Raw genomic sequence first — 72089 nt, 5'->3', positions numbered from 1 at the left:
GCAGGCTCTTGACCACAGTAATACTTGGGAGCTTGTGCCACTTCCCCGGGCAAAAAGGCTGTTGGTTGTCGATGGGTCTTTGCAATTAAAGTTGGCCCTAATGGTGACATTGATCGGCTCAAAGCCCAGTTAGTTGCAAAAGGGTACACTCAGGTGTATGGCCTTGATTATTGTGACACATTTTCTCCCGTGGCCAAGATGACTACCATTCGTCTGTTCTTTGCAATGGCAGCAATTTGTCATTGGCCACTTCATCAATTGGATATCAAGAATGCCTTTCTCCATGGTGATCTTGAGGAGGAAGTTTATATGGAGCAACCTCCTGGGTTTGTTGCTCAGGGGGAGTCTGGTATGGTTTGCAAATTGCACCGATCTCTATATGGGCTCAAGCAATCACCACGTGCTTGGTTTGGAAAATTCAGCTCCATTGTTCAGAAATTTGGGCTAAAACGCAGTGAAGCAGATCATTCAGTCTTTTATTATCACTCGTCTCTCGGGAAATGTGTTTACTTCATTGTATATGTTGATGATATCGTTATTACAGGGAATGATACTGCTAGAATATCTCAATTGAAGGAGTACTTGTGTAGACATTTCCAAACCAAGGATCTTGGAAGTCTCAAATACTTCTTAGGCACTGAAGTAGCTCAGTCAAAAGATGGAGTTGTAATCTCCCAAAGGAAGTATGCTCTGGATATTTTGCAAGAAACAGGCATGATTGATTGTAGACCGGTTGAGAGTCCAATGGACCCAAATCAAAAATTAACAACAGAAGAAGGTGAGTTATTCTCCGACCCGGAGAGATATAGGAAGCTAGTTGGAAAACTAATCTATCTCACTATTACAAGGCCAGATCTATCTTTTGTTGTTGGGGTGGTTAGTCAGTTCATGCAAGCTCCATGTGTTGGCCATTGGAATGCTATCATTCGCATTCTAAGGTATCTGAAAAAGGCTCCCGGGCAATGGCTGTTATATGAAGAAAAAGGAAGCCTTCAGGTATCAGGATATTGTGATGCCGATTGGATAGGTTCTCCTATTGATAGACAATCTACTACTGGATATTGTGTTTTCCTTGGAGGAAACATTATCTCATGAAAAAGTAAGAAACAAAATGTAGTGACTCGATCAACAGCGGAAGCTGAATATAGGACAATGGCGTCACTAACATGTGAACTTATATGGGTGAAACAGTTCCTTCAAGAGCTTAGCTTCTGTGACATCCAGAGTATGAAGATGTATTGTGATAACCAAGCTGCTCTTCACATTGCATCAAATCCAGTGTTTCAGGAGAGGACTAAGCATATAGAAATTGATTGTCATTTTGTTCGGGAAAAGTTATTGTCAAAAGAAATATGTATCGAGTTTGTTGGATCAAATGACCAACTCGCAGATGTGATGACTAAGTCATTAAGGGGACCTCGGATCGAGTTTATTTGTTCCAAGCTTGGTACATACAATCTGTATGCTCCAGCTTGAGGGGGAGTGTTAGAATTATTGGTTATTGTGTATGAGTTATGTGTGTATGAGTTGTGTTCAAGTGTGTTCCAACTAAGAGTGAGTTGGAAAGGAGTGTGATTAGTTACTTTGTTTTCTATAAATGTAAGTGTAGAGGTGTTTAAGCCCTCAAGAGAGAACATATTTTTATCTCGGGTGTATCCTTGAATTGAGAAATACAACTCTATTGAAGCAACCAAGATAAGTAATTCTTCCACTTGAGATTGAAAGTATAAAATAGTTCTTGAGGGCTTAATTGAACCCTCTCATAATCTTCTATTTATAAAAATAAATTGATTCAAGAATACATGATAAATAGGGTAACTCTAGACACAATATAATCATGATAAATAGTCTAACTCTAGACACAATATAATCATGATAAATAGGGTAACTCTAGACACAATATAATCATGATAATTAGGGTAAATATTCTAACACTTCCAATTGAGTTTTGTAGTTGCATTAGTAAGAGTACCATAAAATGAAAAACATGACCAGCTCCTATCAACTTGAATTTAGAGATAGCAAACAATCACAGGGTTTCAACTCAACTGATGTATATGTATATATTAAAAAGATGAGTACTAGTATATCTCAAAGAGGAAGGCTACAGCCTATGCTCCCTAACCTAAAGCTAGATACACCAAAAAACAGCTTTTATAAAAGTACAAGAAAACAGTTACAGCTTTATCTGACTGAATGGACAAGGATGATTTTTTTCAGATGAATACTTGTTGGAAAGCTCCACTGATGGATCTAATTTCTTGCTACATAGTCCTTCTTTATTCAATTCTCTCTTTGACCAGCCCTTTTTTCTCTTGGCCTTCCTTGAAGACTAAACATGAATCGTGGGAAGTTCTTTGGCACCCATCCAATTGGCCAGGACATAATTGATGTTACTGGTTGTTGTAATCAGCTGTATTAGTCTGAGATGCATTCAATTGAAGATGCTTCAAAATTGGTTGGAAGGTGGATCTTCTGCAATTATTTAACCTGAAGAGTTTTTTGGCAATGATTATCCAACTTTATCCTGGATGCGTTTATTCCTGTTCTTATGTTTGTGTACTGTCTTGCGTTTATTGGTAAAATATTGCTAGAACAGATGGTTTAGAAAGTATGTCTGTGAACTATTCTTCGTTATGTTCTAAAAATTCATATAATTACTAGAGTAGATGAATTTACCTTTTGCTTCCTACACGTGACTGATTGCTCAAATTCACTAATAGAGATCAGAAAATATCAAAATGTTGACTTTTGATTGCTTGTTAGAGAAGAGTAATTAATTGTCATAACCTATTGAAATTTTCATTGCCTAATTGGAGGAATTTTTTTTCTCTCTAAAATATATATTAAGTAATTTTTATTAAGAAAAAAACCCAATAATAGTTAGGGATGAAAAGAATCTTCAATAGTGGAGTCTTGCTGCCTCTTTATCTATAGAAGATAGAATGAGACAATTGACTAGGAAAAGAAGGAACAACTGTTATAGAGAGGGTTAGAATTCCGCAAGTCGCTAAGGAAACAGGAAGATGCTGATCTATTATCCCTTTGCTACCGAGGTCACCTGCTATGTAGCCAAAACATCAGAAAAGGAAAGAAACAAGAACGTGCAAAATTGATGGACAGTCTATGGAGCATTCAGTTAGTAGGATTCTATAATTAATGAAGCTCAGACTGGCTAGTCATCTACTGAACGTGAATAAATTATAAAAAGTGCACTCTTATTATTTTTTGTTGATTGCTTTAGAAGATCTGTTAGATGTAGTAATTAATTCATGAGCTATCTTTTCTACTGCTTGAGAAGGGAGCTAAACTTGTACCCTTATTTCCTTAGCTTTTGCAGATTCAACTTTATCCGAGGAGACAATGGAAAAACTTTTGTCTGGTAAGTTCCTATTTAATGCTGCTTATTATCTGCTGTAACTTGAACGTGTATTCTAATTGCTCCGTCTGTAGCAGTTAAACTGATTTATGTCCATGTCATCATAATGTAAGGCTGATATATTTTCATATTCTTACAGGACAAGAAATCAGCTTTGATGATTTATCTCTTGAAGAAAAGAAACAGTTTCATAGAGCAATTGCTTATGGGGAATTGAGCAAGATGATTAAACCATGGGATCCATGGTGGTCAAAGCCTTCTGCCAGAAAAATCCGTCTCAGTAGTGAAGGAACTCAGCTCGTTCAACTACTTCCTGAGAAGGAATTGCCAGATGATATTGGAGGTGAAGAATTCGGCGAAGTTCCTACCGGTCCTGAAACCCCGCTTCCTCCTCTAAGCAGTCTTAGTTCTAGGGAGCCATCACCCCTTTTGACTGTTCACCTAGTTGATATTCTATACAGCTACTGTTTCACCCTTCGTCTCTACAATGGAGATTGGAGGTCAGATGCCCTTGGGTCAGTCACAGTTGTATTGAGTCTGTCCTCGGTGTTGGGTCAAGGTGCTCAGCCAGAGACAGTGCTAGAAGCCCTTTCTCATTCCTTGGAGCAGGTATGCTGTCCAGCTTACAGACACGTGGGAGGATTGCAATTTGGTTTGAGGGTCATTGATGATGTAATCAGTCTACTTAGTTTGGGAACTTCTGCTTTGGTGTGTGCCCTTTGTGATATGCATCGGTTGATTCAAGAAGGGGAAAAAGAGGCCAGATCAGAAAGGCCAAGAAAGTCACGGAGGGATGGGATTCGAAGGGCTATAAAGCTAGCAGAAAGGAAGATATATTTCATCATGTGTTGGGTCCATGAGCAGCCAGAGGAAGTCTGGTCTTCTGTAGCTGCCATTGTAAGAGCAGAAAAGACATCAGCCATGGAATTTCAGTCGAGCAATAAAGCTGAAAAATTGAACAATAAAGAAGAGGCCAAAGGCAAACGTTTAATTGAGGAGATTTAATGATTTTCGTTCTCTTTGTAAGATTAATCTTTTATGTTATGATAATTACGGGCTTCAATGATTTTCCTATTCCAAATCAAATGGGTTAATTGAAACCTGTCTTGTCCAGTTCCAGATGCTGGGACAGCTGAATTATTCTTTGAAGGCAATGATGACTTATGTAAAATGAGGTTAATCTAGTACTATGACAAGGGAGGAATCCAATGGTTAAATACTTTGAAATAATGTTCATCAACACTTCTAGAAAACAAATCAAATAGCTGAGGGTGATTATAGAAATTTTTCTGTATCTGCTTGCGCCTCTCACTCAATAGAAAGAGCATGTATAGGGGAAATGAGAAACAATGCCTTCATAACATTAGAATCGAATCTAGTAGGATGAATTTAGTGTTGAAGAGTATAAATGTTTTTTTATAGGTTTTAATTCAAATGTTATTGGACCCTTTGTCTCTTTCATGAAGTGAATTTAGTGTTGAAGAGTATAAATGTTTTTTATAGGTTTTAATGCAAATATTATTGGACCCTTTATCTCTTTCATGAAGTGACAGATAGTGTTTATTATTAGGCAGTTTCTTCCTGCACGTTCCTTTCCTTTTGTTTTTTTTTTTTCTTCCTGCATCCCATAAAATAAAAATGGATGAATATGGGTTGGGTACCTTTTCTTATTAAATGCAACTTAATTTAAATATATTTAAAAATAACTCACTAAAATATCAAATTTTATGATTATAGCAACCATTAAGAATGACTTAGCTAAAAAATAGAAAATAATTAATCAACTAACCGCCATTGGCTAATTTAAAAAAAAAACAAATATGAAATTCTCTTAAAATCATGCAACTAACAAGGCACTTCTTAACAATCCTCTTTGTCTTAGAGGTTGCAAACTTCTAGCTTATTCCTTAGGAATTCGAATATATTGAGTAAAAAAGATTTGGTAAATATGTTAGCAGCTTGATCTTCTATGCGACAATAAACTAAACATGCTTTACCACTTTCTTGAACTTCTCTTAATGAAACAACTGCATATTAAAATGTTTGGTCTTCCCATGAAATACAGGATTATATGAGATTGAAATTGCTATTTTATTATCAACAAAAACTTATGTGCATTTATCTTGCTTCATACTCAAATTTGTTAAAATATTTCTTAATCAAATAACTTGATTCATAGGTGTTATAGTTGAAATAAACTCAGATTCTACTGTTGACTGAGCTACAACATCTTGCTTCTTAAAGCACCAAGAGAAAACACTTGAACATATATTAAAACAGTATCTTGAAGTACTCTTCATATCATCCAAGCTACATGCCCAATCATTGTCAGAGAAACCAGATAATTTAAAGTTTTGTACCTTGCAGTACTTAACTCCATAATTGACAGTTCCTTTGATGTATCTTACAACTTCTTTGCTGCCTTCAAGTGCAGTTCACTAGCACAATGCATAAATCTTGATAGCAAGCTAACTGGAAATAAGATGTCAGGCCTTGTGGATGTAAGATGCACTAGACACCTAATCAAACTTCTAAAATAAGCTTCATCAAGTTTATCAGTTTCATCCTCCTTGATAAGCTTCTCTTTTTTATTCATTGGAGTGTTCATTGGTTTGCATTCACCAAGGTGAAATTTCTTTAGAATCTCCTTTGCATATTTTTTTGTTTTGGCATATAAAAATCTCGTTCTTCTTTTGAGTGATCTTCATACCTAGAAAATAAGTCATAAGGCCAAGATTTGTCATCGCAAAGACCTTCTTCATGTCTTTCTTAAATTCTTCAATTAGTGCTAGGTTGCTTCCTGTCATCAAGACATCATCAACATATAATGAAATAATTAAAGTATTAGCACCAACATGTTTGACATAAAGTGTAGTTTCAGATTCACTCTTTTGAAAGCCTAAGTGCAATAAATGATTATTAATTCTACTGTACTACACTCTTGGGGCTTGCTTTAAATTACATAAAGTCTTTTTTAGCAAGTAGACTTTATCTTCTTGTCCTTTGATCACAAAACCATCTGGTTGTTTAACATAAATTTCCCTCTGCAGAAAACCATTAAGGAAAGCCGACTTGACATCCATATGAAACACTTGAAACCCCTTTAGTTCTATAATGGCAAATAGTAGCTTAATTGTATCATGTCTTGCTACTGGAGCAAAAGTATATGAATAATTTATCCTAAAATATTTGAGAATAACCTTTTACAACAAGCCTTGATGTGTGCTTGTTTATAGAACCATCACGGTTGACATTTTAACCCAATGACATTTTTGTCATAAGGTCTCAGAACTAGCTCCCAGGTTTGATTTTTCTCAACCGTAGATAACTTTTCTTCCATTGCAGCTAACCATTTCTCCTTCATAGAAACTTCTTCAAAATTGACAAGCTCACAAATAGATACATTGCACAATGATACATTGTATTTTTGATAGATATTAGAGAGTAACCTTATTCCTCGAACAGGTGGATTATCTATAGTGTCTTCAACCTCCAATTCAATGTTCTGACTTTTCTTTGAATCACTCCAACACAAGTTTTCATCTTCCATGAAATGCACATCTCTACTTATTAGAATTTTTCTAGTTTGAGGTTGAAAAATCCTATAAGCTTTAGAAATTGTGTTGTAGCCAATAAATATTCCTGCTTCAACCCTTTTATCAAGCTTATCACGCTTAATCTGAGGTATATTTGAGTAACACAAGCAACCAAATACTTTAAGAAAATAAAAAGAAGGTTTAAAACCAAACCAGACTTAAAAAGGATTTTGATTTTGCAAGGCTCGTGTCGGAAGCCTATTTTGTATGAACACAACTGTATTTGTAGCTTCGACCCAAAACTTCTTTGGTAATTCCTTTTGATGAAGCATGCACCTGGCCATCTCAATGATTGATCTATTTTTCCTTTCATTCACTCCATTTTGTTGAGGAGTGTCGCAACCGGAATCGCGACGGGACGACGATCCAAAAAAAACGGGGTTTTAGAAAAAAGAGTTTTGGAGTCGCCACCATAGTTTATTATGGAAAACTACGGAAAAACCATAAAAAGGATAAGGCATGGTCTACCAGAACCAGATTCTGGGTTCGGGAGTCGGTTACGTGTAGGGAAGGTGTTAGCACCCTACAACGCCTGCCCTAAGGCAGTACCTTTAACTAAATGCGCCAATGTGATGTGGTTTTCAAAATGTTTAACTATCCCCTAAAATAAAATTCTAAATAAACAAAATATTATTTTTTAGTTTTTTGTGCCCGACAAGGATTGACCTTGCTCCTACGTATTCTCATTCAAAATGAGAAATCAGGGTTACGTAGTTCTTTTGGAAACTCTTTGAGAAATTTGTTTGGAAATTATTTGGAAATTGTTTGGAAATTTGTTTGGAAAATGATTATGGATAAATTTGGATTTTTTGGGAAAGTGAACCTGACAAGGGCTAGCCTTGCTCCTACGTATCTCCACTTTTGATGGAGAATCAAGGATCACGTAGTTCTGGGTAGGAAGATTGTTTGTTGTTTAAAATTGTTGACGTTTTTGGTTTTTTTGAAGATTTTATACCTTTTTTGTATTTTGTTTAAGAAAGAGAAAAGGTTGTTAGCACAAGGACGATGCGTGCGATCACACATGTGCATAAACCTTTAAAACATATTTTTTTGTTAATTTTACATAAGGAAAAGAAAAGGTTTTTTAGCACAAGGACGATGCGTGCGATCACACATGTGCCTAAACCTTCAAAACATATTTTTGTGATTTTAATTAAGAAAGAGAAAAGGTTGTTAGCACAAGGACGATGCGTGCGATCACACATGTGCCTAAACCTTTAAAACATATTTTGTAATTTTAATTAAGAAAGGGAAAAGATTTTTGGCACAAGGACGATGCGTGCGATCACACATGTGCCTAAACCTTCAAAACATATTTTTTGTGATTTTAATTAAGAAAGAGAACAGGTTGTTAGCACAAGGACGATGCGTGCGATCACACATGTGCATAAACCTTTAAAACATATTTTTTGTTAATTTTACTTAAGGAAAAGAAAAGGTTTTTAGCACAAGGACGATGCGTGCGATCACACATGTGCCTAAACCTTCAAAACATTTTTGTAAATTTTATTTTTTATGTGTATATAAGTAAAATTATTATATATTTTGAAATAAGTGGATATTTAAAAGAAATAAATAAAATAAAGTAATAAAATAGAATGAAATAAGATAAATAGAAAGACAAATACATAAATAAAAAAAGGGTTAAATATGTTTTTAGTCCCTAAACTATTGGCCGTTTCTGGTTTTCGTCCCTCTTCCAAAGTAAGGTACAATTTGGTCCTCATTCTTTAGAAAAACGTTCGTTTTAGTCCTCAAAATTTTGTTTTTAGTGCTCGTTTTAGTCCTCAAAACGTTCGTTTTTTCGACTAAAACGAACGTTTTTTAAAGATTGAGGACTAAATTGTACCTTACTTTGGAAGAGGGACGAAAACCAGAAACGGTCAATAGTTTAGGGACTAAAAACATATTTAACCCATAAAAAAACAACAAAATGGGGGTGCCAAAATAAAAAAAAGGTCGAACGGTCAGTCGAAAAGCTTGGTTAACGAGCGGTCCGTGGAAGAAATGAATTGGACGAGCGGCAGAAGAAGAGTGATTAGGACGAGCGCCAGAATAAGGAGTGACCTGCGCGAGCGCTATTTGCTTCCTGAACGAAAGCTTAAAACCGAACGCTTGGAGACAAACGTCATTGAGACCGAACGTTCAAACGAAGACCGAACGCTTATTAAACAATACAACCGAACGCTTACTAACACATTACACGACCGAACGTTCACTAACACAAAACAACCGAACGTTCACATAACATGACCGAACGTTCACATACAACATGACCGAACGTTCACATACAACATGACCGAACGTTCACTAACACAAAATCGGACGTTCACATGAAGACCGAACGCTCATTAAAACATTATGACCGAACAGTTGACTCTTTGTATGACCGAACGTCCTAAAGATCTGAATGGCCGAACGGTCGAATAGTGGACTCTTGAGAACGACCGGACGGTTGAAGCTGAAAATTGCCGAACGTCCTAAAGGTCAGTATGGACGAACGTTCGAATAAGGCAAAGTACGAATGGTGGAGGACGAACGTTCGTGAAAGTTAAAGGACGAACGGTTGCATGCACAGTTGATGGCGAACGGTCGCGTAGGATACGGGAAGAATGTTTGAAAGGGGAGAAAACGAACGCGCACGGTCGAAAAGGCTCAAGGTTAACGAACGCTCGTTCGTGAGAAGGTTGAATGGTCAGTCGAGAAAAGCTTAAGGTTAACGAGCGCTCGTTCTTTTGGATAACGAGCGTCCGTTGGTGTGAAGGTTGAATGGACGTTGGGAAAGAGGCCGAAAGACGAGCGTTCGTTGTGGACGAGCGTTCGTTGGGAAGATGAGGCGGGATGACGAACGCTCATTATGGACGAGCGTTCGTTGGGTGATATGACGAACGTACGTTGAGTACAGGAGGGTAGATGACGAGCGTTCATTTGGTGATGTGCGAACGGACGCTGAGAAGAGGAGGCTGGTCGACGAGCGCTCGTTGGGGACGAGCGGTCGTTTGGAAGATGAGGCGGGATGACGAACGCTCGTTATGCACGAGCGTTCGTTGGGGAATTGGCGAACGGACGCTGGGAAACGAGGCTGAAGGACGAGCGCTCGTTGGGGGACGAGCGTTCGTTGGGGAGATGGTTACCCAAACGGTCCGTCCAAGAAGTGGCCGGACGGACGTTCGGAGAGGAGGTAGCTGACGAACGTTCGAAAAAAAGGGCCGAAAAACGTGCGTTCATTATGGGCTTGGCCCACCCGGGTGATTTCTAACCTAGAATTCCCCTAGGGGTTCTGCCTTCCCATTCTCATTCACTCACTCACGCCGTTTCTCTCAGATGAGACCAATGTCTCCTTCTCTCTGACCAAAAGGAGTTGCTCCTCCACGCACTGCAACGTCGACGCCGCTGCCTCCACCGAAGTTGGTCGTCGTAAGCCACGAGCCAGGGCGTCGCCGTCAAGGTCGTTGCCGGTGACCACCCCGATCTCTCCCTCTCTTTCCACCGTCACCACGGTCGGACCCACCACTACCGGTGGTTATGCCGAAAAAAGCTTGGGATTTTAGAAGTTCTGATCTGCTGTTGTGTGCTTTATGGTTTCTGTTGTGTGCGTGTGTTTCCTGTTCAAAGATTCAACTCCTTCGGTGGTGATTAGAGATGAGAGAAGGCTTGATGGCTTAGTCCCAATATCTGGTTTGGCTCTTTGGGATTCTTGGTGGTTGGAGTTGAACAGGATGTTGATTTGGCCGGTTTTGAATACATAGGAAATAGGTGAGAAGTATGATAAGAAGGACGAGAATGGAGATTTGATTGAGATGAAGATGATGGAAGGATGTTGGTAGTAGCCGTGGGCGTGAGCTATTGAAGATGGCAGTAAGTGAATATGGATGACGGGTTGGAGACAATGGAGTATGGTCAGAGGTGTTGAAGATGAAGGGAGGCTTGAAAGCTTAGTTCCCTGGTCTGTGAAAATTTGGTAGTGGAAGGAAAAGGTGGCCGGAAGGGTGTGAGTTTTGTAGTGACGGGGAAGCCAGTGCCCCCCTTGGCCTCGGTCACCATGTATTCCAGATGAAAGAGGAGTAAGATGAAGGTATGAAGTGAGGTGGTATAAGAATGACGATGATATTCGGTAACAATGGACATATACAAATATCCACAACACTAGGAATGTATCCAACAAGAATCATATGCAAACATAACTACAACGTAACAGAGATATGTTGAAGGGCAAGCAACCAACTCACAAAAAACATGGAGTGCAAGACATCACTTACCTCTTGAAGATCCGTTTGCTATTGCCAACCTTGTATCTCTAGTGGGTCTCTCCCTTTGCTTTGGCTGGCTGGCTTCCCCCTTCTCTTCCCTGTGAATGATGTCCCTTCCTTCTTTTCAGGTGCCAATGGTGAAGGCCCGAGAGAGCGTGTGTGAAAATCCCTCCTTTCTTTTCTCTCCAAAACCAGAATGATAATCCCCCCTGCTCTCTCCCAAAAACCAGAATAATAATCCCCCCTGCTCTCTCCCCGTGCTTGCTTTTGTGCCCTCTTCTGCGCCAAAAAATCCTTGTACTGACTTCGTACGCACCCTAATCGCGTCTGCCACCCTGCTCTCCTCCAAAACGTCTCTGCCACCACCTCGGCTTTCTGCAGAAACGGTTTCTGTCCCCTCACGCTCCGCACACATTTTTTTTTTAAAATTATATTAATTATATTAAAATATAATATAAAAAGGTAAAACAAAACAAAAAAAGAAATACTAAATAAAAGGGAGAATAAAATATGATAATTTATATAAATAAAGATAGAATAAAAACACAATAATAATAGAGAACAAAAATAAATAAATAAATAAAAATAATAATAAAAAACGAAAATAAAAAAAATGAAAAATAAAAATAAAAATAAAATAAACTAATAAAAAAAATAAATAAATAAAAACTAATAAATAAAAAAAACAAAACATAGGAGACAATAAAGCCAAAAAAATCAATCCGGACGAAATTCGGTATTGACAAGGAGTGTAAGGAGTCGTTAATTGATGCTCAATCTGAGCTTCATCACAAAATTATTGAAATTGATTTGCTATATACTCTTTTGCATTGTGTGACCTTAGGATTTGAATATGGTAATTGCATTGATTTTCAAATAATGCTTTGAATTTACAGAACACTGCAGTTACTTTTGATTTGTATTTAAGAAAGAAAATTCAGCACATTCTTGTTAGGTCATCAATAAAAACAATATAATAAAGAGTTCCTTTTATGGATGAAGTTCTTTGTGGTCCAACAACATCAGTATGAACTAGATGCAATTTTTTACTAGCCCTTCAACTACTTTTAGGAAATGGTTTCCTTATTTTCTTCTCAAATCTACAAGCCTCACATTCAGCTGGTTTCTCTATTAAGGAAGGAACTCCACAAATGAATTGATTTTTCAGCATGTAGTTCATTCCAAATGATGGAAATGACCCAACCTTTTATGCCAAAGATTGACTAAGCTTGCTGTTATTGGAAATAAAATCTGCTCCTCCTTCATTGAATTAAATAAGAAACTCTTGATCCTTATCTTGACTTTAAACATTTCAAGGCCTATTGGATCTTTAATTGTGCAAACTTTATCTTCAAAGATAACTTTGAACCCTTTCTCTAGTAATTGTCCGACACTAAGCAAGTTTTGGTAAATTTTAGGTACATAAGAGACATCAGAGAGGGTTTTTGTACCTGTGCGAGTTGTTATAGCTATTGAACCCTTTCCTTTTACTGGAATTTGTTCATCGTTTCCAATTATGACGCATTTAACTTCGGTCATGTCCAAACACTTGAACAATTCTTTGTCATAGGTCATGTGGTTTGTGCATCCGCTTTCAATCAACCAAGATTCAATTGAACTGTTGCTAGAGAAATAGGTAGCAGCAAAGAGTTGGTCTTCATTTTCTTACGCATTTTGTGCATCACCTTTAGCTTGTTGGACATTTGCTTTGCAAATTACAGCTTCATGACCGATTCGATTGCACTTACTTCATGACCCATTTTTTCGCAATGTTGAGAAGGTGGATAATTTTTCTTTTTACCCCTACCTTTATTTTTATTAAATACACCATTTTCATACTTGCTGGTTAGAACCTTTTGAAAATTTTCTTTTCATTGGTTCCGACATCATAATGCTTGACAAGAAGTACACCTTCAACCACACGATCTTCTCTCATTAGCCTTCGTTATTTTTGGGCTTGCAAAGCGCGTAACACCTTTGCCAAAGTAATCTTGGATAGATTCTTTGTGTCCCCCAATGAGGCAATAGACACTTCGTACCTTTCTAGCATTGTCACAAGGATTTTCTCGATAATTTTGGAGCTCAGAAAGTCGCTGCCCAACAACTTTATTTTGTTGGAATGCCCAATAATGTGTTCGAGTACTCCTTGATTGTCTCTAATTCTTTCATCCTTTGCAACTCAAATTCCCTCCTTAGGTTCAACACTTGCATGTTTCTTATTCTGTCATCTCCTTCATATTCTTCCTTCAAAAAATCCCAAATTTTTTTGGGTGATTTAAGAGTCATAATTCTAGTGAAGATCAATGTCGTAACATCAGAAAACAAGGACAACTTTTCCTTTGTCTTCTTTGTTTTTTTTCCTTATGATTTTTTATTTAGGCCATGGTAGGACTCTCCGACAACGGTTGGACAAAGTAATCCTCTTCCACAGCTTCCCATAAATCCAGTCCCTCTAGATAGAACTACATTTTTACAACCCACATATCATAGTCTTCCATGTTAAAGATGGGAAGTGTTACTGGAAACGAAGTTGACTCTCCTTCCATTCTAGGTCCTTTAAGAAAAAAGGACTATAGATACCAATTGTTGGTATTAGAGAATTAAAACAAATAAATATTGATTCGGAGTATCTTTTCTTATTAAATGCAACTTAATTTAAATACATTCAGAAATAACTAACTAAAAGATTTTATTCTAGCATTACTAATGACTTAGCTAAAAAATAGGAAATAACGAACCCAATTGACTAATTTAAGAAAAAATGAAATTTTTCTAAAATCATGCCACTAACAAGACAATTTTCAACATACCCTTAATTAAATTATATTAAAAACCCTAATTGTCTAATCTCCATCATTCTTCCGCTTTCTTCTTTCACAAGTATATCATTGCACCTCCCCTATCTTTAATATTGTGCGGGCTGTGTTTTGGGTTGTGTTTGATTGGTGGCTGTAGAGGTATTGTGCGGAGCTAGGATTTGGATTGTTTCTGATTGATGGTTGTACGGGGTTGGGATTTAGATTGTCTTTGATTGGTGACTTTGGTGCTGTGTGGTGTTGGGGTTTGGGTTGTATCAACAGGTGGTTGTAGATGTGTTGTTCTGGGAGGTTAATGTTGTCTAAGATACCAGAGTTATGATCCATGGTTCAAGTGAGAATGATCTAATCAACAAAGAGCGCGTGATTTCAGAAATTTGATTTGTTAGAATTTGCAATGCTTGATGAATTAATTAGTTTGTGATTTGTAAAGAAGTGCAATACAAGATGGAAGAGTCATTCTTGATTTTGGCTTAGGTGTTCCCTTTAAGCACCTTTCCTCTTCTTCCATTTTTTCCAAATTTGTTTTCCAGAAAAAAAAAGATATAAACAATTCTTCTCTTTAATGAATTTAATATATATTTTTAATTTAAAAAAAGTTATAAAAAATCAAAACAAGAATAAGAAGAAGTAAGTCCAAGTCATGTATTTATAAAAAAAATTATAAATACATCTAGAAAACCTAATTCATAAGGTATTTTTTAGAGCTATCAAAATGGGTCACAACCTGAGGGCCGACCCGGTCCACCACGGGTTTGAGCCGGGTTGGGTTTGAAAAAATTATATTTTTTTTATGCAGGTCAGATTTCAACCTGGCTCATTTAAACCCGGCTTATGCGGGTTGAACCCGTGGTAGGCCTGGTTGGCCCATCAACCCACCTACCTAATTTTATTTTATTAAATTTTAATTTTAATTTTATAAAAAAATATTTATTATTTTATTTATGTTTGAAAAAATTATTTAAGTTCCTTATTTTCAAAATTTATTAAACACCCATGTTGGGAGTGAAATTTGGGAGTAAAATTTGTTTATATTTGAATTATAGAAAGTTTGTAATTTTTTTTATTTAAATAAAATTGTAATTAAGTGAGTTAGTGAGCCAACTCGTTTACCCACCAACCCGTGGTGGGTCGGGCCGGGTTCGAATTTTTCTGGCTCGCTAATAAATGAGCTGGATTGGGTTGGCTCACTAAGTGACCAACCCGTGGTGGGCCGGGTCGGGTCAGGCCGGGTGGCCCGTTTTGACAACTCTAATATTTTTGATTTGAAAATACATGTTGGAAATTTGTTTCGGAATTTATTTTTATATTTTAGAATATTATTTTGGAAAGTATTTTCGACGAAAATATCTTTCAAAAGAAAAAAAATTCAAGTAGTATTTTGATTTTTTTTTTATATTTGGGAATATGTATTTTGAAAAGCATATATGTGCAACTGAAGCTTTATCTGCTTACAAGCATATAGTGAAGGAGAATTTATCTCCACTATGTTTGAAGAATTTTGTAGAAATTAAGGTAAGGTAATAAGCAAAATGGAGTTATTGAAAGAAAAATCAAAACCATAGTTCGTTATATATTGATTGAAAGACATGTTTCCAAAATATTTTGGTCTGAATCAACAAAATGGTATGTTCATGTTCTCAATAGAAATCCTATAATAACAATGTAGGACAAAACTTCTAAAGAATGGAGTGAAACCATGTGTTGATTATTTTTGGGTATTTAGATGTCTAGTTGATGTTCATACGCCAGACTAGTAGCAGATCAAGTTGGATGACAAGAGTAAGAGATGTGTCCTTCTTAGGGTTAGTGATGTATTAAAGACATACAAATTATTTGATCTAGTTAATAAAAAAATTATAATCATCATAAATGTAATATTTGAAGAATAGAAAATTTGGAATTTGAAGTAGAATGAAGAAGAAAATTAATAAGATATTTTATATTGGGGAAAACGAAGACTATTGAGTGACACCAACGAACAACCTAAAGATAATGAAGTAGAAAATGCGGAGCAACAATAAATAAAGATGCCAAATGCAAAAAATGTTGGAACAAACTTCAAACAATTTGAAGCCTACATTGAGCCTTATATTCCAGCACTTGAGATTCCAATTGAAGGGAGAGCTCGGAGGTGCAAGATAGAACCAATTTGGATGGTTGATTATGAAAAAGGATAAGGCTTATACAATGATGATAACGTAAATGTAATGCTAGTAATTGAAGATGGTATAATAACATTCAAAGAGGCTCGCAAAAGTAAGAAGTGGAAAGATGTAGTAATGAAATAAATGAAGTCAATAGAAAAGAACAAAACATGGGAGTTAATTGGCTTGCCAACAAGAGTAAAGCCGATAAGAGTAAAAAGGATATTCAAAACTAAACTCAAAGAAAATGGAAAAATCGACAAATTTAAAGCAAGACTAGTAGCAAAAAGATATGTACAACAACATAAAGTGGACTACATAGAAGTATTTGAACCAGTTGCCAAACTTGATACCATGGGCATAATACTTTCAATGGTTGCACAATATGGTTGGAGTATTTTCTAGTCAGATGTGAATAGTGTCTTTTTGCATGGAAAACTCAAAGATGAAATACATGTGCAACAACAAGTTGGTATTGTGAAGATAAATAAATAAGAGAAGGTGTACAGGTAGAAATCCATTGTATGTGATAGACGGGCCCAAGCCCAATTATCTTAGTGTAGTATTTCTTTTATTTTTATTAAAGCATGTGTAAAAGGTGTTAGGTATGTGATAGATAGGAGGGACTGTTAGTCTTATATATAGACATGCTACCACCTCTTGTAAGACACTTTGGGAATATTGAATTGCATTTATGTAGAGATGACTCCAGAACCAATTCACCCTTGAAAGTCAAGGCCGGAGAATCCAATGATTCTCCCCGGCCACCTTCCATTTACCACCTTACCATTCTATTTCATTTCCCATCAGATTTCACTTCTACACACAACCATTATTCTCACCAATCCGCTTGTGGCACGTCCCGCTTCATCCACATCTTCACGTTGTCCTTACAACACGTCTTCATTCACACTCAGTCTCGAAACCTCTTTCGAGCGTCACATTTCATTCGCGTAGCACCACATCTTGAGATATCCCTTGACCCAAACCCTATTTCCACTCTCTCTCCCCGACGACCGCCATTTTTGGTTTCACCCTCACCAAATCTCGACTCCATCTCGAATCCAAACCAAGGACAACCTCTTCCATCAGGTTTGTCTTCCACGAGAGCGCCTCCTCCATCAACCATTTTCCTCACAAATCCACCATCACAGCATCAAACCGTAAGCCTTTCTTCTACCTTTCAAACTCACTCGTGCAGACCTAACCCTCATCTGCTAGGGTTTACTCGAACCTTTCCCTTCTATGCCTCTTGACCGATTAGATCCTTGTTTACCTTCATCTCTATCGGTTAAATGCCTCGTCTCAGTGATTTCATTGATTGAAACTTTATTCTAGCACCATTTCACCTTCGATCTATGTTCTCCACCGATTAAACCCTCTCCTACCTCCATCCCTAAAGTTTCCACCGAACAAACCTCCAAACCTCCAAACCTAGGGTTCTTAGTTCTTCAGCTATTTCCACTGCCTCATTTGCTTCCTCTGCTTCTTTCCGCTGTGCATCAATGTCAAGGATGCCTCGAGGAGTCGAAATCGCTCAAGTTCCGTCTTCTCCTCGGAGCGTCGTCCATCAGTATGGTAAGTATTCAGTAACTTATATTGATGGATGAGTCAACTATTAAACCTACTTCGAATGTTGGTGTCAATGACAAAGAGGACTACATAACTCAGAATGAAGTTGAAAATGATAAGGAAAATGTTCAACTTAATAACAAAAAGGATAAGTCAACAACTTCTGATTCTTGAAAATATTTTCATAGGACTGGGGGTTGGTGATGATGGAAAGAGAGGGCAAGTTGTAACGGGTGCAACCAGAAATACATAATGGGTAGTAAAAAAGATATGGCATCCCCATTTGAAACTTCACATTAAAAATGTAGTAAAAATAAATGTGAAGCTGTGAGGTAAATGATTCTGGACGAGCACGAAAAGTTGAAAGCCAGAAAATAAGTTAAATGGTTTCCTATAAGATATGTGTAAATTTAATTATTCAGCCCGACAACTAGAGCCATAATATATTTCAATCAATTTCAGTTTGCTTTCATGTAAATTTCCATGCATATTAGATTTTATGACAAAATAAAAGAATCAAAACTTATGGACCAACTCATCAATCCGACAATCCACAGTCGAGTTGCAATTTTTAATCCATTTTCAATTGACAGGTCAGTCCGACTCGACCCATTTTAAGTGAGTTTATATCGACTCAAATTTAAACAAGTCCAATTAACTCATTTTGCCACCCGTAATTCATGCCCAAACCTATAGAATCTCAATGGTATTGGCTCAAAAGAATATTTAGATACTTGAAAAGGACCACTCACTTGACATATATTACAATAAAGGGGAAACAAACACAAATATAATTGTTTATACAGGTAATAGTTTTGTTGGAGACAGGAAAAATTCTTATGAATGTTTATTTTTCTTAGGGTCTTGAACACTTTCATAATCCTCTAAGAAGCAATAAAGGGGAAACAAACACAAATATAATTGTTTATACAGGTAATAGTTTTGTTGGAGACAGGAAAAATTCTTATGAATGTTTATTTTTCTTAGGGTCTTAATGATAACATTGAAGTTGAGCATATAATCACTGTATCTGTGCATGTCAATGCATTTAGATTGAAAAGGGAATAAAGAATCTTGATTTTAAAGAATAAAAAAATACTGTGGTTTTATGTGATAATTATTTAACCATCGAATTATCTAAAAATTCAACGTATCATAGAAGAACTAAATACACTGATGTTAAATTATATCTTTTTAGGATACCTTGTTAAGGATGAAAACATTAAATTGAGTTACTGCAACATTCAAAATTAAGTGACTGATATAATAATAAGTTGTCTATATTTCATGTCATTTCATTTTTTTTATTATCAATTTAATATAATCTTCTCATAAATGGGCACATAGACAGATGGAGTAAGAAACATAACAGTGTAAGACAGCGGGACTCTTGTCCGTGAGTAGCAGAAGATGGAGTCTCTGAAAGCAGCTATTCCAGAAAGCCTGAAGCGAGCGATAGGGGATAGCAATGTTGAAGATCTTCAAAGCACGTGCACTTTTCTTCATCGCTTCTTTCTCCACTTCGACCCATTTCACCAGGTAAACCACCTAAATCTTCTCTATTCCCAACCAATAATCCCTAATTTCTTGTTCCCACGTATTGCTGTGATTCCAGATTATCGCTCAACTGGCTGATCCAAAGTATGGTCTGTGCGGTAAGAGTAAGGAAGATGCCTTGAAATCCAAGCAGCTTGGTAATGAATGCTTCTCCAACGCAGATTATGCCAAGGCCTTGGACTGCTATACTCAGGTTTCCTCGTCTTTTGAAATTTATATTTTCCTTCAACTGTTCTCTCTCATGTAGGTGATTGGAACGTGCCGTTCTTTCATAGTCAAACACCTTTAATGAATTGGACTGCTTTAATGAATCAGTTCTTTACTTGACCCCTTTAGTAAACAAGTTCAGAACAGTTCGGAACTAGTGTGGATATTTTTGTTAGTTTGTAAAATCCGCTTCTGAAGTGCATTATGCAGTTGTTCTTTACTTCTACTTTTCAAAACATACACCTGTACATGATAGCATACACACATACCGGACTTGGGCAACTATAGGAGCTTTTGCTACCGCACATTGTTCATGGCAGCATCTCAAATAGCATTGTCAGAGATGATAACGGAACTACTAGTACCTGCAAGCAAGTTATTGTCCCGAAGTCATAAATTAAAAAACAAAAAGCATAAATTGAGGGTAGCAAATTTGGTAACATGACATATGAAGTTTGGACACTTTACACTTTATAAGCTATTTGCTTCCAAGTTCCAACATTCAAGTTACTTTAACAATGTTATCCATAGATCAAATTGTGGATTGAATTTTACATGACTGTCATGTGTGTACATAGGGTAGAGGTTTTGTGTAAATGTATTTCCATACTAATAAGTATTTTGTTGTAAGTTCTTTTCTTTCTAAGATGTAAAATAGAATAACTCAATCGAAGATTAATGATCATTCGATGGAATGCATTGTATGCCCCATAATAGGCTGCTCTCTTCTCTTTACTTGGAGTTAATGACCATTAATAGTTATTAATTTGACATCAAAAAAGAGTTCGACCCAATGTTTTCTGTCCTAGTGATACAGGGTTGAACGTTAGAAATATAAATGAAGATTGGGAATGATAAGCTTTCTGTTCTAGAAACAAAGGGCTCTAGAATTCATATAAGTATATACATTAGGAAAAGTGGGTGAAACTGTTAAGATGTCTTTGATGCTTCCTTCAATTTGTGAAGTTAATCTTGTTAATGTATGTACACTCTCTGTATTAGTAAGGTCCACAAGAAATTTACTTGACGTTAGAGTGTGTGAAAGGTTTGTAAAAAATGTGTTGATAGCATTCTTCATGTTATAACTGATTAAAAAAATACATGAAAAGTTAATTTATGAAATTTAGGGTTAGATAGGCTTGGCTGGCCTGAATAATAGGAAACAATTTTTTTGGGTTGTCTTGGAAAGAAATGGGATTCCATCATTCTTCCGATCAAATTTCGGTTCCCTTCGGACTGCTCGTTCTAGTGTAGATTACCTATCCGAGATTGGGAAGGTTACAATTCGTTTCCATCCCATCCAACAAAACATTTCTTAAAATAGTCACATTTTTTTTCCTTACTATTTTATCCTGATATAAAACATTTTTAAATCAGCCAAAGTGTAAGTCTATTATATGACATTGGGAACCAATTTTTTATTCTTGTTTTATTGTGTTTAAGTGAAGAAAACTTATTAATCATGCTCTATCAAAATAAAAGTAATAGAACAGATTTATAGTTTTTTTTTTTGTTTTTTTTTTAAGTTTGTTTGAACATACTGTCACTCATTCTTTATAAATATTCCTTACTTGCTCTTCTAATATGATGGATAGGCATTGCGCAAGGCTCCATTAGATGTTGGTGATATGAAAAGTAATCTTGTTGCAACATTATATATCAATCGAGCTACTGTATTGCATGTAAGTTCCATTTTAAATTTAGCCCTTAGTCCTTAACCATAATCACTAAAAATGAAAGACTTGACAATGCAGAGTATGTTTCCTGCAGAGAATGAGTCTTTTAGTAGAATGCTTGCGGGATTGCACTCATGCTCTTCAAATTTGTCCAAGCTACGCAAAGGTGAAAATCAGCTGCAGCAGTTACCTGTTTTTTCTGTGTTTAACTTTTATATGTAGTTATCCATCTTTATTGAACATGTTGAGTTCTTGCATTTGTACTAGGTTTGTTGTAATATGTGCAATAATGTTTGTAGATCAAGTCATTCATGAGTGGTTAAAAAGAAATTTCAATATCTTTTTACTCAGTACTTTGTAGTGTTGTGGAAGTGTACATAAATGAGTTTAGTAGCAAAAAGAGCATTTTCATTTCACTTTGCCTCATTGCGGTATCTGAAACTTTATTGGAGTTGTCATAGAATTTCTGTTATTAACGTGATATTTTTACATGATTTGTTTCTTCATCCTAATTAATCAATATTTGTTGTGGTGCAAATGATCTTTTTGAAATGTGAGATGTAGGTTGCTGTGGCAAAAAATATGGATGCGAACTTAAATTCTAGTTTCAGTTGTTCTTCTATTAATTTACTATTTTTTCCAAAGGCATGGTACAGGAGAGGTAAGGCAAATGCTTCATTAGGAAATTATAGAAATGCAATTTGCGACCTAAATGTGGCCAAGATTCTGGAACCTTCAATGGGTGGAAAGAGACAAATAGAAGGTGAACTGAAAATTCTTTTAGACCAATGCAAGAGCACAAGTGCGATGGTACAGATACAACATAAGGAGAACAGCTGCAATACTGTGGGTAAGAAGCTTTCCTTGTTTAGAACTTGAGCTGTAGACGCTAGTAAGTAACTATCTAGTTGGTCAGACATTGTTGACTGCAGTTTCATTATGCTTATAGCATTGAACTATGTTTAAAGTGACATCTTGCATTCTAAATTGTTAGATCATAAGCACAGGGTTTATTGTATAACTGTGTGAGTAACTTCTGTAGGAAGATTCTAGTATTCTCTAGCCAAGGTGTCTATTATAGGCTTTCTGTTATAGACTAATTTACTTGTGGAGTCAACACCTACGTACCCTAGATTCTTGATATGGGTATGATACAATAAACAGGGATATGGGATGTTCTTTAACAATCAAGATACTATGCGACTTACTTATGCCAACTAAAAATGCATGCATGTAGAACCAAATGAGGGGAAGCACCCTATGCAACAAAACTAGAATTAACGCATGAATAACAAAACTAGAATTAACGGATGAATAACAACTAAATTAACGCATGATATGGGTATGATCTTCTACTCTATCTATTTTAACTTCTTTCCTTTCTGTCATGTTCATGGGTCCCTTTTGTCACCTATCCTTGTATACACTGAAAGGACCTTGTTTTTCACACTTCCTGATATACTAAGATGGTAAAGTGCATTGTGGCAGGTGAGATGCCTCAAGTAAAGCTACAGTGTATCTCCATTCCTGATAAAGGAAGAGGCATGGTCTCATCATGTGTCATTTCACCGGGTTCTTTAGTTCATTCTGAAGAACCTTATGCTATGGTAATAAACAACTATATTCTCTGTATATTATCATTAAATTTATTATTAAGTCCAATTTTAGTGATGTTAATGGCTTCATTTTTTTCGAGTAGTGCTCAATATGTTTATTTAATGAAAGAGAGATCTGAACTTTTGGCAATATTCGTGTCTTTTTTTAATGAAATTAAGAACCAATTTGGGAAGACAATTAAAATCCTCAAAAGTGATAATGCTAAGGAATACTTTTCTGCAGCATTTTCTTCATTCTGATCTTCACAAGGAATTTTACACCAGTCAACATGTCCCCACACTCCACAACAAAATGGCATTGCAGAGAGAAAGAATAGGCATCTCATTGAAACTGCACGCTCCTTGATGTTGAATACTAATGTTCCTGTTCATCATTGGGGTGATGCAGTTCTTACTGCCGGTTTTCTAATCAATAGGATGCCTTCTTCCTCTCTTGAGAATATAGTCCCTCACTCTATCATTTTTCCAAATGACCCTCTTTACCATGTCTCTCCTCGTATATTTGGGTGTACTTGTTTTGTTCATAATGTTTCTCCAGGTCTTGATAAACTCTTTGCAAAAGCTATTAAGTGTGTCTTTTTGGGATACTCTCGCCTTCAGAAAGGGTATAAATGTTATTCTCCCTCAACCAAGAGGTATTATATGTCTGCTGATGTCACATTCTTTGAAGATACACCTTTTTTCTTGTCCTCCATGGAGGACCGCTCATTTGTTCAACAAATGTTTCCTCTACCATCATGTGATCCCTTGGTTATTCCTGCATCTTTACCTCAAACTCAAAATGCAAATGACATTGTTCCTCCACCTCTTCTCACATATCAGCGTCAGACACAATCTCAAACTCCAAACACTGAAGATCCTCGAGACTCAGATCCTCCTTCATCAGATTCCCAAACCATGGATCCTTCATCCTCTTCACCCTCTCTTGACTCAGATAATAATTGGCCTATTGCCCTTCGGAAAGGTATTCGCTCTACTCGTAATCCTTATCCTGTTTATAATTTTTTGAGTTATCATCGTTTGTCTCCTCCATATTTCTCCTTTGTTTCTTCCTTATCTTCCATTAAGGTTCCTAATAATGTTCATGAGGCACTTGGTCATCCTGGATGGCGACAAGCCATGATTGACGAAATGCAGGCACTTGAACAAAATGGCACTTGGGACCTTGTTACTCTTCCTCTTGGTAAGAAGCCTGTTGGTTGTAGATGGGTCTATGCTATTAAGGTTGGTCCTACTGGTGCAATTGATCGTCTTAAAGCTCGTCTGGTATCTAAGGGATATACTCAAGTCTATGGTCTCGACTATTGTGATACCTTTTCTCCTGTGGCTAAAACCAGTATTGTTCGTATTTTGCTTGCTCTGGCTGCCATTCGCCATTGGCTCCTTTACTAGTTGGACATTAAAAATGCCTTTCTTCATGGTGATTTAGAAGAAGAGATATACATGGAGCAACCTCCTGGGTTTGTTGCTCAGGGGGAGTCTGGGTTAGTTTGTAAATTACATTGTTCCCTTTATGGTTTGAAGCAATCACCTCGAGCTTGGTTTGGTAAATTTAGTCGGGTTGTGTAGAATTTTGGATTGAAACAATGTGAGGCGGATCATTCAGTATTTTATAGTCACTCTTCTCCTGATAAATGTGTTTATCTTATGGTCTATGTTGATGATATTGTCATTACAGGAAATGACGTCACTGGAATTGCTCAATTAAAGAATCATTTGGTCAACCACTTTGAAACCAAAGATCTGGGTCAGCTAAAATATTTCCTTGGTATTGAAGTGGCACAATCAAAGGAAGGTGTCATCATTTCACAAAGAAAATATGCTCTTGATATTTTGGAGGAAATAGGCCTGACAAATTGCAAGCCCATTGATAGTCCTATGGACTCAAATCAAAAGTTAATGAAAGACCAAGGTGAACTTTTCTCAGACCCAGAGAGATATAGAAGGCTTGTTGGAAAACTCATCTATCTTACCATAACAAGACCTGATCTTTCTTATCAGGTGGGAGTTGTAAGTCAATTTATGCAAAATCCACATGTTGATCATTGGAATGCAGTGATTCGCATTCTCAGATATGTAAAAAGGAACCCAGGACACGGATTGTTGTATGAGGACAAGGGAAGCACTCGTGTTGAGGGATATTGTGATGCAGATTGGGCTGGTTGTCTAATTGACAGAAGATCTACCTCAGGATATTGTGTTTTACTTGGAGGGAACCTTGTATCTTGGAAAAGTAAGAAACAAAGTGTTGTTGCTCGATCTAGTGCTGAAGCTGAGTATCGATCTATGGCTCTAACTACATGTGAACTTGTGTGGATTAGACAACTCCTTCAAGAGTTGAAATTTTGTGAAAATGAGCAGATGAAGTTGTACTGTGACAATCAAGCCGCCCTTCACATTGCCTCCAATCTAGTGTTTCATGAAAGAACAAAACACATAGAGATTGATTGTCATTTTATCAGAGAGAAGTTATTGTCAAAGGATCTTGTTACTGAGTTTGTCAACTCTAATGAACAACTCGCAGACATTCTGACCAAATCTCTAAGGGGGCCTAGAATTCAATTTATATGTTCCAAGCTTGGTGCATATGATCTATATGCTCCAGCTTGAGGGGGAGTGTTGAAGTATAATGTCATTATTTTATTATTAATACTTATGTTAGGGTTTTGTTAGGGGCTTCCCGCCTTTTTATCTTTCAGAACCACTGCTTCTATAAAAACAGCATACTGCTTGGTTTGGAAAGTTTAGCTCCATTGTTCAAAAAGTTGGGCTAAAACGTTGTGAAGCAGACCATTCAGTTTTTTACTGTCATTCTTCTCTTTGGAAATGTGTTTACTTAATAGTATATGTTGATTATATTGTCATTACAGGAAATGATGTTGTTGAAATATCTCAACTGAAAGAGTACTGTGTGTAGACATTTTCAAACCAAGGATCTTGGAAGTCTCAAATACTTCTTAGGCATTGAAGTAGCGCAATCAAAAGATGGAGTTGTAATCTTCCAAAGGAAGTATGCTCTTGATATATCACAAGAAACATGCATGATTGATTGCAGACAGGTAGACAGTCCCATAGACCCAAACCAAAAATTAAGGACAGGAGAAGGTGAATTATTCTCCGATCCAAAGAGGTATAGGAGGCTGGTTGGAAAACTGATTTATCTCACTATTACAAGGCCAGATCTATCCTTTGCAGTTGGAGTGATTAGTCCGTTCATGTAGGCTCCATGTGTTGACCATTGGAATGCTCTCATTCGCATTCTAAGGTATGTCAAAAATGCTCCCTGGCAAGGATTGTTATATGAAGATAAAGGACGCATTTAAGTCTCTGGGTATTGTGATGCAGATTGGGCAGGTTCGCCTATTGATAGACGGTTTACTACAAGATATTGTGTTTTTCTAGGAGGAAACATTATTTCATGGAAAAGTAAGAAACAAAAATGTAGTAGCTCAATCAACAGCCGAAGCCGAGTATAGGGCAATGACGTCACTAACATGTGAACTTATATGGGTAAAACAATTCCTTCAAGATCCATACTATGAAAATGTATTGCGACAATCTAGTTGCTCTCCAGATTGCATAAAATCCAATGTTTCACGAGAGGACTAAACATATAGAAATTGATTGTCATTTTGTTCGTGAAAAGTTGTTGACTAAAGAAATATGTACAGAGTTTATTGGGTCAAATGATCAACTTGCGGATGTTTTGACCATGTCATTAAGGGTTCCTCGGATTGAGTTTATTTGTTCCAAGCTTGGTACATACAATTTGTATGGTCTAGCTTGAGGGGGACTGTTAGGATATTTATCCTATTTATCATCATTATATTGTGTCAAGGGTTACCTATTTATCTTGATTATATTATGTCTAGGGTTACCTATTTATTACGATTATATTTGTCTAGAGTTACCTTATTTATCATGTACTCTTGTATCAATTTATCCTTATAAATAGAAGATTATGAGAGAGATCAATCAAGCTCTCTAGAATTATTTTGCAGTTTAATTCTCAAGTAGGTTAACAAATAAATTATCTCCCAATTCTTTATATATTTGTGTTTTGCTAGCAAAACAAACTTATTCTAGGAAGTTAACTTGATATTTTTTTATATTGTAGATAATTTTAAAGCAATGTCGGCAAACCCATTGCCATTATTGCCTGAATGATCTACCTGCTGATAGAGTTCCTTGTTTATCATGTTCAATACCATTGTATTGCTCCCACCAATGCCAGATACGAGCAGGTGGGCAAATGTTCAGGATTTACCCAGAAAAAAATGACACTTTTAAAAAAATGCCCAGTGATCTTGGAGAATATGCTTCTGAAGTTATCCAAAGCAATGATTCTGAACAAGAAATTGAGGATATTACTGAACATAAACATGAATGCCGAGGTGTACATTGGCCTGTGGTACTGCCATCTGAGATAGTTTTGGCTGGCCGAATACTAGCAAGGTTTTTGCTGAATAGCACGTCTGATAGTATTATAAACTTTGTGGAAAGGCTGGTATATTTTAAATGCATGTAGTTTTTGAGTTCAGTTCATTTTGTTGTGATTATATTATGACTAGCTGCATGCTTATGGCTTCTTCTTATGCAGGAGCTTTCTCATTGTTACAAACATATGTCATCTGAAAGCAAATTGGATTCACACATATATGCCATTGTATTGTTGTATTGTCTTCAACACTCATGTGGAACCATGTTTTCCATAGACGGAGTCTCCATATCACAGGTTCTTTTGTTACTCCTCTGTGTACATGCATGCACATGTGGATATGTCTATTTGTTCTTTGATTAATAACAAAAGTTACAAAACCATCATATGCCATGTGTTGGGCATCATTTTCCCAATACGTTGAAGCATTTGTTGAAAAATGTAATTCATGTTGTTGCTTTCTTGTATTTGAATTATTAAAATAATCATATTCTGGTTCCATAATTCTTTGTAAATGCAGGTTGTCATTATTATCTCTCAAATTAAAGTGAATTGTATGACCATTGTTCGTTTAAAATCAATTGATGCTCATGGACTATCAGGTCATTTTGGACAATTTCCATTAAAATCTGATGCACATTCAACTAGTAACGTGGAACAGGTAGAAATTTTGCCGCATGTCTTTTAAAGTATAATTGGATTAATGCATTGATTGCATAATTTACTTTGTCTTTCAATTACAAATTGCTACATTAGATTTGTTGAACTATTGATACCTTTAAGGTCCGTTTGGTGGACAGGATGTGAGAGAATAGGATATGATAACTATGCTACCCTATTGTAATATGATGTTTGTTTTATCAACAGGATCTGGTAACGTTATTTTGTCACATTTTATCTTGTGTCAATGTAGTGTATTTATTTTCCCAGGGGGAGCTATGTAGGGAGCTATGTTAAGTTTAAGAGGGTAGGATAAACTCTTTCTCCTCTCTTTCTATGGTATTCACACAAATTTTAATTATTATTGGCAATTAAAATATAAAATATATTTTTTAATATTAAAATATACTTTTAGGAAATTTTTTTACATCACAATATTAATTTTACAGAACTTATATAATTTATTTATAATTTGACGCAAAAGTAACTATATAAATAAAATAAAATTTTGTATAAAATTTATACGATAATAGACATCATAATTTTTTATTTAACATATTATATGTATTTATTTTTATAATTACTGTGGCACGTAAATTTAAATTATATTATTTATTAGAATATTAAATTAATTAATAATAACTTAAATATTTTTAAGATTTTAAAATGTTATATAATTTTTTATATTATAAAAAATAGTTATAGAAATAAAATATAATGTTGTATAGTTTATTTCATTTTCTTAATAATTTTCATAGTTATAAAAGTTTTAAATCAAAAGTCAATTTTAAGAAATCATGTGAAATTTTAATGAATAATTGCCTTTTAAATATAATTATATCGTATTATTTAATGTTATATTGTGTGTGCACCAAATACTGTATATGATTATAATTATGTTAATATCCTATTATGTTCTTGCGTAATCATATCATATCCATCAAAAATAGCACCAAAAATTGTGCTTGACATTATTTTTGATTGGTTGACACTTTAAAAATATTTACACTGACAATAGATAGAAATTAAACTCATGGCTTTATTTGCATCATTTTCTTTTTTGATATACTTGTTTTCTTTTGCTGTATTTACTTGTGAATATTATTGCAAGTCAAACAATTGTAATTATGACATTGCTGGTGATGGTAATCTTTTCTTAGTGACTATTATATCCTTGGTGATTCTAAGTCATAATATGTTATTTCTCGTAGGTCAGAGTGGGTAAAGCTATCTATAAAGCTGCCAGTTTATTTAACCATTCTTGCCGACCAAATGCTCATGCATATTTTCTTTCACGCACTCTTTACCTACGAATCACACATGGTGTAGCAGCTGGTTGTCAGCTAGAACTGTCTTATGGTCCACAGGTATTGGAAATTAAAAGTTGTATTGAAGATTTTCTGGTTAGTTTTGTTTGAAACTTTTGAAGTATGTCTATATTCTTATTCTTTTCCTTTATAAAGATTTTCAGTGATCAAACATCCTTAAAGCTTAAGCTGTTAGAGAGTAGTTTTATTTTCATCTCTAACATTCCTCCTCAAACAAATTCCCTTTGTGCTTGAGCCATTGAGGACAAGGGCCCACCAAACTATGTACTGAAATATTAATTTAATTAGAATAAGGGTTGCATGGATCGAGCTATTTACAACTTAATTTAAGAGGCTCTGTTGCCTATCAAGAAACCAATTCCAAAAGTGAGAGAAAAGAAGGATCATGAATTTTCCTATGGATTTGAGGGCAAACTGTTGAAGTATAATGTCTTTATTATTATTAATATTTATGTTAGGGTTGTCTTAGGGGCTTCCAGCCCTTTTACTTTTCAGAACTACTGTCTCCTATAAATACAGTAGTAAGTTGTATAAGGTTTTCTTAGTGAAACCCCAAACTATGTTTTTATTTCATTGAAAAATGATTGGAAAATAGGAAACAACTCAGAACGATTAAAAACAACCAAGTACATTTGGAATAGTCATCAATAAAGGTAACAAAATACTGAAAACCTAAAGTGGACTTAAGACGACTACCCCAAATATCAGAATGAACCAATGAAAAAGGGGACGACGCTCGTTGTGAGACACTACGAGGAAAGGAACTACGAGTATGCTTTCCTAACTGACAAGACTCACATGACAAACTTGATAATTTCGACAACCTCGGGACAAGTTGTTGCAGTTTGGCAAGACTAGGATGACCTAACTGAGCATGAAGAAGGGATGGTGACTCCATGATTACGCCAACATGTGGAGAAGGGCGGAGATGATATAGGCCATGAGACTCACATCCTGTGCCAATCATGTTTTTCGAACTCCGGTCCTGCAACCAAACAAAATCTTTAGTAAATGAAATAACATAATTAAGGGTATGAGTTAGACGACTTACGGACAATAAGTTGAAGGGAAACCCAGGGACATAAAGTACATGATCAATGGATATGGACGGAAAAATATAAACAGTACCAACACCATGAGATGAGACTCTAGACCCATCAGCCATTGTTATCGAGGGTAAATTATTCGGACATGACAAGGAAGAAAACAAGGACTTGTTACCAGTGATATGACCGGTGGCAGCTGAGGGAGTGAAAGTGAGTCAGACCAACAAAAAGTGTACCTGTACGTGCAACAGATGCAGATGTAGTGGAACTAGAGTGCTGACGATCCTCATACCATCTAAGAAATTCGTTAAAGATTGCAGGGTTTTCTACAGTATTAGATGAAGTAGGATGGTCTGCAGACGGTGATCGGGGAGGTGGATCAGAATTAGCCATTGCTACAGGTCGAGGAGGACGTCCATGAAGCGCATAACATCTATCAATTTTGTGGCCTAACTTGCCACATTGGTCACATTTTGGACGTCCTTTACTTGGCTTGCGAGACCGACTTCGATCATCACGTTGGGCAGCCATAACTGAGGAATCATCAGTATGAGGAGATGTCTGGTTTGCTCGGTATACGCAAAAGAGCAGAACAAGTAGAAGTAAAGTTGGGTATGACAGGAGAACCCAAAATCTGATCACGGACATGAGAGACATCATCAGAGAGTCCGTATAATGCCAACAACATGAAGAAATTTGATCGTTGTTCCAGTTCTTCAGCAGAAGTAGAAGCAGGAGGTAATATCTCATTATAATCATGAAGAAGGGCATGAACTTTACCCAAATATTCTGCCATGGGACCAGGACTGCGCAGACCAATAACAGTTAATAGGTCCTGACAAACACCATAAAGACGCTGAGTGTCATTTGTGTATAACAACTTCACTTGTGCCCATACTTCTGAATATGTTTCATATGATCGAAACATTTGTTTTAGTGAGGAGTGAATGGTGGACTTTATAACAATGCATAACTGGGCATCATTTGTCATCCAGCGGGAAGTGTCATCTGTGGTAGCAGTAGTCACATTTTGAGTAAGGTGATCTAAGTACCCCTGACTCTTCAACCAAAGCTTGATGTCGGACGCCCATGTTGCATAATTTGTGCCATCTAACTTGTCAATGGACAAGTGTACATTCACATAATTGGTGTATATTGAGGGATCAGAAGATGAGCCACCAAGAGAGGTGTTTGTAGACAAGGAAGACGCCATGGAGAGGGAGAAACCCTAAAAATCCAAAGTGTTCCAATTGACGCAACGACCACAAATCCAGAAAGAGGGCAAGGAGGCAATCACGACGGTTCTGATCGGTGGCGGAACTTTCCGGCGACGCGGCGGCACGCGCGGGGAGAAGCGACAGTGCCGGTGACTGTTGTAGCTGTGAGTGGCGGCGCGTGGGTGGTCCGTTCGCCGCGATCTTTGCACCACGGTGGTCGTCCGGTCGAGACGATTTCGATGGTTTGGTCGTCGGTCGATTCCGGAATTCCAGCGGCGACGACGACGGCGGCGACAACGGTGGTAATGTGTGCCGGAGACCGTGGAGTTGGCTGAAACTAATCCTATGCCCTAGATACCATGTGAGAAATAGAGAAGATTGGGAGAAATATCCCTTGTGTCTTTTGCATACACATAGGGTAGTTTATTTATAATGTAAGATATGGGTCAAGGCCCTTAATACAGAATGGGCTGAGCCCAATTAACATAAACACACATCTTAACATCTAACATTACTAGAGAGAGATTATTGTCAAAGGATCTTTTTACTGAGTTTGTCAACTCTAATGAAGAACTCGCAGACATTATGACCAAATCTCTAAGGGGGCCTAAAATTCAATTTATATGTTCCAAGCTTGGTGCATATGATCTATATGCTCCAGGTTGAGGGGGAGTGTTGAAGTATAATGTCTTTATTATTATTAATATTTATGTTAGGGTTGTGTTAGGGGCTTCCAGCCCTTTTACTTTTCAGAACTACTGTCTCCTATAAATATAGTAGTAAGTTGTATCAGGTTTTCTTTGTGAAATATAAGACTTTTCATCTTCTCTCAACTCTTCTCTTGAAACTTTTGCTCATATAAGCAAAATTGAGGCTTGGAATAATATAATATTTGGTTTGTATCATCATGTATTACAATAAAGAAACATCTATTAGACAATTAAAAATAATAGAGGCATGTTTTATTATACTAATCAAACCTATTTTGTACTTGTAATCACACATCCTATGTGAGGTTCCTTTGTTCAGGAGACCAAACAGAACACTCTCTTCTCACAATAACACTCGAAACAGCAAAAGATGAAAATATGTGTATGTATATTATTGAATTTGTAATGTATATTAAGAGAAATACAATTATACGTCCCAAGGAAGCCTCCCTTCCTTCACTGGAAAATGTCTGGTCTATACCCAGAAGGAAAATATCTGATAATCCCCTTCTCCCTCTATTCTGTTTCTTATTTATACTGTCTCTCTCTACTAACAAACTATCCTCCTTTCCCGCCTTTAATTTCCTCCCCTCATATACTTTTAACTTCCTAACATTACACCCCGCTGCAAAACAACCTTGCCCTCAAGGTTGGAAGCATGAAACAGGATCTCCTGGCTCCTCTTCATCATCATGTTATCATATGAAGGGAATCCACTGGCTACTACCCTCCAATTCAGGTCTGGAGGCTTGGGTGGTGGCAAATCCTCCTCCACTGTCTTCCATTGACCAGGCTCCTTGATGTAGGTTGCTAGTCCAAAATCTGCCAATTTAATAGGAGATGAGGAGGATCTTGTTGCTAAGAGAATGTTCAGGCTTTAAATCTCTATGAACAACCCCGTTTTCATGACAATACAAAACCATCTGCATAAGGTGCTTGAAGATAACCCTGGCTTCAGATTCTGAAAACCATCCATGCTTCTCTAATCGATGAAAAAACTCTCCTCCAGCACAATGTTCCATCACCAAGTGAACAAAGCCTTCCTCTTCATAAACTGCTCTGAGATCCACAACATTGGGGTGACCGGATAGCCTAGCCATTATCTCTATCTCAAGTTTTACAGTCCTCAAATCATCCGAAGTAACCAACCTATCTTTAGCAATTGATTTGTAGGCCAAAACCTCTCCGGTTAACTTGTCCGAACATCTCTTATGACACCAAACTGTCCCCAACCCAATTGCTCGCCGAGAACGTACCGATCTTTTAGATTAGAGACTTGACTTGTCTCTAATATGGTCTCAGTCAAGGCTGCTACTTTGTAACTATTGTATGAAGTACAAGGTTCACTGTTGTTGTCGCTCTTGGCAATAGCCATACCAATTTCCTCCTCCCTCCTCAACAAACCGAGAAATATAGTGTTACAACGTGGTTCCTTGATACCATATGACACATTTGTTACAACGTGGTTTAAGTGAATTGTAATTCCTTCTCCCAGAGACTAAACAACGGAACTGTAACCCCCTTTAATCATACAATGAGCTCCCCCAAAACCCCCATACACCTCATCTTGATTCTAGTAGGGAAGAGGAACATCATTAAGTGAAGCAGCACAGCCATACTCCAAATGAGCAAAGTGCCAATCCATAACCCTCCTCTCTTGAGGGCTCGAAATCTCCTCATCAAGCTTTTTTTTTTCCAGAACTATCCCTTTTGGAATCAAAAGGTCTATATGCAGACTTGTTTTGTTCAGTTTCTTCACTGTTATATTCAGCTTCAAGTGCTTCATCCATATCTGCATGAATTTTTTGTTCTGTCACTATGTCGTAGAAAGGGAAATCACTCTTCAACACTGTCAACTCAAGGCCCAACTGAGCGCAAGGATCTGGTCTTCACTCAGTGGCCACATCAGCCTCAACACCAATTATAATGCTAGCTCCAAGATCGACAGGGACAGAAAGTGAGGAGTGATCTGGTTTTTTCGATGCTTGCGGCACCAGGATTTCAAACTCCGGGATGTACTCGTCGACGCTCCCCTTCTATCGCGCGGTGCCCCGATTTAATCCGCCAAACATCCGCGTCAGAGCGTCGGTGAACATTTTCCAAGTCGGATGCTTGGTTTTCTTCCGCCAGAAGCAGACCCAATAGTAGCTCACGCCTCTCTCCATACAGATATATACCAGCTTCATCTTCTCCCTCTCCGTCACGTTCTGGAGATCGAAAATATTCTCTGCCTTCGCGATCCAGCCCATGGGGTCTGCTCCTTCGAACGTTGGTAGTTCAACGCGCTTCATCCAGCTACGTTGCACGTCTCCTCTATCCTCTTCCGCTTCGTCCTCCGAACTCTCTGGTGGTCGCCGTTCGCGTTCAGCTTTGACAGAATCGCGACTTCCTTTGAAGCTCCGATCCTGGTTCCTAGAGCATCGTCCGTGAGCGCGGTTAAACGTCTGGAGCCCGTGAGTCAACACTCGCATCTCCACCTTCAGTTCTTCCACCTTCGACTCCATCGCCATCACTCGTCCCTCCATTCTTCTTCTTCACCCGCACTCTGTTTGCTCCTCTGATACAGATCCAGCAGGTCGGACCAAACTTGTTAGGTTCCTTTGTTGAGGAGACCAAACAAAACACTCTCTTCTCACAATAAGACTCGAAACAACAAAAGATGGAAGTATGTGTATGTATATTACTGAATCTGTAATGTATATTAAGAGAAATACAATTATACGTCCCAAGGAAGCCTCCCTTCCTCCACTGGAAAATGTCCAGTCTATACCCAAAAGGAAAATATCTGATAATCTCCTTCTCCCTCTATTATGTTTCTTATTTATACTCTCTCTGTTTACTAACAAACTATCCTCCTTTCCCGCCTTTAATTTCCTCCCCTCATATACTTTTAACTTCCTAACATCCGTTAAATGAACTTATACTCCTCTCTAGAACAAAGCAGTACCGAACTCGAAGAGAAGGATAAAAGGAACTATGCACCCGTTAAATGAACTTATACTCCTCTCTAGACTCACTTGAGTAGTATCACTCCATGCATGGGGTTAACCAGTGTTTTTAATAACAGTTTGTTAGACTTGAATAATGAGAGGGAGAAAATAAATATTTTATTAATTACAATCATGGTAATTACATCCTCAACTCCTCTATTTGTTACAATCACATTCTCTTAGAAAAGGAAATAATGTCTACCAAAACGAATTCTAGGGATATTTTTCCTAATTCCTATGGAGATTTTAGGATATTTTTATTCCAATAATCCCCTATTTACGACAGTTAGGCCTTAAATACCTCCCTGGTTACTGTCTGGAATTGTACTTATTTGACATGGTCTAAGTTCTCCTTCCCCCCTATTAAAGGAAAGCATTAAAACACAAAGTGATTTACTCAGAATTGCAAATGCCAGGTCTGTTTTAAGAATTCTTTTGTTCAAATGTTAATAAACAGTTCTGTTTTGCAGGTTGGGTTGTGGGATTGTAAAGATCGCCTTAACTTTCTCAAAGATGAATATGCGTTTCATTGTCAGTGTATTGGTTGTTCAGAAGTCAATGTATCCGACATAGTCCTCAATGCCTTCCATTGTGTCAATCCAAATTGTTCTGGTGCAGTGTTAGAAAGCAGAGTACATGACTGTGAGCAGCAGAAAATCAAGCACTTCACTATTACTGACCTTGTAAGCCATTTAAAGGACACGTGTTGATATTGAATTACTATTGTTCTTTATACTATAAATCTAGTTGAAGTTTAAATTGTGTGCTTTACCTCAGACAGTGTCTTGATTTTCAAGAGATTTCCTTAACAAAACAATATGGAAGCCATTCTTGTGGTTGAGATGCATTACATTATATGGAAAACGTGAATATTATTGTGATGATTTGTACAAGCTAAATGCAACATATATACCTACTAATAAATGCTATCCTAGTATTTTTAGGCTTCAAATAAAGGGAACGAGGAATACAAATCCTAATTATGTGGAGGGAATATGGAAATAAGGGTAGAAATCTCTGCAAATACAAGAAACAAATTGTGTGCTACAATATAAGCAAATTATTCATGCATAACAACTATTCTTTTTTGTATTTGAATATCAAGCAGCCTACCTCCACCTTCTATTTATACTAGGATGTGTTCTAAAAACGCATACCTGATCATGAGTTAAATTCAGATATGGAGTTAAATTTTGGTATATCTTAGTCTTCTGATTCATCCATATTTTGGAGCTGTTACTAGAAAATACTATGGATTGGCGATTCTATCATATACCATTTTTATAATAAATAATGAATAACTGTTATTTACTGAGAAACTAAGCATTTTCCTTCTGCCATGTAAGTTGCTCAAGGGTCAGGAAACTTGGATCATTATGATTCATGTTTTCACCCTTTCAAGTTTGCAATATTTTTTCACTATAAAAATCCTCCACCCTTTCAGGTTGAAAAGAATGATGACATTTGTGAAGTATCTCTTAATGTCTTCAAACAAAACGGGGCCCATATTCATGGTCAACCTGGATACTGTTTGAAATGTGGTTCTTACTGTGATTTGGAGTCTTCTCATGCTGCAGTCAGTGAAGCTCTAATATGCATAAAAAGGTTTGCACTATCCAATTTGACTCCTAATAACCCCGTCCTAAAGTACATCTTTCCTTTTACTCTGAATATAATCATGCAAATCTTGAATAGTTTCCAATTTGAGGCTACCTTGATAACCCCACCCGTGCCACCTGGCCACCCCCCTTCCCCACCCCATTTTAAATCCTGCATGATCTCATCATAATAGTAGATGACTACTTATTTTTGAGTATTTTACGTCCTGAAATACGGAAATGACAGGTTGCAGGATGCAAAATCTTCAAAAGAAATTTCGCGTATTACTATTTCTGATGCTTTGATATCTCTTCAATCACTAAGATTAAATTTGCATGCTTACAACAAGCTTATTGCGGAGGTGAGTTTGAGCTTCCTGCACTTACAAAACTCCTCCATGCTTGTTATAGTTCTATTTGTTTTTGCTAATAGTATGTGTGTTGGGTAGTTTTGGAATACCCATACGGTTCAAGCAAGCACTTCATAATCATTGAAGTTAACCAATGCAAAATTAAAGTAATCATGAGATAGATAAGATGAAGCCTATAAAACTCTTAAAATCATATTGATATTGCATTTAACCACTCCACTTTAATATACAACCCTGATTTCTCAAATGTCATTTTTACTCCCATCAGCCCTATCTCTTTATTCCTTTCCCTTCACATATCTCACTCTCTTTTCTTTTTTCCTTTCTCTTCCCCAAAGGATGTATACACCTCCTTAGGGGTGTGGAGTTATTTTTGTGTGATATATATGATATGTATTTGAGAACTTATGTAAATACATAATCTTTTTAAACAAAAAATAAGAATCCAAACATGCCCTCAATGTCTGGATTTCTTAGACTCCAAGTGTGTATATCTGTGGTGACAACTATTGAATAGCATGGACTGGTAGACAAACAATATCTCATGTTTCTAATGATGATTTAACTTTTATATCCTTCAACAAAATATGATGCATGCAGGCAGAAGACAGCATTGCTCAGGCTTTTTGTTTAGTACGAGAATTACAATTATCTGTTGATCATTGCAAAGCTTCTATCCAGGTAAAACTTTTTATGAATAAGCTTACTAGTATCAAACGGGTGGGGAGGGAACAATTTGTTTTTGACGTATTTTTTGTTTACTATATCCCTTCCTGTACCTACTGTTGATCATTTCAAAGCTTCTATCCAGGTAAAACATTTTATGAATAAGCTTACTAGTATCAAAGGGGTGGGGAGGGAAAAATTTGTTTTTGACGTATTTTTTGTTTACTATATCCCTTCCTGTATACCTAGAACCTATCAGCTATCCAGAATTCTTTCCAATGGCAGAAATATAAATATTTTTTAAATGGAACTCAGAAAACTGCCCTGTTAAATTGTGTGGTGTAGCACTGTTAAATCAGACAGAAAGAAAAGAAAAACAAAAAACATTTCATCCATTAGTCTAAACTATTATATCTAACGTTCATATTTACTTTATGATGGTTGTTGACATAAGTTCCTCTCCCACTGTAGCCTTCTTCTGGATATAAATGTATGCTTGTGGAACATGTTTTCTGTTGATTATGTTATTGTTTATTGATGTTGGGGAAAATTTCACCCGCACCAAGCAATTGAAAATGAGAACTCATTGGTGTGCATCTTATAGGAACTGGACTCATGAATTTAACAATTACGATTTGGGCATTTTAATCATTCAACCATGAATAGTGAGAATCCTTAATAACCAAATTCCATTTGAAGTGAAATAAATTGATGCATATTAGTAAGATTTGATTAAAGGACATCAATTAAATTCCTAAACTTTTTTAATTGAGTTAGATCAAGAATCTCCTTGCTATTCATGGACCAAATTCACCGTGATGCAAACTTAGGTATCATTAGGTGCCTACGTTCCACAACAATTCGTATATGATACTCAGTTAAGTATTAAAGTGTTTGGTTCTTTTTCTTAACAACTAACGTTTAAGGAGGGTGCTTATCTATTGTTTTGGGAGAAAAACCTGCCCTTAAAAGCCACTCCCATTGTCCCTAATCGTAAAATATTTTTCTGATATTTTTTGCCCAATATCTTGTTGCCCTTTCTATTGATTTTTTTTTCTATTGAACTTGCATTAATTGTTTTTGACCAAAAATACACATAATTATTTTGGTTCATAAATAATAAATGTTATGAATTGTCTTTTTTCTCCATTATAAAGATTGGAGAATTTAAGAGTTTAGTTTTATAAATTAAGACTTCATTACTATTATTCTGTCTCCATAAATTAATTTGTTTAGAGAGTTTTTAAAAAATATTGCACTACAAAAAAATAAATTTTCTAATTTCATTAACTAACTGTTTTAATAATTATGAATTTGTTAACAATATATTTATACGGATGGAGTAGTTGTTATTGTAATTTGAGATAATATCTTTAGAATCATCCTAATTAGAGGAAATAGATATATAATCTTTTATTTTATTTTACTTTCCTAGTTTCCCTATTTTCCTTTATTTTACTTTCCTAATTTCCCTATTTCTCTTTATTTTACTTTTCTAGTTTTCTTATTTCCCTTTTTAGGAGAATTAGATTATTACAAATAGAGAGTATCAGAATGTATTTTTTATGATTGAGAATAATAAATCAGTCTTATTTTACACCATTGTTAAGAAAGAAGAACCAAATACTTAACTAATCTACCAAACACTTCATTCTACTCGGTGAAGCTTTAGGCACCTCATAATAGCCAAGTCTGTAGTCATACATAGCATCATAAGTAAAATAGCACAGGATAGAATTTGTGATGACACCTTTTTCCTACATCCGTGGAAACACTTAAACAAGTTGTTCACTTAGATCAATAAAGATTACGAGTTTTGTGGAAACATGAAAAATACTCACCTAGAAGTGTATCTTCCTACAAACTCACGTATCCCTACAAAAGAATGGTAAAGCACGCTCACAAAGAGACATTTGACTACCAAGTGACTACCCACACTTCTATCTGACTTGAGTGCCTTAACACTTCACAGGACTTATAGATAAGGCATATTGGTTACTTCTCACCTTTCAAGGGCGTTACTTCTCCCATAACCTGCAATCTAACTTCCAGTACTTGTTAATGAATGCATTTCCAATATGGTCTTCTTATAAAATTTATAAGTTTTTCTACGTAATAGGTCTAAAACATTTTGTTCCTTTTTGTGTTACAGATTCTGGAAAAGCTATACGATACTGATGATATTGTTATTGCTTACGAACTTGTGAAGCTTTCTTCCATCCAACTTTCCTTGGATGATTCTACTGCTATGGAAAGCATAAATCGAATAGATGATATCTTCTCACGTTACTATGGATGTCATGCAGACTTGGTGTTCCCTTATCTTCAATATCTTAGGGGAGAAATTGAGAAATTTTCAGTGAAGGCCATCCAATAAAATACTTCTACGACAAAATGTCCTACAGAATTTGAGGTATAATTGTCAATCACAGGTTAAATGATTGGTCATATAATATGAAAGATATACAATAGTCAAGACCTCAAGAAAGATTACTCAAAGCTCATCCAAGCTGTTTGATAGTCTAGGCATACCATGCATAAATAAGAACTAGACTTTGAACTAAGGTCAGTCTGTGCTCTCTAACTACTCTCTTTCTGAACTTGTGCTTTATTGATATAGATTCTTTCAAATTTAAAGAGGATGGAGATATATTTTAAAGATTGTCTTGAGATCTCAGTTGATGAAACCTCAATTAGTTACAAGGGTATCAGCAATAACTTTCCACGTTATAGTTTTAGTTCCCAAAGAAAATTGTTTTTTGCAGTAAGTTATATTATACCTGCTATTACTAAATCAACGAATTTATTTCTTTCTTAATTAATGGTTTTGTGGAAATGGGGAGCAGTAAACCGAGGAGATTGTGTAGTTTTGATGATTGTATTCTATGTGCTGTGTTAGGATATTTATCCTATTTTATCATGATTATATTGTGTCAAGGGTTACCCTATTTATCATGTATTTGTGTATCAATTTATTCTTATAAATAGAAGATTGTGAGAGGGATCAATCAAGCCCTCAAGAATTATTTCTTTTCAATCTTAAGTTGGTATCAGAGCCAGGTCGATCCCGCTCTGGTTTCTTGTCTCGTAATATATATCTGTCCGGCGCCACAGTTCTCCGTCGCCCGCCGCTGCCCGCCGCCGGCCACCGTCAACCGTCGGCCACCGTCGTCCGTCGCCGGCCACCGTCCGGCCACCGTCGCCGCCGGCCACCGCCCGCCGTTGCCGGCCACCGTCGTCCATCACTGTCACAGTTTCCTTCGTCTAAACCCTTAGGGTTTTCTTGTTCCTCGCTAGTACTATTCTTCAGAAATGGCGTCTGGTAGTACTCTTTCCTTCCCTAGAAGTCCATCAATTACCTCCGAGAAGCTAAATGGAAAAAATTATCTATCATGGTCTGCTGCCGTTGAAATGTGGTTCTTTGGCCAAGGGCATTATGACCACCTTGAGCGAGATGGAAGCCATGTGCCTACTGAAAAAGATGATCAGTGGAAACAAGCAGATTTCCAGTTGTGTGCCCTGTTATGGCAATCAGTGGAACCCAAACTTCTTGTATCTTTGAGGGCTTTCAAAACTTGTCACTCCTTTTGGAAGAAAGCCCAAAGCATTTATGCCAACGATATTCAACGTCTCTATGACACTACGAACAAGCTTGCATCTCTTAAAATGGCAGACCATGATATGGTGTCCTTCATGGCGGAAGCCCAATCTGCCGTCGAAGAACTTAGGATGTTTTTGGAAGTAGATCCATTAGAGGATATCAAAAAGAAACTAGACAAATTTTACATGGTGTTGATCCTTCGTGCCCTACATCCCGATTTTGATCATCTCAGAGATCAACTTCTAACTAGTCATGAGGTCCCCTCTATGGAAACATTGACCACTCGCCTTCTGCGTGTCCCGGTATCTCAAACTCAAGAAGCGCATGAACTAGTGGAACCATCTGTCATGGTTGCCACACGAGGAAGAGGAGGACGTGGCACCAGAGGAGGAGGACGAGGAGGTCGGGGACGTACTCAATGCACATATTGTAAAAGGATGGGTCATAATCAAGAGGATTGCTACTCCTTACATGGTTTCCCTTCCAAAACCGCCAATATTTCGAAGACTGAAACTTCCACTTCGAAAACTGAAACCTCCACTTCTATGTTTTCTGAGGATGAATATCAAGAGTATTTAAGGTTAAAGTCTAACCGTTTGGCACAATCATCTCAATCTCCCAATACATCAACAGCCTGCGTTTCTCAATCTATGGAATGTCAAAATTCATGGGTAATTGACTCAGGTGCTTCTGATCACATTTCTGGTAATACCTCTTTGTTCTCATCTATTTCCTTTCGAGAAAAACCTCATTTCATAACCCTTGCAAATGGATCTAAAACTTCTTCCAAAGGAGTCGGTCATGTTTCTTTGTCTCCCTCCCTCAATCTCAACTCAGTCCTTTTTGTCCCTAATTGTCCTTTTAATTTAATTTCCTTAAGCCAGTTGACTAAAATGTTAAATTGTTCAATAACCTTTGATCATAAATCTTTTGTTATACAGGAGCGTGGTTCGGGGAGACAGATTGGAGAAGGATATGAAGCTGGCGGATTATACCATTTTGGATCTCGTCCAAGGGTGTCTTGTGTTGCTGCTCCTAATCCTAAAGTGCTACATGATCGACTTGGCCATCCTCATCTGTCCAAATTAAAAAAGATGTGTCCTGAACTTAGTGGTCTCCAAACCTTAGAATGTGAGTCATGTCAATTAGGAAAACATGTTAGATCTTCCTTTCCTAAAATGTCTCAATCAATATGTAATTCTAGTTTTTCCATCATCCATTCTGATATATGGGGACCTAGTCGTATCTCCTCCTTTGGTTTTAGATATTTTGTTACCTTTATTGATGAATATTCAAGATGTACTTGGGTTTATCTTATGAAAAATCGTTCTGAATTGTTAGCTATCTTTACATCCTTTTTGAATGAAATCAAGAATCAATTTGGTCAAGTAATCAAAATATTAAGAAGTGATAATGCAAAAGAGTATTTCTCATCTCCTTTTCTGCCATCTTGAGTTCCCATGGTATCTTACATCAGTCTACTTGTCCTCATACACCACAACAAAATGGTATAGCAGAACGCAAAAATAGACACTTGGTTGAAACTGCTCGTACCCTTTTGCTTGGTGCCCATATTCCTGTCCATCACTGGGGGATGCCATCTTAACTGCATGTTATCTTATTAATAGGATGCCCTCCTCCTCTCTTGATAATAAAGTCCCTTTCTCCATTTTGTTTCCTAATGATCCTCTCTTTCATACATCTCCCCGAGTGTTTGGCTGTGTATGTTTTGTTCATGACATGTCTCCAGGTCTAGACAAACTCTCCGCTCGCGCTCTCAAATGTGTCTTCTTAGGCTATTCTCGACTTCAAAAAGGATATCGGTGTTACTCTCCTGAAACTAAGAAGTATTACATGTCTGCCAATGCCACATTCTTTGAACAGACTCCTTACTTCTCTCCATCTGTTCAGGATGTTTCTATCCTCCAGCAAGTCCTTCCTATTTCAATGGCTGAGTCAAATAGCTCCACTGTCTCTGTCATTCCAAGTCTTGATCACAATCCTTCTATACCTGTTTCTCCACATTCTGAGATCATCCCACACAGGGCCCCAATGGATAGTCCACCTCCCCAAGACAATGGTGAATCTCCTACTTCAGATTCTTCTCCCTCGTCACCTCCTCCCACGCCTCCTGGTGCAAATGATTCAGCATGGCCTATTGCCCACAGAAAAGGTACTCGTTCCACTCGGAACCCTCATCCCATTTATAATTTTCTAAGCTATCATCGATTGTCGCCCTCCTATTTTTCTCTTTTATCCTCAGTGTCCTCTGTTGTTATACCCAAGAATGTGAAAGAAGCACTTGATCATCCTGGATGGCGACAAGCTATGATTGCAGAAATGCAGGCTCTTGACCACAGTAATACTTGGGAGCTGGTGCCCCTTCCCCCAGGAAAAAAGGCGGTTGGTTGTCGATGGGTGTATGCAGTTAAAGTTGGCCCTGATGGTGAAATTGATCGGCTCAAAGCTCGGCTTGTTGCAAAAGGTTACACTCAGGTTTATGGTCTTGATTATTGTGACACTTTCTCTCCTGTAGCCAAGATGACTACTATTCGTCTCTTCTTTGCCATGGCAGCCATTCGTCACTGGCCACTTCATCAATTGGATATCAAGAATGCCTTCCTACATGGTGATCTTGAGGAAGAAGTTTATATGGAGCAACCTCCTGGGTTTGTTGCTCAGGGGGAGTCTGGTATGGTATGCAAATTGCATCGATCTCTATATGGCCTCAAGCAATCCCCACGTGCTTGGTTTGGAAAGTTTAGCTCCATTGTTCAAAAATTTAGGCTAAAACGCAGTGAAGCAGACCATTCAGTTTTTTATTGTCATTCTTCTCTCGGGAAATGTGTTTACTTAATAGTATATGTTGATGATATTGTCATTACAGGAAATGATGTTGTTGGAATATCTCAACTAAAAGAGTACTTGTGTAGACATTTTCAAACCAAGGATCTTGGAAGTCTCAAATATTTCTTAGGCATTGAAGTAGCGCAATCAAAAGATGGAGTTGTAATCTCCCAAAGGAAGTATGCTCTTGATATATTACAAGAAACAGGCATGATTGATTGTAGACCGGTAGACAATCCCATGGACCCAAACCAGAAATTAAGGACAGAAGAAGGTGAATTATTCTCCGATCCAGAGAGGTATAGGAGGCTGGTTGGCAAACTTATTTATCTCACTATTACAAGGCCAGATCTATCCTTTGCAGTTGGAGTGGTTAGTCAGTTCATGCAGGCTCCATGTGTTGACCATTGGAATGCTCTCATTCGCATTCTAAGGTATGTAAAGAAGGCTCCTGGGCAAAGATTGTTATATGAAGATAAAGGAAGCATTCATGTCTCTGGGTATTGTGATGCAGATTGGGCAGGTTCACCTATTGATAGACGGTCTACAACAGGATATTGTGTTTTTCTGGGAGGAAACATTATTTCATGGAAAAGTAAGAAACAGAATGTAGTAGCTCGATCAACTGCGGAAGCCGAGTATAGGGCAATGGCATCATTAACATGTGAACTTATATGGGTGAAACAATTCCTTCAAGAGGTTAAATTTTGTGACATCCATACTATGAAGATGTATTGCGACAATCAAGCTGCTCTCCACATTGCATCAAATCCAGTGTTTCACGAGAGGACTAAACATATAGAAATTGATTGTCATTTTGTTCTTGAAAAGTTGTTGACCAAAGAAATATGTACTGAGTTTATTGGGTCAAACGATCAACTCGCAGATGTATTGACCAAGTCATTAAGGGGTCCTCGGATTGAGTTTATTTGTTCCAAGCTTGGTACATACAATTTGTATGCTCCAGCTTGAGGGGGAGTGTTAGGATATTCATCCTATTTTATCATGATTATATTGTGTCAAGGGTTACCCTATTTATCATGTATTTGTGTATCAATTTATTCTTATAAATAGAAGATTGTGAGAGGGATCAATCAAGCCCTCAAGAATTATTTCTTTTCAATCTTAAGTTGCTGAATTTAAGAGCATATGGTGCAAAGCTATACGTATGAAAAGCTGTAGGAATGGTTACTTGACAGATTGTGCAGCTTAGCAATGTTGAAATGTAATGTTTCTTTATTATTATTATTATCATTATTATCATTATTATTTATGTATGGGAACCCAACTATTAGGTTAGGGTTTAAGGAAGTGCCTTGACCTTTTGTAGTCTGCTCCTTTGTACTTTATAAATACAGTAGTATAATTGTAACAGTGTAATAAGAAATTACACTGTTTTATCTCATTCAAGCTCTTCAAGTAAGAGCATATGGTGCAAAGCCATAGGTATGAAAAGCTGTAGGAAATGGTTACTTGACAGATTTTGCAGCTTAGCAATGCACTTCTTTTACTCCATCTTCTATCCGGTTTTGGTATGCTCTCTTAAACATGTGGTATTATCTGCTCTCATATCGAGTACAATTACTGATGACTTTCAGAAGACTGCATCTAGTATTAGCTCCAGGGACTAACAATTGTCTGATCTACTGGTATGTTTGGCTATGGGTTGTCTTCTCACTCTGATACCTATTGACAACCTAGATTACCAACTGGGCGTTTTTTGAAAACCCCCATGAGATACGAGTCTTCTCTCTGACTCTTAGTTAACAGAAACCTTTATTGATTCATTACTTGATACCTTCATTTCGTGATTAGGGTTATCAGTAGTTTGAAATCTCACTATGACTAAAGTAATTTAATGGTTACAAGTTACACTATATTACTAAACATAGTTTTACCTCCATGGTAATACCCAAAACACATAAATTACCCACCTATGATTACTTAAAAGTTCTCCTTTTTCATACATCATACTTCATAAATACCACACCTAATATCAAACATCACAATTTGTATTGACTTATACTCAATTTTCTTAATTCATAATATTTCATTTAGACAACATTTTATTCTCACTCTTCACAAATCATTACCACCAAACACCATATGTAACAATCTAAAGCAATCCTGATAGGATACTGGGTGATAGGATAGAAGGCAGGGGAGCCGAACGGTAGGAGGCAAACGGAAGCAAGTCGAACGGTGGAAGGCGGTGAAGAGATGAAGTCGAACGGTGGAAGGCGGTGAAGAGATGGAGCTGAACGGTAGGAGGCAGGGGGAAGCAAAGCCGAACGGAAGGCAGTGAAGAGCTGGAGCCGATCGGTTGAAGAGTGACTATCCTAACTGGGATAACAGTTAGGATGGGCGGGAAATAATTATAGTAAATAAGGTCATATCCTAGGGAAATACTCAGTATAAGTTAATTATAGTAAATAGAGCTACATCCTAGGGAAATATTCAGTATAAGTTAATTATAGTAAATAAAATTATATTCTAGGGAAATATTCAGTATAAGTTAATTATAGTAAATAGAGGTATATCCTAAGGAAATATTGAGTAGAAGTTAATTATATTAAATAGAATTATATTCTAGGGAAATATTTAATATAAATAAAGCTAGATGCTATTGTTTAGGGCATGCTTTTAATTATTGAGTTTGTTGACAGGCGACTATGCTCCTATGAGGGAGGTTATGCTCCCAAGTAATTGACGGAGGTTATGCTCCCAATTACCCTTGTTTACTTTTGTTTATTTAGATATCACCATTAATAAAAGAGATTCGTTCATTGTTCTGTGCTTGTTGTGTGAGAGGTTATCTGGTTAGGTTTTGTACTCAGGTACGTAACAATTGGTCCGACCTGCCAGATCCTCAAGGGAGGGAACTGTTGGATCGTCAAGGGAGCGTTGCGGGATCAAGAAGTAATCAAGAAACTGTCGGATCCTGTAAGAGGAGTGAAAGGCGAGATGGAAGGAAGAATGAATGCAGTCGAAGGGAAACTGGAGGACATGGAGCGGAACCTGGAGAATGTGGAGCGGTCCATGGAAACTTTGGAGGCGGCAATGCAAGAAAATTTCCAAGAACTAATGAGGATGATGGGAGGCCAAGACCGACAACTAGATGGCAACTCGGGTGGAAGCCAGGGGTCTGTGAACCGGAAAAGGAGGGACCGGCGAGATGAAGAGGAAGGCGAGAAAGAGGGTGGTACGCAGGAGCAACCAAATTGGAGAAAAAGGGTAGAGTTACCGGTTTTTGAAGGAACTGATCTATTGAATTGGATCAACAGAGCTGAGAAATTCTTTGAATTACATGGAGTGTCAGAGGAAGAGAAGGTGCGCCTAGCCTACATTTGTATGGATTGAAGTGTCGGATACTGGTTCAGATTTTGGAGGGAGAAGGCCAGGAACCGTTCGTGGGCTAGTTTAAAGGAAGCGATGGTGATCCGATTCGGAGAAAGAAGCAGGGGATTAGTCTTCGAAAGACTGGTGGCCAGTAAGCAATCGGGGACAACGGAAGAATACGCCCAAGCTCCGAACAGGCGAGGAATGCCGGATCCAAACATGAGAGGATTACCGGAACCGAACGGTAGAGGACTGCCAAATCCGAACGGGACAGGATAGCCGGATCCGAATGGGAGGGGACAGTCAGAACCGAACGAGAGAGGACAACCGGAACCAAGCAGGCGAGGACTGACAGATCCGAACGGGAGAGAACTATTAGATACCCTTAGCGTGAGGGAAGGAAGATGGAAGGCTTTGGAAGGAAGGGCAGATGGAAGAATCAATGCTCCGGAGAGAAAGATGGATTTTGTGAAGAGGTGGGCCAGCGAACAGAAAAGGGGGCTTGCAGTTCTTGATACACCTGCAGAGCGAAGAGAGTTGTTTGAAGTATGGGAAGACATCGAAGACCATTTTCTCAAGGCCTGCGATTCTGGAAAAAAGGTGACTAGAATGAAGGAAGAATGGGAGTCACTGAAAGGGGAATTACCACCACCCAAACCTCCAGACCTGAATTAAAGAGCCATGAGATCAAGTTCCCCGGTTCCAACCTTGGGGACAAGGTTGTTTTGCAGCGGGGTGTAATGATAGGATATTGGGTGATAGGATAGAAGGCACGAGAGTCGAACGGTAGGAGGCAAAGGGAAGCAAGTCGAACGGTGGAAGGCGGTGAAGAGCTGGAGCCGAACAGTAGGAGGCAGGGGGAAGCAATCCGAACGGTGGAAGGTGGTGAAGAGTTGGAGCCGAACGGTAGGAGGCAAGGGAAAGCAAAGCCGAATGGAAGGCGGTGAAGAGCTAGAGCCGATCGGTTGAAGAATGACTATCCTAACTGGGACAACAGTTAGGATGAGCAGGAAATAATTATAGTAAATAAGGTCATATCCTAGGGAAATATTCCGTATAAGTTAATTATAGTAAATAGAGCTACATCCTAGGGAAATATTCAGTATAAGTTAATTATAGTAAATAGAGCTACATCTTAGGGAAATATTCAGTATAAGTTAATTATAGTAAATAGAATTATATCTTAGGGAAATATTCAATATAAGTTAATTATAGTAAATAGAGGTATATCCTAAGGAAATATTGAGTAGAAGTTAATTATAGGAAATAGAATTATATTCTAGGGAAATATTTAATATAAATAAAGCTAGATGTTATTGTTTATGGCATGTTTTTGACTATTGAGTTTGTTGTCAGGCGGCTATGCTCCTGTGAGGGAGGTTATGTTCCCAAGTAATTGACGGAGGTTATGCTCCCAATTACCCTTGTTTACTTTTGTTTATTCAGATATTACCATCAATAAAAGAGATTTGTTCAATAAAAGAGATTCATTCATCCATTATCATTCGTTCATTGTTTTGTGTTTGTTGTGTGAGAGGTTATCTGGTTAGGTTTTGTACTTAGGTACGTAACAAATCCCATACTCGTATAACACCAAGAAGTCAAGAAGAAGGGAAATATCTCTTAAGTATCATCCCTCTAGGGAAAAGAGAATTGTATAGGCCTCTCGCTCAAATGTCCAATTCTCATTTGAGTGTCACTATATTACCGCTTGAGCATCAATATAATGTTTAAGCGACTAGAATCTTAAAAGAGAGAATTGCTATGGTGTTTCTCTTGTCTCCTGAGCAACCAAAATTCCAGAGCAGAGAGAATTGTTATAGGATCTCTTTCTAGCTTGAACTAATATCCATAGCTTGAGCAACAGTGCTCCTCGCTTAAGCGACATATGGTTTCCTAAGCGAAGTGAACAAACTTCACAAAACAAAGTCTTTGATTTTTTCATTCTAAAACCATTTCTCCTCTATATACTATGTGTTGTAATTAGAGGAAAATTTTTTTAATTAGAAAAAGTATATATAGAATTTTTCTAATTAGAGAAAATATTTGTAGGATCTTCTAGTTTATTTTTCAATATATTGCTTCCTTATTTCCTTTTTTTAAAAGATTAGATTGTTACAAGTAAGGAGAATGTAATATACATGAATGAAAATAATAAAATTCATTCTTTTTCAAGACTATGCAAACTACACTTGCTTTATTTCAATTAGATTCAAATAACTAATGTTGTCAAACTTAAGAATCGGAAAAGGGCTAAAAAATCTTAACTCGACTAGTAAGAGTTACTAGTAAGAGTTACGAGCGTATGTAAAACTATATTCATAAGCCCATGCATCCATTAAAAATAATATAGATGATAACAATAGCTCATAATTAGTCTTAAGAAATAAGATCCTGTTCACAACTAAAAATAGGTCTTTATGTTCTCATAATAGCAAAACCAAAGAGAGGGCAAAACAGTAAAGTGATTGGATCAGAGAGCAAGTGTCAACAACTGTGAAGGTAGTGCTGGTGCTGATGCGTGCAATATTGTGATGCCGAGGTGAAACTGGTGGCAACGAGAGCTTGTGAGTGCTCTGATGGTCATTGGCGACTATAGTGATGGTTAGACAGCAATGACAACTTTAGCATCAAGAGGTGCATGCACTGTCGTGTGACCGCTTAATTTCGCGTGTGCCTCATCAAACTCTGGCTTCTCAAGATGGGAAGGATTGACACAACGATCCACACCTCCCATGATCTCGCATTCACACCATCTCGCAGGCTCCTTGGTATTCTCGAGATCAAATGAGTTTGCAAGTTTACTCATGATTTTGACAACATCGTAAAGAACACAACTGGTTAAAGAACATAATACTATGTACTTAGTATTTATTCAAATTAATATTAAAAGAATTTTATTTAAAATAACTCATATCACAACTTCAAGGGATAACCCAACACAATCCTTAATTACTTATACAATTTAGTGTTGACATAAAAAATCCTTAACAATAATACTCCTCGTCATCGAAATCTTCAATACAATCCTCAATAATACTCCTCGTCAATTTTATTTGAAGTAATGCATTTCACAACTTCATGGGATAATCCAACACAATCCTTAATCACTTTACAATTTAGTGTTGCCATAAAAAATCCTTGACAATAATACTCGTCATCGAAATCCTCAATACTGAATAAATCATCCAACCAATATGAATCATCTTGCCTGTCAGGATTTTGAGTTAGGACCTCTAGGAAATCAGGTTGCAGATGTTTGATCCTCATCAAGAGGTGCCTTGTGAGTTCCATTAACAAAACTGAATTTGGATTTTGCATTCTAAGAGATGATCACAGCTCAACGCCAAGTTGAATAATTAACTCTGTCTAGAGATTTGGGGAAAGAACCATTCCAAAATGGTCAGAATGATGGAGAGAATAAGAACTGTTGCAATCTGGTTTATTTTTATCGTTATCCATGGAAACAAGAATGGGAAAATTATAGTGTAGGAAGGAATGATTGAGCACAGAATCGTTACCATTCTTGATACCATGTAAAGAAAGGAAATAAAAGGAATTTTTTCTTCTTTTATAATTAAATGAAAAGATCATAAATATATACGAGAGAAAAGATCTATAATTATGCTATAATGTTCCTGGAGTTATAATATTATGTTCTCATGATTCTGCGACACAAACCTATAAGTCAACTATCCTAATATGGATAGTCATAATATTTCATCCCAAGAATCTTGGGGTAAGAGACGATGTGTTGATGACTCATTTCCTTGTTGAAAATTTAATCTCAAGGAATAAGTTTTTTAATGGATTACCTTCAGCTATTTGTTTATTCTTGGGATTGATCTTTGAGTTTCACTTGTTTTACTACTTTTTTCAGTTTCCTGATTGGTTTGTTATTTATTCACTTGTTTGATCTTTTAGTATTTCTGTTCCATTCTGTATTTGTCTGTAAACATTTCCATTCAGTATTTTTTTTGCTTCCCCTTAATGCGATGCAGGCAACGGGTGATGGCACCTTTGAAAGGAGCGGACATGAAAAAAAATCAGTGGTATAAAACTGGACTCGAAGAAACAGATGGTTGTTGCCTGTGCTTTATCTGAGGTGAAATCGATAGTGATTGTTGGTTTTTAGGTATGTTCTCAACATTTGGGACGTAGCTAGGATGCCTCAGGTAGGTCTAAGATTTTAGTAAAACTGCTTAATGATTCATGACTAGAACATGAATTGTTGACTATGGGAGTGCCCATAATCTGCAGATTAAGTGTTTGGTTAGAGGAGAATGGGAAAGAAAAGGGAGAGCCTTAAAAATTAAAATATCTCCTTTCTATTATTATTACTGTGTTAAATTTCGTCAAAGCTGAAGAGAGTGAAAGGATTAATTGAATATTATTTTAATGTATTTTTGAAATATTACATTTTATTTCTATTTATATGAATTAAATGTTAAATGATTTCTTATTAATATAAAGTTGGACACAAGATTTGTATAAAAGAAATTTTAAACATAATGGTATGTTTTGAGTAAACATTATTTGATTTTTGTTGTGACGTGATTCTCAATCATACACTTCAAATGAAAAGATTAATGTTAGATATATTAGATTATTCTGTATTTTATCTTTAATTAGTTTGTTATTATTTTTTATTTATATTTTACGTTTAATTTATATATTTTTTAGGTTTAATTGTTTGCTTTGTCCCCAGTTTGGCTGCAACATGTCAAGTTAGTTCACCATTTTAAAAAAGTTTCAATTACGTCCAAACTTGGTTTAAAAGTGTCAATTTCGTCCAAACGTAGTTAAATTTGCTTCAATCAAGTCCCTTCCGTTAAATCCACATAAACGGACGTTAATTCTTTTTCTCTCTCCTCTGTTGCTATGCTCCTCTCCTCTGCTCCTCTGCACAACAGCAGACCCTCTCTTTCTTTTGAATATTAAAATAAATTTTAGTGTATGCAAATAGGGTATTAAGCCTATTTTTTAACAAGTTCCACTTTTCTTCTGTTTCCTTTTCTCTTATCCCATATTTCGAAACCTTTTATTTACCGTCTTGTTAAAATCAAAGGATAATATGTTCACATGGACCTTTCAAGCATGCATATAGATTCATCATCAAGTTTACGTTTTTAATTTATTTAAATCATTAGATGATAGGTTTTGAAAAATTAAATATTTTCAGACCTTTATCAAACACACCCACTTGACAATTTTATTTTAATAATATAATAATATGAATTAATTTTAATTTAAAAAATAGAAAATAAAATTTAATTAAAATATTAATATAATTAAATTTTAAAAAGTTAGTTTTTATTATAAATAAAATTATGTATTATGAACAATTTTTTTTGAGTTAAATATAATTTTGTTTTTGAATTTTGATATAAAATTAAAATTTTTCTTTATCTAAAATTTAAATAAATTTTAATCTTAAACTTTAAAAACAAATAAATATAATTTTTTAACCTAATTATATTAAAATTTTAATATGTTTCATATTAATATTTAAATTTTTTATATCATTTGATATCTTTCTGTTTGATATCTGTTGAAAAATGATTATTAGACTAAAAAGTTATATTTAATTTTAAAATTTTAAAATTAAAATATATTCAAATTTCGGATAAAATTAATTCTAATTTCCAAAGCTTAAATAAATAATTACTTGAATATGAATATATACTATGTATTCGTTCATAGCTGTTCTATTATATTTTTCAAGAATTTGTTATCATACATGAATGTTAAAAGAATTGCCTATATTTTCTGAACATTTTTAAAGGTATGTGTTAATTATTTTAGTGATAAAATAATTGAAACAAAAATAAAAATAAATAATTACTTAAAATATAATATAACTTTTTTCATGTTTTACTTTTTTGAATTTTTTTGTTTATCTATACATTCTTTAAATTAAAGTATAATTTATAATATGATATATAATTCATATAATTTATGTATTAAATTATTGAATCAGACATTCCAAAAATGGTGGATTCCCACCTAGTACTTGAAGTGGTCGTGGTATTAAATGTATGGACAAAACAACATGACTCTCATTCAAATAGGGTATTTTATCTCTTAATCTAAACTATTCATTTAAATTCAAATATTAAAATAAATTTTAGTGTATGCAAATATTCAAAAGAAAGAGAGGGTATGCTGGCAGAGAAACAGAGCAGAGGAGCAGAGGAGCAGAGGAGAGAGAAAAAAATTAACGTCCGTTTCTGTAGAATTAACGGAAGGGACTTGATTGATGCAAATTTTACTACGTTTGGACGAAATTGACACTTTTAAACCAAGTTTGGACGTAATTGAAACTTTTTTAAAATGGTGGACTAACTTGACATGTTGCAGCCAAACTGGGGACAAAGCAAGCAATTAAACCTATTTTTTATTATAATAGAGTATTTATTTATATATTTAACATAAGGCAGATTAAAAGTATATTTAACAACTAATAACTTCATAGAAAAGATTAACTCTTCTTTTTATATTAAGATACTCATTTTAAAAAATTAGTGTTTGTCAAAGTGACACGTTAAAGTGTAATGTTAGAGATATTGTATTTTATGTTAATTAGGAAAAAGTAGACTTTTGATATTGTTTAATACTGGTAGATGGTGAATGGCTCAGAAGACACCGAAGGAGAGAGCCCGGTTTTGTGGGTGAAGAGCTCGGTAGTGGCCATGAAAAGATCGATAGAAATTTTAGAAGTCATGATGACGAGGGTGGCAGAGCTGGAAACAAAAACTTAAAGAAAAAAATATGAGATACAATGTTTAGGAAAGCTAAATTGGATGCTTCAAGAAAAAATTGAAGAATTTCAGCATGTAGAACCACCATTACAGTGAAGTAGCCACTAACAAATTGAATTTCGGAAATAATGATGTTAAAGTTGTGGTTGATGGTGGTCGCAGCAAGGTTATTTAGAAGAGAGCCAAAAACAAAGAATAAATAAGATGTTAAGAACAAATTAGTCAAAGCATTATAGATTTCTTTTAAGATAAAAGACAGCATAATCAACATGAAGAAAATGAAGAATCCAACTCTTCATGGAAGGAGTAAACTCTATGAAGGATGAAGAATGAAAAATTTAAGTTTATGGAAAAGTTGTTGGAATAAACTTAATTTTTAAGGGTTTTATTTGTAATTTTGTTTAAGTTTTATTTTATTAGTTTGAGTCTTGTAATATTTAATTTGATTTTGATAGAGATAAAATCAGAATTGGTAGTTTTGATTCTCTATTTATTTAGGTGCAATATTATTATATTTTGTTGATATAAGATAGAGATAGATTCAGTAATTGTTTTTATTTTTTAGTTTTTATTATTTGTACTTTGCCTAAGATCCTATTTGTACCTATTTAAAGATTACCAAGGTTCAATGTAAATAACTACAGTGAATTACAGTGAAAATTATGTGTGTCACGTTTATTTTTTTACATTTTTTTCTTGAGATAATTGATTATCTCAAATGATAATTGATCATTCCCATGAGTTTTATGAAATAATGCATTTCTAGATCTCTATCTGTATCAAGCTATTCTAATAACTTAACTATTACAAATTGTAAAAGTTTTATTTTACATCAATCCAAAGAGTGTTGGTTGTTTCCCGTCTTTGAGTATTTCATCATTAAAATTCTTTAAGTTTTACATCAGTCTATTTCTAACAATCTCCTTTTTTATGATGATTAAAATCTTTGTTTAAAGCTTTTGTTAATACGTGCACATTTACAACTTAGACAGAAAAACAACATTAGAAAAGTATTATAGTGTTTTTAACATTTAACCTTTTGTCTCTCTTTTTTTTTATCATAATAAAAAATAGAGTAACTCCTCCTAAACATGTGCATTCAACTTGGTATAAGCTCCCCTCAATATGATAACAACATTAATAATAAGTAGAAATGCAACTGTAAATGAAGGGAAACATAGTTTTATTGATGTTGAAACAGAAGTACAAATTTTAAATTCATCACCTAGCTCATCATCATAATCCTCTTCTAATTAAAACTTAATATTGGTTAGCCTATGATCTATATCTCTAATGAGACCACACACTTGGTCATGTTGAACACCATGAAGAGAAAGCAATTCTTGATGCCTTGTGGTTGGAGGTTGTACATTTCCTCCATCCTTCTCGGGAGAGTTACAATATTCTCTTCCATAAATGAAGAGGAGTCTTCATGAGTCCTTAATGGTCCAAAAATATCAGCAACATCAGGCATAGGAGCACCTTCATCCCCCTCTTCAATGACAACATCTCCTTTGTGGATGAAAGTGTTACCTTGGAGAATAAAACTCATTTACCTTAAGGCTTCTTGTCCAATCTCATTTGTGGGCAAAGTTTGGGAGACCTTCTCTCCTCCAATGAACACATCTTTGTAATCACAAATTTGAGAGATTAGCAAGGCATAGGGGAGGTATATAGGACAAACCCACAAGAAACAAAGGAGATAGAGTCTCAAGTCCAAGAGTTAATAGATAAGGGTTGGATTCAAAATAGTCTAAGTCCTTGTGTTAAGCATGCGTTGTTGGTGGCTGATAAGTGTGAGAATTACTTAGTTTTAACACTTATTAGAACCCCTTATTTCTCTTGATTCATGTGTTTTGTGTCAAATTTAATGAAGAAATGCAAAACTTGTACATAAGGGATATAGAAACATATAATTATCCATTTGGGGGGTATTTTGTATGAGAGAGGAAGATTGGAGCTTGTTTAAGCAATTCTGCAAGAAGTGGCTTGCCTAAGGAGCCATTTCAACTTGCCCAGCGAGAACCCAACGCTAGCCCTGCCAGAAGAGCTTGCAGCCCAATGAGCAGAGCTACCTAACTATCAGAATAAGTATAAGTCGCCTAGCGAGTGGTGTTTTTAGCCTAGCGAAAAAGAACTTTTAGGGTTTGTGTTTAAAGTAAAAGAGTGGCTTTTGAACTTGGGAATGAGACATAGGTAAAGAACAAGGATTGATGCACTTCTAGAGCTCAAGGCTTCATCTCCTTCATCCTTTTCATCATCCAATCCATCCATGTGTTTTAGAATGTATAGGAGTAGCTAAACTTCATTTCATTGAGGTTGGATGTAATGTACCTAAACTCTTTGTAACTTTTTCCATGCAATAGAATATCTTTTTGTATTCATGTGTTCTATCTCTTGCTTTCACTTGTGTTATGAAATATATATGCTATTTTGTTGGTATCTAATAATTGGAAAGTGTTTTGGAACCTAGACAAGGAAAGAACAACCCAAAGGCTTGGTTCTAGACATAAACTAAGGCTCTTGATCATTCATGAGATCTTTTCTTAATGCAAATCTTGTGTTTGAATATCTAAGAGATTAATATTTTCACATGAAGATTTAGGACTTGTTTCTAAGGAATTAGGATTTGTTTACTTATGACGTGAATGTATGAAGATGTTAGAAATGTATTGCATGGTTGAGTAATTAAAGTTCGAGTCATGAAATCCAACCCCAATTCTTTACACATATCGCTTTATAATCGTTATTTTCAGTAATGTTCTTATGTTCATAATACACTTGAACCAATGATCATTTGTATTCATTGCATAAACTAGTAAGTAAGCATAATTACCTAAAAAATTGTAAATCCTTTGGGAGATGATATAGACTTACAATCTACATTACCTGCACAATTTGGCACGTTGGCCAAAGAGTTAACAGTGGCCCAAAAAGATAGAAAATAGCATATGTGGTGTGGTTGTAGGGTCATCAACAACATCACAAAATAAAGTATAGGCATCTAATCCCTAAACTAGATTATATGTTGGATGAATTACATGGATCAATCATTTTCTAAAACTGATCTCAAAAGTGGATATCCCCAAATTAGAACTAAAGAAGGTGATGAGTGGAAAATTGCTTTTAAGACCAAATTTAGACTATATGAATGGTTAGTGATGCCTTTTGGAAGTGCTCCAAGTACTTTCATAGGACTTATAAATCATGTCTTAAAGGATTGCAAAAGAAATTTGTAGTTGTTTATTTTGATGATATTTTAGTTGATACGTTGTCATTGAAGCTATCAAATTGATATTACTTTTCAAGGCAATTTCAATATTGTCAAGTTAGTAGTAAAAAAAGTAGATAGGGTCAAAGTAACCCTAAGTCGTCTCCCAACGAACACGGAATTGTTTTTCAATATTTGACTCTTATGAGTGTTATGGAATGCTCAAGAATAAAAGTGAGAAACTATGCTAATGGAATTAATGTTTAAAGGATGTAGGAAACTTAGAAACAATTATTATGAAATAGGCTAATTCCACGGCTTTTCCAACACATATTCATCATCGGTTATCCACAGATAATTGTTCAATTGATTATTATTTAAGTTTCAAATTAATTAAAGTACATTCTTAATTAATTTGAAGGTGATCGTGCAGTTGACTAAAGTAGATTCTCAATCAAATACAAGACCTTTCTAGATTATTCACAATGAATTCAACCAAAGTACATTCTCAATCAAATTCTATTGTGTTTAATCATGTCTATTCTTAAATCTCCTAACCAAGTTAAAAGCTAATTAATCAAAATAAATTCTCAATTAATTATAGTTGAAATTATTACCACCAATCAAAGTACATTCTCAATTGATAGCAAAAACTTATTTAATCATATGAAAGTTCCTAAATTCAATCAAAGTAGATTCTTAATCAAACCTAGAAACCCTTAAACTCATATTATTAATATGCATGTAGATTCAAACATCTTATAATGCAAAAATCATTGCTTTTAATATGATTGAGAGATGAAAGACATAGAAAGAAAGCAACTCAAATCAATAATAAAAAAAAACAATTGCATTAATTCAACTTAACCTCAGAATCCATAATGAAATTACAATGGAATAGCCCTAGAATCTTAGCCCTCCATGAATTAATGGAGTGAATTACATGATGAAATAAAAGTGAAAGGAGTGGTGGATGAATGAGTTATGATTTGTGTCTCTCTTGGGTCTCTTTATATAGGCTTGATTGGGCTTGGACTCTGAATCTTCTGTTAATAAGATATTTTATCTTATATCTAATATCTTCCAAATATTCAACAGATTTAATCATTTTTTGAGAATATTTGATAATATCTTTTCTAGATTCAAAAAAATTTGGTAAATATTATCTTTTGATATTTATTAATATAGTTAAATACTGTAATTTTTTTAATAATATCAAATAAAATATCTTACGATATATTTTCTCCAAATTATCTTTTAAAATATCTAACAAATTTAAACTTGTCCAAAATTATAATTCAACCGTTTTTATTTTATTCAAAATTGCACAGAAGTCCAGAAATTTCCTCTAATTGCACTTTAGCCTTTTCTTTCTTTTCAAAATTGCTATTCAAACTTTAATTCCAGCTGCATCAACATACATTAGACTCTCTAAAATAATTTATGCAACTAAAATTACATTTTAAGTCTCTTTAATTTCCAAAACCGATAAAGTCAATCATGCAAAATATTATTCAAATCAATCATTTAAGCACAATTATTCCACTAAAATTTTGAAATTAAATCTAAAATGTGGGCATAAATATGAATCATGTCTTGAGGGATTGCAAAAGAAATTTGTAGTTGTTTATTTTGATGATATTTTAGTGTATAGTCAGAGTTTGCATGAGCATGTTTATCATCGTAGGTTTGTCCTCTCCATCCTTAGGGTTAATAATTTGTTTGCTAACATATATAAATAAATTTTTTGTGTAGAAAGTGTCATTTTCTTAGGATTTGTGGTCAACAAGCATAGGATTCATGTGGATCCCAAGAAAATAAAAATCATCCAAGAATGGTCAATTCCAAAGAATGTGGGAGAAGTGAGGAGCTGCGATGGCTTGGTAAGTTTCTATAGAAGATCTGTTCCTAATTTCTCTAGTCTAGCTTCACCAATCAATGAGTTACTAAAGAAAATGTCACATTCCATTGCAACGAAAAATATTAAAATTCTTTTGACATGCTCAAAGAGAAACTCACTATGACACCATTATAGCTTTGCCAAATTTTCTAAAACTTTTGAGCTATAGTGTGATGCCTCAGGAGTTGGTAGAGGTGTGATTTTATTACAAGAAGATTACCCAATTTCATATTTTAGTGAAAAACTTCATAGTGCTTCTTGTAATTACTCCACCTATGATAAGAAATTGTATGCTCTTATGCGAGCCTTTCAAACTTGGGAACATTACCTTGTTTTCAAGGAGTTTGTCATTCATAGTGACCACGAGTCACTTTAGTATTTGAAAGGGCAACACAGGCTTTAAAAGAGACATGCCAAACAGTTGGAGTATTTAGAAAAATTTTCTTATGTTCACTCATACAAAAACAACATATAACATCACACGTTCAACGTCCAATCACAGAACAACCAATGTTAACAATGACCGGTGGCGTTGTAAATAAATTCAATAGTTAGACGTCGTTTACAGGTAGAAATCAACGTCTAAAACAAAATGAAATCCAACCATAAACATGTTAGACGTTAAACACTGACCTTAGTAAACATATAACGTCATCTTAGGAAACAACGGACATTCAATCCAAAATAAATGAATACTAAACAGTCATTTGCTTTCCCATAGTTTCACTTTATATAGAGTTTCGGATCCTTTAAAAATCCTACACCATCACTCACCAAACTTTTTCTTCTCTATAGAGTTTTCTTAATCAAATTCATTTTGATAACTTTATGTCTCTAGTTTTCTATTCATTCCTTCATCTTCAAAAAACCAAGGCATTTGTTTGTCTTTGATTCAACGTCATTATGAAATGTTTTTTGAAGATTGAAGGTATGATAGAAAACCAGAGCAAAAAGTTAACAGATACGGATTTCAAAATCCTTCTCCATTTTACATAACCTACTATTCTTTTGTTGGTTTAGATTTCATTTTTTGCCTATGTTTTCTTAAAATGTATTTCTTTTGGTTTTGTTTTCATTTTTGAACCTATGTTTTGTAAAAATGGATTTGTTTTTTAAATCCTCTAAGGTATTCGACGTTGGATGAAGTGACTCTCTGACGTCCTATTATATATGGACGTCGATCGATGTTAATGTCTGCCATCATTTTGTACACTAAATGATTCAATTTTAAGTTTGTTAATGTTGTTTTTCACATAATGAATCAGTTAGCTCTAAAATCTAATCGTAAAAAACATCTCCAGTAAAACTTAAAAAATGAATCATCCAAATATGATAAATATTTATATTGTATTAGATCAAACTAAGCAATGATAATGATATTTCTTAAACATATTTGGAACCATGGTTCCAAAACGCATTTTCCTCTCTTCAGATTTGAAAGTGCACCATCAATCCTTATGATGATTGTGCACGTTCAAATCCATGAGAGCAAATTGCTATTTGAAGAAGACAAATGCTCTGAAATCTGAATGAAAGAAAGATCTCCATGAAAACATAAAAATGGATCCAGTATATTTTCAATAACGAAATACTTCTGAATCAAAGTATGGAAATGAAATGGTATATGTAAATGGAATGAACGTTGAACGCCCCTCAAATTTGACATAAAACCCCTCGTCAAAATTTCTAGAGGTTCTTTTATTGGTAGGCTTAAGTGCAATTGATTGCTTCTGTTCAATCTCCTCTTCTTCTTTCAATCTACCAAGCTCCAACTTGTGTTCCCTTAGCTTGCCAAAAAAAGTAGTCATGTTCATGTTAGTTAAATCTTTTGATTCGGATATGGCTATTACCTTTGGTTGCCAACTTCTGTTTAGGCTTTTCATAATTTTGATGTTGATTTCCTCCTTTTCAAAAGATTTGCCGAGAGCCATCAAGTGGTTGACAATATGATTGAACCTTTTTTGTACATCATATATGGTCTCTCCAGCTTTCATCCTAAACATCTCATATTCATGCACTAGGGAATTCTTTCTAGCCCTCTTGACTTCATCTGTTCCTTCATGAGTAACCTCAAGAACTTCCCACATTTCTTTGACAGTTTTGCATTGGGAAACCCTGAAAAACTCATCCATAGTAAGAGTAGAGGCAACGACATATCTTACTTTAACATCATACTGAGCTCTTCTATTTTCCTCTTGAGTCCACTCAGAAAAGTTTTTCAAAACAGTTTTTCCATTAATCACATGAGTGGGTTCAAAAGTTCCATTAAGAGTAGCATCCCACAACTCTCCCAACTGCACCCTTTCACTGATAAATGGACGTCTAATTACAACCTAGTTCGTCTACAAATTGGTATTATGATTCATTTTTTACATTTCTCTAAGATGTTTTTCACATAAAGAAATCATTTGATATGAAATCTAATGGTGGAAAATATTTTGAAGAAAATTTAAAAATGAATCATATAAATATGAAGATGGACACTATATTAGATCAAATTTTAGTTGTTAAAAATGTTTCAGTATTAAACATATTGTGAGTCATATTTGAGTTTCCTGAAAACTTCCCTTTTAGTAAGATTTCATCACATTTCTATCCCCCAAAAAACATTTAGCTAACTTGAATTTCAAAGTGAACCTTCATATGTAGTACTGAAGATGAATGCGCACTTTGAAATTCAAGTCCGAAAATTGCAATTTAAAGAAGAGAAATGCTTTGAAATCTAAGGAAATAAAAATTTACAGGAAAACATAAAAATGGATCATAATATGTTCAATAGGGAAACAATTCTTAAAGAAAGTAAGTAATGAGCGTGGTATTTAAAGACGAATAATACACACAAAAGCCCATCACTACTTAACGTTCATCCAGTAGTTAAATAATTCATGGTAAAAGTAGTAATTAGGCACATTTATAGTTAGGCCTAAGTCTATGATCATGACATATTTTGGCCCACCAACGGTATTATATTATTATTCTTAGTATTTTTATCTTCAACTTATAAATAAATGATTCCTCACTTTTATAAATTTGTCTTTCAGTTCTACCGTCCTGACAAACAATCAATGGCTAAACTTGTGAGCAATGGAGTTTATGAGGGAGTAGAAGATGATGATGATCCTTTAGCAATATTGTTGAAAAAATTACACAGGTTGAATAAAAGACCGGTAGAATTGTATTGGGAATTAATAGTATTTGGCCTCTAGTGTCATGTGTCATTATATATTGCTCTAAATGATGCACTGGAGGTTGTTGTGGAGAAAGAATGTTAAACATTTCAGTGATACAACTATGGTGCATGTAAGTTTTTTAATTGTCTTTCACTCTTTAAATATTCAAATTATTACTTTTTAATATATATACTTAACTTTATTGTTATAGGTACATGGACACCATCATAGTGGACCAAGGTTGGGCAACCACGTATGGCTTTCTTGAACCTCAGACCATTCAACCATCTGGAAACACACTAGAAGACAAGAAATCATATATGCAAACATGGATAACTGAGTCTAAAAGAGAGATGTATATCGCGCCATACATTGATGGGTATGTGTTACTCAATATTGTCAACTTTTATAAAAATTTAATTTATAGACTCACTATTTGTTGGTACATGTTAGGGGTCATTGGCAAAAGTTGTATGGTTTTGTTCCCTACATAGGAAGATGAAATCTGACTTGAAATCCTTGTTACAAATGTAAGTATTACATTCTATCATTCCAATTCATTATGCTATTAATATATGTTAGAATTGATGGACTTTGTTTCTCAACACCAAGACGGGGTGAATTGGTGTTTTATAAAATATTGCACTTTTAAAAGCTTTTTCGCCAATGATAGTGTTTTTGAAACCTTTCTTGTGTCGTAAGAAATTTTTTGCAGTGAAACAGTATGCATGTAAAACAATTAAAGAATGTAAGTGCTAATGTAAAGAGATAGGGAGAAGAAAATCAAACTTAGTTTTTATACTGGTTCGGCCTCAATGCCTACATCCAGTCACCCTCCCAATCAACCTTAGATTGGAGAGCAATTCACTATAATGATCATAGTATTACAGCTAAGGCTTTATAGAGCAACTCTTAAATGTAAAACCTCACAAACTCTCAATCAAATATAGAACAACAAAACTTGTCAACACAGAACTACCTCGTTCTTGTCGCAGCCACCCCTTTGAGATATCCCCTCTAACAGTCAAGAGTACATCATTCTTCTTCCTGACGCCACACGTACAGGGAACAAAAAAAATCAAAGATTGCAAATCTTCTTTTCCTGATCAAACAAAATGCACCTTCAGTTGTGCAGAGACGATCAGTCTTTTCAGTCCAGTCGCGTTTGCTTCTCAAGAATGCTTCAAGATTTGTAAACCACTTCTCGTTCTTGATTCTTAGAGCCTTTGATCAATCTGTAAAACCTTTCATATGAAAATCAATCAGATATGAAAGTGTAATTCTCAATTGTTCTACAAAAAATCAAACAATGCGTCAATATGTAGTTTTTGTCAATTCTAATGCAAATCAATAGATTACTACAAGAATGTAATCGGTTACATTAAACACATGTAACAAACTTACACCAGTCAAAGCATATAATTAAATGTTCAATTAATGTAATTGATTCTCATTAAATGCTTAGTCAAACACATTTAAAAATATGACCGTTAAAGCAGTTATGACAAGCATAAGTCAAATTTCAAATCTTAACAGACGTAATTGAATACATAAACTATGTAATCGATTAAGCTTTAACACTTAGAAGATTTTTGAAAACTTTTCTTTCTAAAAACTCATCACAGTACATCTGAAAAATATATGTGCAAACACACGAGTTTTAATCAATTCACCAACTAATGCAATCGATTCAAAACTAGTTATTCTACCACAATTTAAAACTCAAGTTGTCTGATGACCTTAATTCATTATCACACCACTATAATCGATTAAGTCATGCATATATGATTTTGTGCATGTGGGTTTTATATCACCAAAACATATATTGTGCATACACATATATAGTCACTTCATAAACACAATAGTATGCATCAATCAATACAATATGTCAATCAAATGTGACAAACACAATATGTGCATATTTCACAATAAGCATGAATACATATAACACATAACACAGTACACATACATGTGTTTTTATTAACAATGTGTTGTTATCATAAAAAACAAACATCATAGTGATTGGGTTTAGCTAACATTGTGTTCCCCGATCAACAATATATTAACTTATGTTTCTAATGTTTCAAATTTAATAGAGTTGTGGGTAGGCCAAGAGAACAACATATTGAAATAGTTTATCCTAAGGTTGGAATTAATTCATCTTCAACTTAATAATTTTTGCAGTTAAATTAAACTATCATATTTGACTATTTTATTTCCCATGTTTAGTGTGACAAACAGATAGATTTCTAGGCATGTGGGTATTACATCATGTCATGGATGAAGACAATCATCAGAGCAGGAATCAAAGAAGATTGGACTCAAGTAATAATTTACATTTGAAATCTTACAAATCTCAATGAACTTTATACATTAGAATGAAAATAATAGAAAAGTTTGCTTGATTTTGCAGCGGTTCAACAATTCATCTTCATTGATAGATGCCACAATAAGGAAGCTAAGAAAGAAATAGGGAGGATATCTTAATGAAAGATGGAATTAGGCTATAGAATAATTTACTTTACTTTAAGTTCTTTTTTTTATATTGATAGCTTTAGGTTTTAGCTTTGATATAGTTTCAACTGTGAATACATGAATGGATATATATACATTGGAAAAACTTGTTTTCTGATTTTCAGGTGTGGTAAAATTAAGAAAAATGAATCAATTTTAAAAAAAAATCCTGAACTTAATGTCGGCCCATACATTGAACAACGTCCATATGGGTATATTGACATCAGCCTGTACACTACACGACGTCAAATCCCTTCTAGTGAACACCCAAAATAATTATTGTTGGACGAAATACTTTGTGGCTTAGCGATAAGGGACGTCGGCCTCTAAGTATGGCCGACGTCCATTCCACGTCTCACCTCTCTGTAGTGGACGTCAAATCCCTTCCGTTACATCCATCAAAAGCAATGACCATGATCACAAATTAAATGTCTCTAATCTTAAGGGTCGACGTCTTATATCATAAAAAGACGTTGGTCCTTATAATTTGAAGTCAATTTAACGTCTCCCATTATGACGTCGGTCTCGAATTCAACGTTAATGGTCGAGAAACACCTATGCTATACGTTGTTTTTGTAATAGTGGTTATTAAATACAAGAAAGGTAAGTTAAATACTACAGTTGATGCTTTATCAAGAAGAAATCTTCTTCTAGCCACCTTGGGAGCCCAAATTCTTTGATTTTATAATATATCTGATTTCTATGCTCAAGATTTTGAATTCTCCACCATTTGTAAGGAATGTTTACATAAGTCTCAAGGATGTTTCTATGTGAATTGTGGGTATCGTTTTAAAGAAGGCAAAATTTGTATTCCTGAAGGTTTATATAGAAAACTCCTAATAAAATAAATGCATGAGGAGGCTTAATGAGCATTTTTGGGGTAGATAAAACCCTAAGCATGATTAAAGAAAAATGCTTTTGGCCCCATATGAGGAAGGATGTCCAAAGACATTATTATAGATGTATCACATGTTTACAAGCTAAATTTACAACAATGCATCATGGATTATATATTCTTTTTGCCTATTGTTTCCACCCCTTGGGAGACTCTGTCCTAGGAATTCCAAGAACTGCAAGGGTTTTGATTCCATCTTTGTGGTAATGGATCGTTTTAGCAAAAAGACTCATTTTATACCATGCCACAAGGTAGATGATGCAAACAATATTGCAAGGTTATTCTTTAGGGATGTGGATAAGGACACTGAATTTCTTAGTCACTTTTGGAAGACTTTATGGTCTAGATTAGGGACTAAGTTATCTTTTTCTACTACTTTTCATCCACAAACTGATGGAGTGACAAAAGTAGTTAATAGAACCTTATCTACTTTATTGAGGACAATCTTGAAAGGGAATAAAAAATCTTGGAATGAGTGTCTTTCTCAAATTGAGTTTGCTTATAATAGAACAGTTCATAGGACTACTAAAATATCTCATTTTGAGGTTTATATGGTTTTAACCCTTTTACACCCATGGATTTAATACCTCTTCCTACATTTTTTACTTTCATTCATAAAGAAGGGGTATTTGGATCATGATTTATAAAATATCTTCACGAAAGGGTTAACACATAAATTCAGCAACAAATTGAGAGATATGAAAACTACAACAATAAGGGGAGGAAAGAAATCATCTTTAAAGAAGGGGACTTAGTTTGGCTTCATCTATGAAAAGAAAGATTTCCTAAACAAAGGAAGTCCAAACTTAGCCCCCAAAGAGATGGTCCTTTCCAAATACTTAATAAGGTCAACAATAATGCATATTAATTAGACTTACCTGAGGAATATGAAGTTCATACTACTTTTGAAGTGTATGACCTTCAACCTTTTTCAGGTGAATCTGATGATGAGTGATACCTTCTGGGTTTGGGGACAAATCCATTTCAAGAGGGAGGAGATAATGTTAAAGCTGAGGCAAAGTAGTTTGCACTTGAATTGAGTCACTTAATGATTGTTCAGAAACATCTGGTAAACTAGACACGATTGAAGGAGCCCAAATAACAGGAATATTGATAGTATTAGAAGAAGACATATCAGAAAAAGAAACATCATTAAAATAACAAGAAACCTCATTGAAGGTGACATCTGCAGAAACAAAATAGTGATTAAGAGAAAGAGAAAACACGTGTATCTTTTTTTGATCTAGTAAAGCCTAAACAAAACACATTTGTGTAATCGACGAACTAACTTATCAAGACCAGAATTAAAATTATGAGCAACACATGTAAACCCAAAAATATTTAGTAGTAAGATGTGAAGGGGTTCATGAGGAAATAAAATAGAATGAGGTGTTTTATTATCTAAAATAGTAGAGAGCATGCGATTAATGAGATAACATGCAATAAGAATAGCATTACCCTAAAATATTGAGGAATGTTACCATGAATTAAAAGTCATGTGAGTTGTTTATGTATATTTTTGTACTCAGCCACCCTCATTTTGTTGAGGTGTATAAGTGTTAAGACCTCGACAAGTGTACCGAATCGTATCAAGTAATAATAATTGGTAAGACCAAATATCGTTTCCCAAGAGACTCACAACACTAAACAGTCATGTAATTACTTAACTAATTAAGACTTTGAAGAACAATTTTAGGGTTTTGACATATCAGAAAAAGAAACATCATTAAAATAACAAGAAACCTCATTGAAGGTGACATCTGCAGAAACAAAATAGTGATTAAGAGAAAGAGAAAACACGTGTATCTTTTTTTGATCTAGTAAAGCCTAAACAAAACACATTTGTGTAATCGACGAACTAACTTATCAAGACCAGAATTAAAATTATGAACAACACATGTAAACCCAAAAATATTTAGTAGTAAGATGTGAAGGGGTTCATGAGGAAATAAAATAGAATGAGGTGTTTTATTATCTAAAATAGTATAGAGCATGCGATTAATGAGATAACATGCAATAAGAATAGCATTACCCTAAAATATTGAGGAATGTTACCATGAATTAAAAGTCGTGTGAGTTGTTTATGTATATTTTTGTACTCAGCCACCCTCATTTTGTTGAGGTGTATAAGTGTTAAGACCTCGGCAAGTGTACCGAATCGTATCAAGTAATAATAAATTGTAAGACCAAATATCGTTTCCCAAGAGACTCACAACACTAAACAGTCATGTAATTACTTAACTAATTAAGACTTTGAAGAAAAATTTTAGGGTTTTGACATATCAGAAAAAGAAACATCATTAAAATAACAAGAAACCTCATTGAAGCTGACATCTGCAGAAACAAAATAGTGATTAAGAGAAAGAGAAAACATGTGTATCTTTTTTTGATCTAGTAAAGCCTAAACAAAACACATTTGTGTAATCGACGAACTAATTTAACAAGACCAGAATTAAAATTATGAACAATACATGTAAACCCAAAAATATTTAGTAGTAAGATGTGAAGGGGTTCATGAGGAAATAAAATAGAATGAGGTGTTTTATTATCTAAAATAGTAGAGAGCATGCGATTAATGAGATAACATGCAATAAGAATAGCATCACCCTAAAATATTGAGGAATGTTACCATGAATTAAAAGACGTGTGAGTGGTTTATGTATATTTTTGTACTCAGCCACCCTCATTTTGTTGAGGTGTATAAGTGTTAAACCTCGGCAAGTGTACCGAATCGTATCAAGTAATAATAAATTGTAAGACCAAATATCGTTTCCCAAGAGACTCACAACACTAAACAGTCATGTAATTACTTAACTAATTAAGACTTTGAAGAACAATTTTAGGGTTTTGAATGCAAAAACAAGAAAGTAAATATGAATGCACTTTTGATCAATTGAAGAAAAACACAAAGATGAATGGATGATATTGAAAAGATGAGATGAATATGTTGTTGGGGTTTAGATTTCACCTTGTTTACTGTTAACAATATTTTTGATCTCCAGAAACGAAACCAAAAAACTTGTTGATGAATTGGCAAGTGTACCGAATCGCACAAGTAATATAAAATGGTAAGACCAAGTATCGTATCCCTGAAGACTCTCGGCACTAACAGTTGTGAGATAACTCAATTAATTAAGACTTAAATAAAATGAGATTGTTCGTTTCAAATGCAAAGACATAAAATTAAATATGAATGCAAATTGATCAATAGTAGAGTAACACAGAGATGAACGGAGGTTGTTTATAAAATGAGATGAGTATGTTGTTAGGGTTTGATTTCAATAAGTTTACTCTCATGTATATAAGAATTCTTCTTTTTACATTAATATTAACGTCACTCACTAAATTACTTAGAACCCGATCCCTCGGCGCAATAAGTCTGCCTTAATTCCTAGTTCGTGCAATTCCTAGCGTTCCTAGAAAATTAACTCTGAAGATCAAGAGCTTAAGACGACCAAGTACTCATACCCTCATCCTTGAGAAATATTACCCTTGGGAGAATTCAACAAGAACCTGAATTGTAAGGAACCTCCCGGCACTCATGCAATTCATAAATCATGCTACTAAATGAGTTAAATAGAGCAAGCATTGAAACAGATGAATTCCCTAATAATTAATGAAAAAGCATATAAATTAAGAATCAATTCAAATACATGAAAGTTCACCAGGTTACATCATTTCCTAACAACAAATAGAGTTTAGTTTCCCATAGACATGGAGAAACTATATGAATAATGGAAAAGCATGAGATAGTGAAACCCTAAGAGTAGAAAAGGAAGCTCCCGCCTCCAGATCCGCCTTTAGAGAGTAGAAGAGTGTGCTGTTGTGTTGCTCCAGCCAGAGATACCAAACCTAGAGCGCCTGGGTCCTTTAAATAGAGTTGGAACAAAGTACAAACATGGCCCAGTCCAAAAGAGTCGAAACAGAGCAAAAACTGGGCCGAATCTGCAACGTGCGACGCTCAGGCGCCCCATTTAGGGCACCCGGGCAATGGACGTCGATTTCCGTAGGGTTTGAGCCTTCAATTTCGCCCAAGCTTCGGGGTTCAACGCCCGAGAGGCGGACGTCGATTTTTCCACGGTCAAGCCTCCTAAAGGTCGCCCAAGCTTCGTGCAGTTCCCTCTTCTGGTGCTTTTCTAGGCCTTTCTGAGCTCTATATCCTTAGCACTTCATCTCTGCTTCCTGTATTAACTCATTTTCTATCAAAACAAAGGGAATTAGTCATAAAATCATCAAATTCAACCTCAACTCTCTTATTCACACAACTTAATGAAAAAGCATGAGTCCAAGCAAGTTTCTAAGTGAAAAAGGGTGTATTTAATATCAAAATTATATCACAAATAACGGTATTTTCAACCGTTATCATTTACTCTCATGCATATATGAATTCATCTTCTTCATTAATGTTAATATCACTTTCTAAATTACTTAAAACCCGATGTCTCAGCGAAGAAAGCCTATCCTTAATTACTAGATCACATTGTCTTGTATCCCTAATAATTAATTCTGCATTACGATTAGAAGCTTAAGATAACCAAAAATCATATCCCCATCCCTAAGCAATACTGCTTTTGGTTGCAATTCTCCAAATCTAGGTTTCTCCGTATGTGTCCATATCATGAAAACCAATAATCATGTCATGAATGAGTTAAACATAACAAGCATAGAGCAAAGAAGAATAACCTTAACAATTAATGAAAGAAGCATAGATCAATTAAAACCAATTCAAATACATGAGAGTTCACAATGTTACATCATCCCCCAACAACAAATTGAATTTAGTTTCCTCTTGTCATGGAGAAACTAGATGAACAATGAAATGAGAATGAAAGATAAACCCTAAAAACCGAAGAGGAGAGCTTCTGCATCCACTTCTGCCTCCAGAGAGTTGGAAAAATTTGAATTTGTGTCAATTCTTTCAAAAGATACTCCCTCTAGGACGTCCAAGTCCTTATATACAACTGAATTGGATCATGGGCCAACGTTGACACCGCTCAGCGCCCCGACTTAGGACGCCCAGGCGAGCTTGCGAGACGAGTGGCGCTCAACGCCCCAGGAAGGGCGCCCAGGCGTGAAACGTTACTTGAAGACTAGCGCTCAGCATCCATGAGAGGGCGCTCAGGCATAGGTGCGAGACATCCTGCGCTGAGGGCCCCAGAAAAGGGCGCCCAAGCGTCCTGCGACCTTCAGTAGCCTTCTCTTCTGGTGTTCTTTTTGTCCTTTCTGAGTTTCAACTTCTTGACATTTAACTCCTCTTCCAATTCATCCCAGTTTCCTACAAAATCAAGAGAATTTAGTTATAAAATCTTCAAGTATAACCCCAACTCTCTTATTCACCAAAATAAGCTAAAAACAAGAAAACAAGCAAGTTTTTAAGTCAAAAAAAGTTCATTTATTATCAAAATTTAATCCTAAATAACGGTGAAATCAACCGTTATCACAACCCCAAACTTGAAATTTTGCTTGTCCTCAAGCAAAACAACATGTGACTCAGCCTAAACAACACTTTAACGGTTCAGCATATTACAAAGCACTTTCTTCTAAGACAAGTAATCACTCATAACTGCTTATATTAAAAATATCAGTCAAGATGAATTGATGCTTTAGCCAAACAAGCTCAACTATGGTGCTCACATATTCACAATATATAACAGATGCAAACTCATGAATGATCAACAACCAAGCAAGAATGTTATCCTATAGTGCATGGAACTATTCCTTAACAAAAGACAGTGTTTCACTCAAGCACTCAAAAGTGTATAGTGAGGTGACACTCTTACACTCTACCATCACAATGTCAGATGAATCAACTTTGTCTTTCATTTAACCACATATCAAATACACTCACAAGCAAGTTATCATCACAAGGACTTTTTATGGCTTGTATTGAGGCCGGGCTAAGCAGAAAATTGGTTTTTCTAGACAACAAAATCCTTGAGTTAAGAGAATGCACAATTCATTGCAGTCTTGTATTCTCAAAGCTCGATGCTCCATCTCCATTGGCAAATGAC

General features: G+C 35.6%; 3 protein-coding genes and 1 pseudogene across 10 annotated transcripts in view; 2 read left to right on the top strand and 2 right to left on the bottom strand.

Moving 5' to 3' along the window:
• Positions 1 to 4479, top strand: part of LOC148203868 (uncharacterized) — an 11109-nt gene extending 6630 nt beyond the window's left edge. The window contains exons 4-5 of the mRNA XM_088106620.1: positions 3332 to 3382; positions 3519 to 4479. Coding sequence (XP_087962746.1) covers positions 3332 to 3382; positions 3519 to 4384 — 917 coding nt within the window. The 3' untranslated portion in view covers positions 4385 to 4479. The remainder of the gene's footprint in view (positions 1 to 3331; positions 3383 to 3518) is intronic.
• Positions 4480 to 19109: 14630 nt separating this feature from the next.
• TPR9 (Tetratricopeptide repeat (TPR)-like superfamily protein) lies at positions 19110 to 52044 on the top strand. Of its 8 annotated transcripts, none has more exons than XM_088106616.1 (17): positions 19110 to 19299; positions 19376 to 19510; positions 21120 to 21206; positions 21295 to 21366; positions 21846 to 22050; positions 22689 to 22807; positions 27051 to 27323; positions 27417 to 27551; positions 27775 to 27915; positions 28168 to 28221; positions 29126 to 29281; positions 35676 to 35888; positions 36650 to 36810; positions 37051 to 37165; positions 37775 to 37855; positions 39993 to 40405; positions 51629 to 52044. In XM_088106616.1, the coding sequence occupies exons 1-16, from the start codon at positions 19171 to 19173 to the stop codon at positions 40215 to 40217; spliced, it is 2301 nt and encodes a 766-aa protein (XP_087962742.1). In that variant the 5' UTR covers positions 19110 to 19170; the 3' UTR covers positions 40218 to 40405; positions 51629 to 52044. The 8 variants fall into 8 exon arrangements, with proteins under 8 accessions (XP_087962742.1, XP_087962738.1, XP_087962740.1 ...); XM_088106612.1 differs by having other exon boundaries at positions 26934 to 27323; XM_088106614.1 differs by lacking the exon at positions 51629 to 52044 and adding an exon at positions 40461 to 40594 and having other exon boundaries at positions 26934 to 27323; positions 39993 to 40253.
• On the bottom strand, positions 30460 to 31609 carry LOC148203867 (uncharacterized). The gene is made up of 2 exons (XM_088106643.1): positions 31064 to 31609; positions 30460 to 30849 (listed from the first exon to the last, which is right to left on the bottom strand). Exons 1-2 carry the CDS (start codon positions 31499 to 31501, stop codon positions 30460 to 30462), a joined length of 828 nt encoding a protein of 275 aa, XP_087962769.1. The 5' UTR covers positions 31502 to 31609.
• Positions 32816 to 33592, bottom strand: LOC148203866 (calcium-dependent protein kinase 34-like; annotated as a pseudogene).
• Positions 52045 to 72089: the final 20045 nt, after the last annotated feature.

Source organism: Vigna umbellata, chromosome 2 (assembly GCF_029865625.1).
Source record: "Vigna umbellata cultivar VRB3 chromosome 2, Vumbellata_1.0, whole genome shotgun sequence".
Lineage (NCBI taxonomy): Eukaryota > Viridiplantae > Streptophyta > Magnoliopsida > Fabales > Fabaceae > Vigna > Vigna umbellata.
This window is presented reverse-complemented; position numbering and strand designations above follow the sequence as displayed.

Coding starts and splice junctions, on each gene's coding strand:
- LOC148203867 (XM_088106643.1), bottom strand. CDS start 31,501: ATGGCGTCTTCCTTGTCTACAAACACCTCTCTTGGTGGCTCATCTTCT. Junction 30,850..31,063: donor TGGCAGAATATTTGGGTAAA/GTTCATGCCCTT, acceptor CGAGCAAACCAG/ACATCTCCTCATACTGATGA.
- TPR9 (XM_088106612.1), top strand. CDS start 19,171: ATGGAGTCTCTGAAAGCAGCTATTCCAGAAAGCCTGAAGCGAGCGATA. Junction 35,889..36,649: donor ACTTCACTATTACTGACCTT/GTAAGCCATTTA, acceptor CCACCCTTTCAG/GTTGAAAAGAATGATGACAT. Junction 36,811..37,050: donor GCTCTAATATGCATAAAAAG/GTTTGCACTATC, acceptor CGGAAATGACAG/GTTGCAGGATGCAAAATCTT.